This window comes from Sorex fumeus, unplaced genomic scaffold (assembly GCF_029834395.1).
Source record: "Sorex fumeus unplaced genomic scaffold, SorFum_2.1 ptg000043l, whole genome shotgun sequence".
Taxonomy (NCBI): domain Eukaryota; kingdom Metazoa; phylum Chordata; class Mammalia; order Eulipotyphla; family Soricidae; genus Sorex; species Sorex fumeus.
Genome location: NW_026606100.1, coordinates 39,681,355 through 39,753,443, shown reverse-complemented (window position 1 = coordinate 39,753,443; position 72,089 = coordinate 39,681,355). Strand labels below are relative to the sequence as shown.

General features: G+C 42.9%; 1 protein-coding gene across 1 annotated transcript; it reads right to left on the bottom strand.

Moving 5' to 3' along the window:
* Window positions 1-13,845: 13,845 nt before the first annotated feature.
* Window positions 13,846-52,898, bottom strand: SMC3 (structural maintenance of chromosomes 3). Its single transcript, XM_056120643.1, has 29 exons — window positions 52,741-52,898; window positions 51,800-51,875; window positions 48,785-48,823; window positions 45,696-45,763; window positions 44,248-44,319; window positions 43,220-43,299; window positions 42,941-43,019; window positions 42,021-42,138; window positions 40,009-40,184; window positions 39,482-39,562; window positions 39,100-39,264; window positions 38,325-38,446; window positions 36,597-36,810; window positions 34,119-34,222; window positions 33,614-33,713; window positions 33,061-33,221; window positions 31,901-32,042; window positions 29,865-30,015; window positions 23,569-23,721; window positions 22,937-23,088; window positions 21,024-21,182; window positions 19,866-19,973; window positions 18,690-18,798; window positions 18,245-18,492; window positions 17,946-18,158; window positions 16,824-17,015; window positions 16,495-16,672; window positions 15,540-15,646; window positions 13,846-14,252 (listed from the first exon to the last, which is right to left on the bottom strand). Exons 1-29 carry the CDS (start codon window positions 52,753-52,755, stop codon window positions 14,181-14,183), a joined length of 3,654 nt encoding a protein of 1,217 aa, XP_055976618.1. The 5' UTR covers window positions 52,756-52,898; the 3' UTR covers window positions 13,846-14,180.
* Between the last annotated feature and the right edge of the window lie 19,191 nt (window positions 52,899-72,089).

The window sequence follows — 72,089 nt, the reverse complement described above, 5'->3', positions numbered from 1 at the left end:
ACCACAGCCACTGCTCATGTGCTTTCTCAAAGGGTGCTCATCCCGTGAACGCATGTACAAGCACCTGCAAACTCCAGAGAGCACCACAGCTCCACTGAACGAGCAGAGCTGGAGTGCGCGACTGGTCATCACATCAACCAGGAACTGAAGGAGGGAACGTGGCATTAATAAGAATCATCCTGGGGACTGGAGCGATAGCACAGCAGGTATTGATGGTCCCCCAAGCTCCACTAGGAGTGATTCCTGAGTGCATGAGCCAGGAGTAACCCCTGTGCAACGCCGGGAGAAGAAGAGGAGGAGGAGGAGGAGGAGGAGGAGGAGGAGGAGGAGGAGGAGGAGGAGGAGGAGAAGGAGGAGGAGGAGGAGGAGGAGGAGGAGAAGGAGGAGGAGGAGGAGAAGGAGGAGAAGGAGAAGGAGAAGGAGAAGGAGAAGGAGAAGGAGAAGGAGAAGGAGAAGGAGAAGGAGGAGAAGGAGAAGGAGAAGGAGAAGGAGAATCCCATATGGTCCCCTGAGCACCTCCAGGATTAATTCCTGAGTGCAGAGCCAGCAGTAACCCCTGGGTATTGCTGGGTGTGACCACCCACAAAATATTTTTTGAAAAAAAAATCATCTTTTCAAAAATCTTGAAGAAAGTCTCTAAGTGGGGGTTGAGCAGCTGCGCACAGCTTCACAGGTTGACCCTGGGGGCTCCTTCTCCAGATGCGTTGTGGATGATTGATTTGAGTTTGTTGGCTCCAAGTTCATTTTTCTATTTTTATTTGTATTTATTGATTTTTAAAAATTAAACTACCATGAGATTCATAGTTACACAGTTGCTTATGATTGGGTTTCGATCATCTAATGTTCCATAGGGGTTTGGATGCTATCTTCAGGTCCCCTGTTTCAAACAGTATTTTGGCGAGCAGGGTGCTAATGTGGTAGTGCTGAGGGGCTATGCTCTGTGCTCAGGAGTGATCATGACAATGCCCAGGGGCTATGTGCCATGCCAAGAATCAAACGGGTTGGTTATATGTGAGTTCTTTATCTCCTGCACTATCCAAACTCTCCAACAATAATTGTTAAAAGAATCATTTCACACCCGTGGAAGTTCAATTTCTTCTGCAGATCGGTTTAATTTCAAAGTTAAAAGAGATGAGTGAGGGGGCTGGAGTGATAACACAGCAGGTAGGCTGTCTGCCTTGCACACTGCCAGCCTGGGTTCAATTCCCAGCATCCCATATTGTCCCCCAAGCACTGCCAGGAATAAATCCTAAGTGCAGAGTCAGGAGTAATCCCTGTGCATCACCAGGTATGACCAAAAATAGAGGGGGGTGGGGGGGGGGGATGAGCAATACAGGGCCTCTCTGCTATTTAGTAACTAAGACTTACCCAAGGGCAATCTGTAAAGTGACTATCTTTGAGACTTGCTTGTGCGGCCTCTGCCCAAGGGTTAAGATAAGCCCTGAAAGTGAGTGCTTCTTCTCCCCAGCCCAGGGCTGAGAACGGGTAGACACGCCTTGGTCACTGGAAAAACCTCTTCGGCATCCAACTATCCAAATTCAGTAGCTTCTTTTTTCAGGGTTTCTTTGGAGCTTTAATCTTATAATTGAGATGCAAAAACACTCATACTATAATTGAAACCTCATAATACTAATTAATCTACTTGTACATTAAACTCCAGTCCATCAAAAGGTCACACTGGATGTCAGTATCCACATCAGGGTCACAGATGCTGTGTTAGACATAGGGCCGTGGGCATAGCTGTATGCTTACCTCTGCCCAGCTGCTCGCCAGCGGGGCGAACCCAACATTCTTGCAGGACAGATGTGGGGCCTCTGGAATAATCTTAGAGGACTATAGTTCTTTTCCAATGCTAATGAAGCTCCATGGAAATAAATCCTATCATTCTGTGAAAGAATGTAAGTGATCATATTTGGACTCTCTGGGGAGATGACTAATAACAATGGCAATTCGAAGTTTATTTATAGAAAAATCTCAAAAATGTCACACTTCAATCTTCTTGTTGCTCCTGGAACACAGCTAATGAGGAATTGAGTGGAAACTAGTTTGAAACTTCAATTGCAAAACGAGAGTGGTACATGTGGAGGGCCCCCTCTAGCGGTTGTGGGAGTAAATGAAAAACTTGGTTTTAGGATATTGGGAGGGAGAAAAAGCAAACGGCGGAAGAAAACCTCAAACTTACCAACCTTTGCATGCTTCTTATTTTGAGGTGTAATAACAGTTTCAGTGTGAAAAATTTCTCCTAGCAAATTTCAGCCTTAGAAGTGACACAGTTCTGTCCTATATTATATGCTAATTGCCTGTGACCTTAGTCACAGATGATTTGGTCTTAAACTCATATCCTTCGTTTGGTTTTCTTTGGAATTTTTTCCGCTTATGTGTACTTTTTATCAGTCTTTATTAGTAAGGGCAGATAACATTTTCACTGTTTTGTTTTGGGGTCACACCTAAAGATACTCAGGGGCTAATCCTGACTGTGCTCAGGAGTGACCCCTGGCAGTGCTGGGGGAGCCATACATGTTGCCGGCTATTCAAATCAGGGTAGATTGCATGCATAGTTAAGTCCTTCAGCCAATCCCTGTACCATCTCTGTCCCATGACTAAATAATTTCACACCATCTTTATGAGTCTAAAGTAGGACTTGGTACCACTGAATACTTATGTATTATGTAATCAACATGCCAGGCACTGAGAGTAACCACACGGACTCCATTAAAGGTCCCGTTTAAATGCTAATTGCTCAGACACTCATGTCCACCTTCTTGCAAACCTCATCTCTGTGCTGCCTCAAATCCCAGTGCAGTTACTGGCTGCCACAAAGTCTCTTACACCCAGGAGGATCTGTCTCTAGGAAGGAAGGACGGAGTGCCACATGGTGGCAGATTTATGGAGCAACACTGGCATCTTCCGTGCAGAAGACTGGCAGCCAGGAGTAATCCAGTCCCCTCAGGACGTTCAGACAAGTGATCACAGTGTACCTAAACACGGATGTCTACAGAAATTCTTTAGAGAGGAGTGGAGAAGGAAAGAGAAAACCAAAGATCTGGTAAGTCATATCTGAAATGTTATCTAGGGAAGGAAACTGGGGACATTGGTGATAGGAAATGTACAATGGTTGAAGGGAGGGATGTTAGAACATTATGTGACTGAAATCCAACCATGAACAACTTTGTAACTGTGTATCTGTGATTCAAAAAAAAATTAAAAAACAAAATGTTATAGTAAAACAAAGGATCAATCACAAAAATATGAAACATTTCCCCCCATTATGTAGTGAAGAACAAAGAGCCAATTGCAAAGTCCTCCCTACTTAAAGCAGGGAAGCCATGGTTCAGTTATGGCTCTGTTACTCGGTGTTTAATTCATCTACTAGCTTACCAGAATGTTAAACTGAGCTTCAGGTTTGCTCAACAAAATAGTTAACTAAAAGATCGTCGACCTCTGGATCTAAACAGATCTTCCTGATATTATTGGTTTGGAGAATTTAACATCAAAAGCTGTTTCCACCAAACTAAGATGTCAGTTTCATGTTAGATAACATTTCTTCCTAGAAATGTTACCCAGACATAATGTGGTAATTGAGGTCATAACATACTTTTGAGCAACCAAAACAAACTGTAGAGATTTTCTCCCCAAAACCAAACTGTTTCTCCCCAAGAAACCTAAAGAACTATTAAAATTCACATCAAAACAAAATTCTTTTTTAAATGGGGAGGAGGTGGGAGTTTGGCTGTGAATGGGGAGGAGGACTGTGTAAGTCCTGTGATAAGGACTTACTCCTGGATCTGTGCTCAGGGACCACTCCTTATGGTGCTGGGAGTTGAATTGGAGTTGACCCGTACCAAGGGATTTAAGTACTTTAACAACTGTACTATTCTTCCTTTCCAATAGTAAATGAAAAATTTTAACTACAATGAAAACTCTCAAAGAGGAAAACCCTTAAATAGGGAAGTTACCTCCTCACTTCCAGGTAGTTAATATCTTACCATCATCAGTTTTAACTGCAAAAATGTACATATGGCTTTATTTCTTCTTCTCCTGCTTAACCAATTAAAACAGCATAAACATACAAACTCTGGATCAATGTTCCTAAGTAAAAAGATATTCCTGGGTAAAGTGTAAAGGAAGATCAAGAATGAGTACTATGGGGCTGGAGCAAGAGCACAGCGGGTAGGGGCTTTGCCTTGCACACAGCCAACCCGGGTTCGATACCCAGCATCCCGTATGGTCCCTTGACACCGCCAGGAGTAATTCCTGAGTGCAGAGCCAGGAGTAACCCTGTGGATCGCCAGGTGTGACCCAAAAAGAAAAAAATAAAGAGTATTATTTCTACTGTGCTGAATTCTTTGCGGAACCCTGCTTGCTCGCATGGTTGTCCTTCATCTAGTGTTTTGCCAATCCTATTTAGGATGACTCGAGTGAACAACTTGTAGATGACAGACAATAGGCAGATCGGGCGATAGTTGCCAATGTCATGGATGTCTCCCTTCTTGAACAGTAGTACGGTCCTGCTGGTTTTCCATTGGGACAGAACCTTGCATTCAGACAGGTAGCGAGTGAAGAGCCGAGCCAGTGTATTGATGAGTACTGACGGCAGGTTCTTCAGGTGTTCAGGTTTGACCTTGTCTGGGCCGGGTGCTGTTTGTTTCTTTACCGACGAAATGGCGTGTCGGATTTCGGAAGGGAGAACGTTGGGAACAACATATCCATCCTGTGGAATTTGGTATGTCGGCAAGTGGGCATGGCTATCAAAGAGATTTGAGTAGAAGTCATGGATAATCTTCTCCATTGCCGTTCTGGAGGATGTGATGGATCCATCAGGACGTCGGAGGGCAGTCATCTTGGTCTTATAGTTGGCGAAGGACAGGCGGGCGTTACGAATACTTTTCCCGGCTTCTGCCGCATCTACCAGTACTTCTGCTCTTCTCTCTTTGAGGTCTTCCTTGATCGCATCTCTGCACTGCTTTGCAAGCTCAGACGTTAGCTTGCGGTTGCCTGAGGCATGCGCCAAACCACGCTGGCGAATTAGCTCAAGAGTTTTCGAAGATAGGTGATTTTTTGTGGCTATCTCTCTCTTGGCACATTCATGGAGGTGCTGAACCAGTCGATCGTATTCCTCGTCAATGTTGTCAACAATGGCATCTTCCCATGTTGCCGCAATAGTACCAAAGAGTTCCCAGTTGGTGGTCATTCTGGGAGTTCTCTTTTTGAACTTTGCAGTCTTTTCTCCACGCTCTGTGAAGTAGAATTTTGCACGAAGGAGACAGTGGTCCGATCCCGTTCGAAATTTTGGGACAACAGCGACATCAGTCAGGCAAAACCGTCGATTGAATATGATGTGGTCTATTTCGTTGTGGAATCGTCCACCGGGAGATTCCCATGTCCATCGTTTAGATTCTGCCTTCTGGAACTGTGAGTTACCATGAATGGTCTTGGTCGACATGATGAACTCAGACAGCCTCTCACCCTGTTCATTCCATTCTAGGCCATGGGTCCCGATGTGAAGTTCTTCAGCTGATCTTCTCGGTCCTATCTTGGCATTAAAATCACCCACAATGATCTTGTAGAAGGTGTGGTCTTCTTTATAGAACTTCTCTAGCTCCATGTAGAACTTCTCGATTTCTCTTTCATCATAATGAGATGTTGGTGCATAGACAACGAAGATAGAAACTGCAGGCAGTGAGCCACATCTATTCAAATGTAAACGTCCGATTCGGGTTGTTAGGCATTCGAATTAATCAATGCTCTTGGCCAAGTTTGTGTTGACAAGGACACCGACGCCTCCAACACCTCTTTTATCACATGTTCCGAGGAACAATTCTTCTCCAGTGTCGAAAACGGCATGGTGAGATTCGTGCCTTCTTGTCTCGGTCAGACCAATGATGTTGTACTTGATCATTTACGCTTGTACCATCAGGTCCTCCATGGATGCATCTGATGCTAGCATACGTGCATTGAAAGTACAGACGATCATTTTTGTCTTCCTTCGTTGTGGCAGCCTACGTCGGCCTTGAGATTTTGCCGGCCTCTCCTTTCTCATCCTTCTCAGTGCTGCCATGTCGGTGAAGCCTTCAGGGTCAGGTGAATGAGACCAGTTGTAGTTACTGGTTTTGGCATATCGAATACACAGCGGATAGCTTGCCAGGCTCTTCCGTGCGGGCGGAATACTCTCGGTAGCTTGCCAGTCTTTCCGAGAGGGATAGAGGCTTTTGGGGTGACCTCTAATCACCCTTGTAGGTGTTACCATATTTGAACCCTATCAAATATGGTACAACAATTCCAGAAGATGGGTATTTAGTGTCTTATGATGTGTCGCGCGGCCGGAGCTGCCACGCGGGTCCGGAAAGCGTCCTGGAGTGTGGCGACGGCTGGGTAGTGGAAGTAGTGTCGAGAGTGGAAGTCTGCCAGTGGGGTATTTATCTGGGTAGGGTGGGTCTCCTGTGCACAATTCGATCCCTGGGTGGTTGATGGAAGCAGACAGGGCAGGGTAGGGTGGGGCTCCTGATTAGAATCCCTTTGTCACCTGTGGTGGTGGGAGCAAGCAGAGAAGCTCTGTCCCTGGGTCCGCCGAGCCTGGAGTCCAAGGTCTCAGAGAGTTCTGCTTATCTTGTTCTGTGGGTCTTCAGTCGTGCGTGGGTCTCGGCCGGAGCTGCCACGCGGGTCCGGAAAGCGTCCTGGAGTGTGGCAACGGCTGGGTAGTGGAAGTAGTGTCGAGAGTGGAAGTCTGCCAGTGGGGTATTTATCTGGGTAGGGTGGGTCTCCTGTGCACAATTCGATCCCTGGGTGGTTGATGGAAGCAGACAGGGCAGGGTAGGGTGGGGCTCCTGATTAGAATCCCTTTGTCACCTGTGGTGGTGGGAGTAAGCAGAGAAGCTCTGTCCCTGGGTCCGCCAAGCCTGGAGTCCAAGGTCTCAGAGAGTTCCGCTTATCTTGTTCTGTGGGTCTTCAGTCGTGCGTGGGTCTTGGCCGGAGCTGCCACGCAGGTCCAGAAAGCGTCCTGGAGTGTGGCGACGGCTGGGTAGTGGAAGTAGTGTCCAAAGGATTCAGCACCGTCGACCATATCCACACAATAACCAAGCTCATTGAGGTTTCTCAGGAGTTCAAGATGCCGCTCTGTTTAACGTTCATTGATTTAAAGAAGGCCTTTGATTCTGTTGAGATGGAAGCAGTCATTGAAGCCCTAGCCAATCAGGGCATTCAAGCCCAATACATCAGGATCCTCCGTGAGCTGTATTGCGGATTCACTACCAGGATCTCACCATTCTACAAAGAAGTGATCGTTGATGTCAAGAGAGGGGTGCGGCAGGGTGATACTATTTCACCGAAACTCTTCAGTGCCACCCTCGAGAACATCATGCGACGACTGGAATGGGAAGGAATGGGAGTGAAGATAGATGGTCGGCAACTACACCACCTCCGCTTTGCTGATGACATTGTTTTAATAACACCAAACATCAGCCAAGCCGCACAAATGCTGGCCGACTTTGACCGTGAGTGTGGAAAGGTAGGACTACAGCTGAATCTTACGAAGACAATGTTTATGAGAAACAGCCTTGTTCCTGACGCCCCATTCGCTCTCAATGGAACGACCATCTCCGAATGCAACAGCTATGTGTACCTAGGTCGAGAGGTCAACATGAGAAATGACCTGGCACCCGAGCTGCGCAGGAGGAAGAGAGCGGCTTGGAACGCCTTCAAGAACGTCGAAGAAATAGCTAAGAGGACGAAGAACCTCCGGCTCCGGGCACATCTCTTTGATTCCACTGTTCTTCCTGCATTAACATATGCCTCAGAGACCTGGGCCCTACGCAAACAAGATGAGAACGCTATTCAGGTCTCCCAAAGAAGAATAGAAAGAGCTATGCTTGGAATATCACGTTTCACTCAAATGAGAGAACGAATCCGGAGTTCTGACATCCGTCAACGATCAAGGATCAGGGACGCTGTCTCATTTGCCAAGGTGTCGAAAATCAGATGGGCTGGTCACGTAATGAGATTTAAAGACGACCGTTGGACTAGAGCTGTTACTGATTGGATTCCACGGGATGTCAGGAGACCGCGTGGCCGCCCACCTACCAGATGGTCAGACTTCTTCGTCAAGATCATGAACGATCGGTTTGAGGCCCTTCATGTTCCCGGAGCGAACAGATGCCATTGGGCTACACTAGCACGCGACAGAGACAAATGGAGACATTACTGGCGCCCACTTGAGCAAATCGACGACTAATGGGAAGTTAAGTGATAAGTGATTAAGTGATTATTTCTACTGTGAGAAATACTGAACTGTGGATTTACTTGGCTTAATCAGGGGTTAAAATTCCTTAAAAAAATTTTTCTTTTTTCTCTGGATCTAAATATATACCTGTGCAAGATACACACACACACACACACACACACATACATACACACACACAACACACACACACACACAGTGGCAAGCACCCCAGTGCCACACCACTTGCTCCTTGTATAAGACCAATCAACTGCTGTGAATCTTAATACTGCTCTCAGCATAACAACCATTATGAGCAGAATGCCAATGTTAGAACCTCTATCTAGGAAGTTGTTACTAGAAATTTGTTTTAAAATGAACCAAAACTAGGAGAGTTCAATGACCTGAGCACATGCGTGTTTTGCATGCAGAAGTCTTGGTTTTAGTCTCCAGTACCACAGAGTCCCAATTAATGGGAAGGGCATAGCCCTTGGGCAATCTTGGGTAAAGCCCCAAACCTACCAACCCAAAAAAGTTACAATGCTACTTTCTCATTTTTTAAATATTTAGGGATACCTTGTTCCACTGGCAGAGCCTGGCAAGCTCCCCGTGGCATATTCGATATGCCAAAACAGTAACAAGCCTCACAATGGAGATGTTACTGGTGCCCGCTCGAGCTAATCAATAAACAAATGGAGGACAGTGCTACAGTGCAGTGCTACCTTGTAATATTAATGAAAAAGTAGCAGGATTCAAGTAAACCAACCCTCCTATTCGTACCTATAAACACTGGGATAAATTATCTGGAATAAAAAAAAGAACAAAGCAACAAAAGATGAGTATGCATGTGAACGCTCGTGTGTGTGTGTGTGTGTGTGTGTGTGTAGAGACAAATAAAACATTTCTAACTGCAGGTCACATGATTGCCACTTTTGTAGGAAATCCCTAGAAAACAATTCCTACCTGACTGAGGGAGATTTCCAAGGGAGAGGTATATACACAATATAGGCTACTTAGTGATTTGCTTCCAAAGTTTGAAAAAAGAAAACTTTATGGTGAAAAAAATCTGGCAAGTGATAAAGCATGCTATTAACTGGCATTTCTGATATGAGGAAAATTCACCTTGGTATTATTAAATTCATTTAGAACAAGACAGAATTATCAGACAAACTCAAAATGACATTCCATAAAACATGTGAAAAGCAGTCTTGTCATCATATGAATAAACAAACAGAAACAAACATAGAGCAGAGGGTACTAAATTAAAGATATGTGGAATTTTACAGAAAAAGACAGTAGTGGAAAAACTTGTATAATTTTCATGACATCTGAAATACAGTTATAAGGAATTTGACCATCTAAGTTAACTTTTTAAAAAAAGTAATGTGTCAAAAGTCACCTGTAAGGATTATAAAAAACTGATAGACTGGGAGAGAGTATTTGTAAGTAATATATGGAATTTGTAGCCAAATACACTTAGGAAACATAGGCAGGACCCTTCATGATCTTGATCTCAGAAGAGTCTCCAATGATAATTGGCAAAAACAAAAACCAAAAGCAGAAACAAACAAATGGGACCACATCAAACTAAAAAAAAAAAAAAGCTTCTGCACTACAAAAGAAATGAGGTCTAAGACAAAAAGATACTCATTGATTAGGAGATAATATTTACACACCATAGATCAAAAGACTAATTTTCTTTACATACAAGTGGTACTACATGGAAAGTTATCATGCTAAGCGAAAGGAGTCAGAGAGGGATATAGAAAGACTGCATTCATCTGGGGAACATAAAGTAAAAAAATAGGAGACTAACACCCAAGAATAGCTAAGATAAGTACCAGGAGGTTTATACTCCATGGCTTGGAGGCCAGCCGCACACTCTAGGGGTAAAGGCAGCTCAGATAGAGAAGGGAGCACCAAATAAAGGGTGCTGGGAAGATCCACCCAGGATGGGAGATGCATGCTGAAACTAGACTACAGACTGAACATGATTGCGACTCAATTCCTCATTTGCAAACCACAGCACCCAAAAGGAGAGAGAGAACAAAAGGGAATGACCTACCACAGAGGTAGGGTGGGATGGGGGGCTGGGGGGTGGGAGGAATACTGGGATTAGTGGTGGTGGAGAATGAGCACTGGTAGAGGGATGGGTACTCGATCATTGTATAACTGAAACCCAAGCACAAAAATTTGTAAGTCTACAACTGTACCTCATGGTGTTTCACTAATAAAAATTAAAAAAAAAAACTAAAGGCTAATTTTCAAAATATATAATACACTCACAAAACTCAGTTAACAATACAAACCCATCAAAAAATGGAGGAGACAGACATTTCCTTAAAGAGGACACAAAGATGGCCAAGAGGCACATGAAAGTGTTCATCATCACTGATGATCAGGAAAATGCAAAAATGACAGAGATACCACATCCCATCAGTAAGAACGGGTCTATATGACAAAGACTAGAAATACTAAGGACAAAGACTAGAAATACTAAATGCTGGGGGGTGTGGTGAGAAAGGAACTCTCATCACCAATGGGGGACTGCTGACAGAGTTCAGTCTCTGGAAAATGGCTGAGACTCCTAAAACAAACAAACGGGACTTCCATAGGGCCCAGCGATTCTACTCTTTGGAATCTACCCCCCAGACACAAAAACCCTAATCCAAAACGACACAGACACATCAATGTCCACCACAGCATCATTTACTATAGCTAAGATCTGAAAACAGCCCAAGTGCCACACAACAAGTAAGTGGATAACTGTGGCTTATACAGATAATGGAATACTATCCCAACTGAAAGATGAAATTTTACAGTTTGCTGCAACTTGGCTGGCATTGGAGGGTATTATACCAAATGAAGTGAGTCAGAAAGCAAAAGATAAATGTCATATGATCTTACATACATAAAGTAGAACATCCCTTATGCAAACAAAATAGAACCCAGAGATTAACGTGATTTTTGTTTTTTCAGGCCACACCTGGCAGTGCTCACAGCTTACTCCTGTACTCCTGGTTCAGTGATCAGGGACCACTGCTGGTGGTGCTGGGGTGGACCATATGGGATGCGGGGGATTGAATCTGGGTGAATCACATACAAGGCAAATGCCTCACCAGCTATACTACCTCTCCAGCTCCAAACTGGGAGTTTAAAATCTAAAAGTCATTAATTACAGGGAAAACTTTGTAACCAGCAATGTCCAGGAATCCACCTGTAAGATTTTGATTCACCTAACTTAGGAAAGACTTTTTTTTTTTTTTTTTGCTTGCCGGGTTCTCTGCCCCTCTCGGAGAGCCCAGCAAGCTACTGGGAGTATCTCGCCTGCACAGCAAACCCTGGCAAGCTACCCATGACATAGTCAATATGCCAAACATAGTAACAAGTCTCAAAATGGAGACGTTACTGGGCCCGCTCGAGCTTTTTGGGTCACACCCGGCAATGCACACTCCTGGCTCATGCGCTAAGGAATTACTTACTCCTGGCGGTGCTCGGGGGACCAGATGGGATGCTGGGAATCGAACCCGGGTTGGCCGTGTGCAAGGCAAATGCCCTACCAGCTGTGCTATCGCTCCAGCCCCAAGACCTGTTTTTTTTAAAAATCTCCCTACAGATTAAGAATTTAGACTAGCTTGGGAACTGCTGATGAAATGAGTAAGAAACCAAGAGCCAGAATGGTTTAGGCTCTTGGCTGCATGTGGCTGATCCTGGTTCTATCCCAGATACTGCATATGGTCCTTTGAGCACCACCAGGAGTGATTCCAGAGCACAGAGCCATGAATAAGCCCTAAGAATTGCCTGGTGTGAACCGAAATGCATCTGCACTGTGTATTTAACTACGGTGCTATGCCGCCCTGGGAGGAGAAGGGTGTTTGTCCCTCCACCTGTCCCTGTTGTGGTGGCGGCATGGCGGCCTCCATCTTTTAGAGTCTAATGGACAGCAGGTATGAGACTGTGCTGACAAGGCATGCGGGGGCTCGTGGAATGGAGGGTGGAACTGTCCCTGCTCTTCGCCCTGACAAGGCCCCAAGTTGCCACCCACAAATGCTTCCTCCGGCTCCTGAACGACCATGATCCCAGAGGCACACAAACCAATCTCAGAACCCAGGGGCTTTTGGCAGTAATCCCTCTAGTCTTATTACTAAAATATCAGAAATCCAAAATTGCGTGGCCGCTATTGCAGCCACACATCATATACTCTTCATAATCAGCAATAGAAACAAATTATCTAATGATATCTTTTTGGCAGGTCTGAATATTGGGGAAAATTCCAAATAATAATGTTGGGTCTTTTGTCATAATATTGAATGCGATCAAAATAGAGAAAGTGGAAATCTGCCACACAGGTGGGGGAGGGGTGGGTATACTGAGGTTCTTGGTGGTGGAAAATGTGCACTGGCGAAGGGATCCGTGTTTGATCACTGTATGACCGACCAAGACTTAAACTGAAAGGCTTTGTGACTGTTCTCACGGTGATTCAATAAATAAAACTTAAAAAAAAAAAAAAAAGAATTGCCCGGTGTGGACCAAGAGACAGAGAAAGAATATAGTGGGTAAGGGGCTTGCTTTGCACAAGGCTGAATTGAATTCAATCCCTGCCACCACATACAGTCCCAAGAACCACCAGGAGTGACCCTAAGCACTATCGGGTGAGGTCCAAAAACTAAAACAAGAGAAACCAGAATATAGGGGCTAGGAAAGGTTAAGGGGTTAAAGTGTGCTTGCATACGACTGACCTGGTTTTATCTACAGTCAGGAATAAAACCAGAATACCACTGGGGTGGTCCAAAAAAACCCGGACCGTTATCTCTACTTCCCATCACACCTAGAAAAAGAAACTAGAATATGAAACCATACTTTAAAATTTAGGCTTACACCTAAACACTTGCCGCGATTTTTCACTGCTTTGAGGGGTGGAGGAGGTGGGGTGGAGGCCATTGGGGTTCTGTCCTTGCCTCTGTTCCAATTCCCTAGCTCTGTCTGGGTGCTCAAAGCAGGAGCATCTGCTGAGGTCTCCGGCACCGCCTGGCAGACACAGCATTTTGGGAGGGGGGTCTAGGCCCCATAGATGTGACTGCTGTGCTCAGCCCCAGCGAAGGCCCTGGAAACTCAACGTGCCTGGCGTGAAGGCATAAATCACTGGCTGCAACATCTGTGGGGAAGACCCCGGGCTGCAGAGCGGCACCAGAGAAAGGCTGAAAAGTTTTGGCAGCGTCCACGTAGCCGCTGGGGTTTCTGTGAGAAAAATCCAGCGTGCAGGTGTCTGTGCAAACTGAGCCTATTCAGATGGCTTTCCATGTTTGTAAAGCACAGAAATTATTGGAACTGATAAACTGATAATTATAATGGAAAATAAGCTCATAATATAAGTTATATAATACATTTCTAATATTTATGAATGCATTATGTATTTTTGAAGCCTGGCAAGCTACCCATGATGTATTCGATATGCCAAACACAGTAACAAGTCTCACAATGGAGACATTACTGGGCCCACTCAAGCAAATCAATGAACAGTGCTACAGTGCTAATTTAAAATATTTTTGATGAAGGCAGACCTTTTCATAGGCAAGACAAAAAACATTTAAGAAATTTCCCCAATATATTAAATAAGAATTCAAATAAAACTCAGTCATTCAATTATTTAATTGCAGTTATAAAAAGAGGCAATATAATTGACAAAATAATTAGGAAAGACCATTTTTAGCAAGTTTCAAAAGATTTAAAATAGGAGGACACTTTACAAAAAGTTGTGTGTGAAATAAAATTCTTAAACTATAAGTAGAAATGTAACATTACAGAGTATCTTATAAAATACAGGACAGAAATACAAAAGGGCTGTGTATGCTCTAAGTCTGATATCTAATAACAATGACCAGATATTTAAGTATAAATTTACAGTTCCTGGGTATGAGAATCATCTTATTATATACATCTTCAAAACCAGTGCGCAATAATTTTCCAATTAACCATGAGTGGTATCATCTTCAACAAAGTCTTTGGCCATCTCTGCTGTGATCACATCAATATGACTGACCTAAAGAATATAAATGTTAAAAGCAAAATTGGTTACATCTTAAAAAAATATAACTCAGTGCTCCCGCCACTTAAAGTAACGTTTAAAATAAGGAGTCTAACATCTGTAATTTTTACATAGCAACTCAAATTGAGTCTAGAAAATAACCGACTCTTCATGATGGCTTGTTCAAGATGAATTTAAAAATATTCTGCATTTTGAGCCCCAGGCAGCCGCTTGCTTCCACAATCCAAAATCAGTGCCATACCCCCAGTCTGGCCTGACTCAACCATCTCAAGATGGACCACACCAAGATATAATCTGCTGAAAATTCGGATATGCGGGTTTTGTGACTGAACTCTCCAGGCTTTTTCAGAGTTGGGATGGGATGCCTCCCCCCATCTCCCTGTACTTCCAGGAGCCTCAGCAGTCACGTCCACACCCCAAAGCTACCACCCAATTGGAAAGCTACTCCAGCCTTACCATTCCGATAAAAATACCAAATGCCCTGAACAAAACACTATGACCTCTTAGCACCTGTATTGCAAACCAAAATGCACAGGAGAGGGAGAGAGAGAGAGAGAGAGAGAGAGAGAGAGAGAAGTAAAGTGTCTCCCATAGACAGAGGCTAGAGGTAGGGGGGTGGGGAACTGGAGGATGGTGGTAGGGAAATGGGACATTGGTGGTGGGAAAAGTACACTGGTGGAGGACTGGGTGCTGGATCATTGTATGACTGAACCCCAATTATGAACAGCTCTGTAATGGCCTATCTCATGGATATTCAATTAAAAAATTTTTTAAAAAATGACAAAAAAGTAATGTGGAATTCATTTCCAATTCAATCAGCTTAGTCAATGGCTAAATAGCCGTACTCCTACATTAAAAAAATGCATGTATTCTGCATTTTATGGGTCAGAGCAATATTACAGCGGGTAGGGCGTTTGCCTTGCATATGACCAACCTGGGTTCGATCCCCGGCATCTCGTATGGTCCCCAATCACTGCCAGGACTAATTCCTGAGTGCAGAGCCAGAAGCCTGAGCATTACCAGTGACCCAAAAAGCAAAATAAATAAACAGTGCACTTTAATTCTTTAAAGATAAAGTATGTATGCCTAAATGTCTAAATGCATTTTTTGCCTGATTCTTATTTTGCTATTTAAAGAATCTTAAGGCTGAATATACCAGAAAAGCTGTGTGGTCCTGCCAATATACACGAATGTAAGTAATTAATAAAAGACTGTGCATGTGGAATTAAAACAAATGAACACATGATTAAACACATGAACGAATGCTTTTAAAAAAGTTACCTTATTTCTGAACTTTACACCATAGAATTTGTCAGCGGATTCTAGCAGCTCAGGCCTAAAGGTTGTTGTAATAAACTGAGCATGTACAGCAAGTTCCATTATCATATCTGTAAAAGGATAATAGGTACATCAATGAAACCCAACCCTCTTTTCAATACAACTGAAAATTTAAAAAGCAATGATCTTTACCTAAGATTCAAAAAGTATGACTTATTTTTCATACACATATCTGTAAAAATAGCCAACTTGATTTCTTAAATTAGATGTCTCTTCACGACCCCATTATCCTAAAAACTACAGAATATAAAGCAGCAGCCACCTCTAATAGAAGTAACATCAGAGCAAGGCAGTTTTTTTCACAGAAAACAAAAACATTCCTCTACTATCCACCTTCTACCTTTTTGAGCCTAATAAAAAAAATTTTTAATTTAAATTAGTGAATTGGGGGAGGGGTTATCAGGTGTCACACAACTTCCCGCCATGCCCAGGAACCCAGTGGCTCCCTGTAGCAATATCTGATTCAGCAAAGCTAACGGAGTCTGACCATTAAAAGCTGGAGGATAGATAGCCACCAAAGCTACATGGCCAGTGGTGCTGGGATAGTGTGGGAACAAACTTGGCCTAGCACATGTACCCCAATCCTTTAAGCTATGTCCCCCATCTCAGATAGCTCTGACAAAGGCCCTTTAAACATTGAGAAAACACAAGTTTAAAATGGAAGACTTTGCACAAAATCTAACTGGAAAATAATTTTCAACTAATACAAAGAATTACATCTATTTCTTACAGAAATAAATGACATTAAACTTAAAGAACCTGCTAAAAGAGAACACACATATCTGTCAAATACCGTATCTAGCCTGATTCCCTGTGTATCTTGGACAGTAAGAATCCCTGTAGCAGGCTAAGAGTGAGCCAGCACTGAGGCACATCCCCAGAGATGCCCCCAGAGTACCTGACACAGCTTTTCGATGCTGAGCATCCAGGGCTTGGTCAATTTCATCAAACAAGTAAAAAGGAGCTGGGTCACATTTCTGAATGGCAAATATCAGAGCAAGAGCGACCAAGGATTTCTGTCCACCAGAAAGTTGTTGCATTTCTCTCATTTCACCTTGTTTCCCTGTAAATGACACCTGAAAAAACACAGGAGTTAGTATCATAAAGGAGTAGAACCACCATCACTGATTATGGTGCATCAACTGCGCAGCAACTCAGAAACATAAAATATTCAACAAATTCTACTGTAATGCTCTGAAAAAAAAACTGGAAGTAAAGGCATTTTACCCTAATTCCAACTCCAGTGAACTGGTCAACTGATGGGACACTGCTCTGGGATCCAGAGCCCCTCTCACTTTCGCCACTTCCTTCTCCTTCATCCTGAGACTGACTGCCCTCCACATCTCCTTTTTTCATCACCAAAGTAGCTTTGCCTCCAGGCACTAGCTTCTGGAACACCTCGCTGAAGTTCTTGGATACCTTTAAAGAAAGAAATGAATGCATGAAACAGGCAAACTGGATGTCATTCCCAACATAAATTTGCTTAAGTGGAATTATACATATTACTCTTAAAAATAAACATTTAAAAGTAATTATAAGTATTAAGAGCAACATATTATATCCTCAGAGGAACTTGTGTGAAACAGTAGTTTTCAAATACCAGTCAGCAGGTAAAAGTAGGTTGAAAACCACGAGTGTGAAATATTCTAGCTTCTGGGGGGCCAGTGACAGTACAATGGGTAGCGCAATACGCCTCCATCCCAAAAGGTACTGCCAGGAATATCTCCTGAGTACAGAGTCAGGAGTAAACCCTGAGCATCACTGGGTGTGGCCCAAAAACAAATTAGAAAAAAAAATTCGAGTTACTGGACTGAAGAGAGGGTGAAAGAATACGGTAATGGTTGTCTTACATACATCTGGTTCGATCCCTGAGCACACCAGGGGCACTCCTGAGCACAGAGCCAGGGAAGCACCTGGCACTGCTGACCCAAACCCACACCATCCCTCCAATTCTACTTATTACATGTTGTAATCCTTATGTTACACTTAATTTCATGTTTTATATCCAGTGGGGTTGGCCATGTTGGCTGCGTGCAAGGCAAACGCCCTACCGCTGTGCTATCGCTCAGCGGGTAGGGTGTTCGCCTTACAAGCGGCCAACATGGCCGACCCGAGTTCGATTCCTCCGCCCCTCTTGGAGAGCCCGGCAAGCTACCGAGAGTATCGATATATGCCAGACACAGTAACAACAAAGTCTCCAATGGAGACGTTACTGGGCCCGCTCGAGCAAATTGACGATCAATGGGAGGGCCTTTACCTTTTACCTATATCCAGTGGGGTAAGAGAAAGCTTTAAATCTTTTATAAACTGATTCACTGCTGAAGCTTTTGCCCACAAACAAAAACAAACCTGTTTGAAAGTTAACTGAATAGCTTCATATTTTCGAAGTTCAAGCACATTCATCAGTTCCATGATTGATTTGTATCCCCTATCCAACTCTTCTTGTCGCTTTATTAATTTTTCTTTCTGCTCAGAGAAATTTACAAACTGATCTAAAGCTTTTTTATTAACGTGGCTGTATTTCTTCAATTCTGTGTTGCACTGTTCAAGTTTTCGAAACAACTATGAAGAGAAGAGAAAAAATAGAAATAAATTCACATGCAGAAAAATGTGCAATGACATTTCAAATTTAAATCCAGCAAATTTACCTGTTTGAGGCTTAATGTCTGGTATTTTTCAAATGCTTCCTGAGGAAGTGACCCAAGTTCTCGAATCTTCTTCATACACTCTTCCTTCTTCTTCAACAGCATGCCTTGTCGGTTGGTCATCTTTTCCAGTTCTTTAGTATCATGATTTATAGCATCCATGTGTTCTTTTTCCATGTTTTTCCAGCGTTCCATACTCTTCTGAAGCTCCTTAATTCCAGCTTCTGTTTTATCAATGGAATTGTCCAAATCTGAAACAAAGAAGTGGGATGTGGTATTTAACCAAAGATTTTATTTTAATGGTCAACTATCAAAATAGTTTCTTTTCAGTGTTTGTTTTAATCTTTCTATGAAAACTAATTTTAAAAAACTCAGAACAAAATTAGGAGTATGTATGCACTAAAATTTAATTAGATGACAGAGAAATTTTTATAAAATGAAAACCCACCTTCTGATCTTGCCATAGTATCTTTAACTCTTTTATTAATAGCTTCAAGTTCGGAAGTTGTAGCAGTGAGAACAGTACCTCCTTCTGTCTCTCTCAGTTCGTTAAGTTCCTAGAACATAAAAGGAGCATTAAACTGTAAAATAAAAATTGTTATTTCCAAAATCTTACAACTGTCAACAATTTTCATGTTATATCTCAAACAATATGTTGGCATTTTTTAAAAATTTTATTAGTGAAACACCATGAGGTACAGTTATAAACTTATAAATTTTTGTGCTTGGGTTCCAGTTATACAATGACCAAGTATCCATTCCTCCATCAGTACCCATTCTCCACCACCACTAATCCCAGTATCCCTCCCCCCCCCCCATCCCACCATCCCACCCTGCCTCTGTGGCAGGGCACTCCCTTTTGTTCTCGCTCTCCTTTTGGGTGTTGTGGTTTGCAAAAGAGGAATTGAGTGGCCATCATGTTCAGTCTATAGTCTACTTTAAGCATGCATCTCCCATCCTGGGTGGATCTTCCCAATACCCTTTATTTGGCGCTCCCTTCTCTATCTGAGCTGCCTTTACCCCTAAAGTGTGCGGCTGACCTCCAAGCCATGGAGTAAACGTCCTGGTATTTTTCTCGGCTATTTTTGGATGTTAGTCTCCTATTTTGTTACTTTATATTCCCGAGATGAATGCAATCTTTCTATGCCTGTCCCTCTTTCTGACTCATTTCGCTTAGCATGATACTTTCCATGTAGTACCACTTGTATATAATTTTAGTTGGCATTCTTAATTTAACAATTTTGACGTTATGATAATACCAAAAATATATTAATTAAAAATACTTCAAAAGTGTATCACTGAAATGATACTGGGTACTAAAAAATGTCCCAGTTCCTACTGCTGAGAAAATACTACTAAATTTACTGAATACCTAAAACAAGCCAGGACAATCATATAGAACAGGCATTAAGCACTACACTTTATTTACCTAAGTGGAAACTGAGGCTTCAGCATATTGACTTAACTCATAAACTAGGGAAAAAGAGGTAGAATTTTAACCCAGGACAGATAACCAAACCATTAAATCTTTCTATTCCCACAGCCAAGATTCTCAATAAAACATAAAAACATATGGAAACTTCCAATAATTACAGTCATCAAAGAACATTCAAATAAGAATTACCTGTTCTACTTGGTCCAATCGTTTTCTCAAATTTTCATTGAGGTAAGTCTCTACTCGAGTAATAATACCTTCTAATTTAATTCTTTCATTCAGCAACTGTCTGTTTTCCTAGAAGAAAAAAAAATTGCTTGCTCACATAAGCAGTCACATTTCAAAAAAATGCTACTAATGTTATTACTTATATTCAAATGAACTTAATAGGAATTTTATAACATAATCAAGCCTTGTATTTTCTTCATTTTTTCCCTCCTCTCTTTAGAATTCCTGGTTTTCAATAAGGCAGGCTGCTGGAAGAATTTTTCTTTTTCTACTATTCACTTTTTGGACTTAGTATTGGTTGTTTACATTTTTGGGAGATATGTTCAAAGGTAAAATGAACATGCTTTGCACGACGCACGCTGGGTTAGATCGGGCACATGGTACCTGGTATCATCAGGAATGACCTCTGAGCTGGGAGAGGCTACTTCCTCTAGGTGAGTTGGGGGCACTTGGAGGCTGAGGACGGCCAATGTATTGTCAGGGGTCAAAGCTGGGGAACCCCACGTGCCAGACATGAGCTCTATATGTGCCAGAGAAGTAGTGCAGGGCTTAGAGTACCTGTTTTGCACATGCATGACCATGAGCCCAGATGCTGCCCCACCCTACCACATCCCACAAATGGTTAGCATGATCCTGACAGCTCAACTGTCTGCAACCCTGGTGCCACCATTTTCAGCCACACAGCAATATCTGCTCAGTGATCACTGCAACAAAAAATATGTGCCAGCACTGTTCCAGGAGGTGACTTCTGGTCAGCACTGAAGTGACCATCCCAGGAAACATTTGTGCAAGCACCACAACCGAAGGAGTACAAACCCTTGGTGTGCACAGCCTGACGTGTATCTCCACAGCTAAAAGCGTGTGAATCAGTCAAGGGAGTGTGCAACCACCAACCAAGACAACATCAGTGATAATAATGAAAAGAAGGGGGAGAATGAAATATTCTTAATTTTTAATTTTTTTTAAAAAGTGAGCTCTACCACTTGAGCCATTTTCATTCCCTCACCACAACTGTTTTAATCTTTTCTCATCATCCTCTTTGCTTTCTTTTATTAGCAGGACAGACACTTTTCACCAGTCATTCACCAACAAAACTGCTTTTGTTTCAATTATACTTGCCTGCTGAAGTTGGCGAATTTCATCATTCAGTGCATCTACTCTCTTCTGATCTTCTAGACTAAGTTGAGAAAGCAAATCTGTTCCTAGTTCTGCTTTCAATGATTCTCTGGTGGACTCCATAGCATGCAAACTTGCCTCCAAACTCTGTAAGCTACGTTGCTACAAAATAGATTGTGCACTTATTAATAAATTAATCACTGTATTACCTTTAACAAAGGAAAGTTAAAAAATACTTGATATTAAAGTGAACTAAGAAATATCAGTTAAAATACTTGTTAAATATGCTAGTTAAAAACTACATAACAAGGAGCTGGAGCAATAGCACAGCGGGTAGGGCGTTTGCCTTGCATGCGGACAACCCAGGTTTGATTCCCAGCATCCCAGACGGCCCCTGAGCACTGCCAGGGGTAATTCCTGAGCGCAGAGCCAGGAGTAACCCCTGTGCATTGCCGGGTATGACCCAAAAAGCAAAAAAAAAAAAAAAAAAAAAAATTAAATAAAAAAAAACCTACATAACAAGAAATTTATTATAAGATGGCAAATGATAGCTGCCAGACCATTAGGGTATAATTACAGCAATGAAAAAATAAAGTTGCTTTACTTTAGTTGTTCTAACAGTTTCTTGATCAAAACTTCAGTTTGAGAGCAGTAAGGTATTATTACAATAGCAAAAGCAGCTTGCTTTGAATACCATCTAAATAGTAAAACACCCTTCATATATTGGGTTTTATCCATAGCATGGTATCGTTTTATCATCCAAAAAGGATACCATCTATACTATCAGACAAAACGATTAAAACCTAGATCAAAATGATTGTGTTCAAATGAAATTGGAAGTTCTGGATGCAGCTTATAAAAGGAGCCTTTGGATAGCCCAGATGTGATATAGACCAGTGTTGACCAAAGTGGCTGATAGTGCACCAACACAGGTGTGTACAAATAGAACCCTGTACAATTGCAGAGTATCTTTTCACTTTTCTTGTTCACTTCAAAGTAAATTCCCAGGGAGGTGTGCAAAGTGATTTTTCACCCCCTAAAATTTTGTGAGAACCTGTGGTACAGACAGACACAGTCAAAAGTACAGCTCTACTTCAATGGGGCACCTCGGGAGAGAGCGGGTTGAGTTTCCCTACCCAGGAGCCAAAAACCTCCAGAACCCAACCGCAGCCATGCTCAAAGCCGCTCTCCACCAGCTCGGACGAGCCTCTCCTACAGGGGAACCTGCAGAAAAACCCAAGTATGCAGGACCTGAGACTGAGATCTCCAATCCCTCACATAACGGGACTGGGCCTCCTTCCCTTAGCTCCCATTTTCCATTAGCTTGGAAGTCACACCCACAAACTGCTCCCAGCACTATATAATCTTATCAACAGCCAAGAACCGGAGACTACGAAATAAAGCTCCCGGAAAAGAGCAACACAGAACATCCTACAGCACGAGGCGCATTTGTGGGCACGCATCCTCTTACACTCTAGCCCACTGATGTACCAAAAGTAGCGCACGTTTGTTAGGTTTTAATATACATGCTTGTAATCGCTTATAAAAGGGCTTAGATGGCTCCAGGGTAAAATACAACAATCTTAACCCACTTTCCACTTGTGGTGGTGGGAAGGTGCATGGTGGTGAAATTGGTGTTTGAACATTATTTGGAAAGAACTATTGTGAATAACTTTTTAAAAATAAAAATTTAAATAAAGAAAAGTAAAGTTCTAAACAAAAAAATGGAATATATGATATCCAGAAAGAATTATAAAGCATGTCTATCCCAATTCTATACAATTAGGGAGCTGGAGAGATAGTACATCAGGTAAGGTGTTGACATGAATTCAGTCCTGGCGCCACAGATGATCCCTCAAGCCCAGCATGTGGCGCCCACAAAATAACCCAACCATATAAAAGACATACTTACGAACCTTGGGCATAAAGGTTTTCTCGGATTGCTGCCTTTTTTCTTTTAGCATCTTCATTTCTGATAATATGCTATCTCGAGATGCTTTAAATTTCCTTTGCTGGGTTTCTATTTGCTGCATTTGGTTCATCAATTGATCGATTTCATTATTAATCCATATACAAGGCTAAGGAAAATGCTCTCCAAGTGCTAAATATAACCTTGTTCTAAATTTTTCAATCCTTAAAAGCTTTAACCACTTTACTTGCCATTTCACTCTCATAATAACATTATTTTGCTAATAACTATATGTCCACCCTTCCCCCCACCCCCAGTTCTTAGGAAACTCTTAAGTTAAAAAAAAAAACACTTTGTATACCTTTCAGCATTTCTTTCATATAGAGTTCTCTGATCAATCCTTCTGAGTTACCTCTATGGTTTTCAATTTTAGAGTTCCTTAGTCATTTTATCCAGTAAATTCATAGGTATTATTTAAGAGAATCTTTTTGCAGTCAGATAGACAGTATATGCTCCTGTGCTAAATAAATTAAATATATGGAACCTCCCCACCCCCGCACTGTGTATTTATGAAACACCTAAGCAAAATATTACATATTCCAAGAAAAAGCTTGGGACACACAAAGCAAAAAAAGATATTTTCAATATTTCTGCGCAGATTTTCATTGAGCTTTGCTTCAAGCTCACCAAGCTCCTCTTCTGCTTTTCTAACATCTTTCTGTAATTCAAGCCTAGATTTCCTTGTGTCATAATAACCTCCAGTTAGAGCACCCCGATGACTAACTTGATCTCCTAAAAAATAAAATGTAAGTAATTCCATGTTAACAAATTTATTCAACAATAAACTGACTTAAAATCAAACTGATCTAAAGGATTTATCTACTCAACGAGAATTTCAAAAAGCAAAGGATCTAAGTCATTGAAGCCAAAGAGATAGCACACTGCAGACTCGGTTGGGTCCCTAGTATTCCATATGGTCCCCAAATTTGCCAGGAATGACCTGAGTGCAAAGCCAGGAGTAAGATATGAGCACTAATGGGTGAAGCCCCAAAACAAAACCAACACTAAACAAAAGAAAATCTAAGCCATTTTGCTTTCTAATATTACAATCTGCACTTAAACATATCTAGAAAGTGAATGTCAGGGGAAAAGGGCTATAAAACTAATGGTGACATGTCAACAAGACACAAGGCCTATTTTGAATTCACCACTTAGTAATACGTGAATATTAAAAAGAAAAAAAAAAAAAAAAGAAACACGAAGTAACCTAACCTCACAGCTTAAGAGCTTGGAGAAGGACCAAAAAAAGGAGCACAACCCGAACAGGAGAAAGGAAATAATAAAACTCAGAGCAGAGATTAACAAGATGGAAACCCAAAAAACAATCCGAAAGATCAATGAAACCAAAAGCTGGTTCTTCGAGAAAATTAACAAGATCGATAAGCCTCTAGCAAAACTCACAAAGAAAGGGAGAGAGAAAACCCTAATAAACCAAATCAGAAATGAAAAGGGGGTCATTACAACAGAAACCACAGAAATTCAGAGGATCCTCAGGGAGTACTTTGAGAAGCTTTATGCCACGGAACATCAAAACCTCGAGGAAATGGATAAATTCCTAGACTCCTACAGACTCCCAAGGCTGAACCAAGAAGACCTGGAATACCTGAACAGACCTATCACCATCAAGGAAATTGAAATGGTAATAAAAAGTCTCCCCAAGCACAAAAGTCCTGGCCCGGATGGATTCACTAGTGAATTCTTCCAAATCTTTAAAGAGGACTTACTCCCGATGCTCTTTAAGCTTTTCCATGAAATTGAAATATCAAAAACACTTCCGAACAGTTTCTACGAAGCAAATATCACACTGATACCAAAAGCAGACAGAGATACCACAAAGAAAGAGAATTACAGGCCGATATCCCTGATGAACACAGATGCAAAGATCCTCAACAAACTACTAGCAAATAGAATCCAACTACTCATCAAAAAGATCATACACCATGACCAAGTAGGATTCATCCCAGGGATGCAAGGATGGTTTAACATTCGGAAATCAATCAACATAATCCACCATATCAACAAAAGAAAAGATAAAAAGCATATGATCATATCAATAGATGCAGAGAAAGCATTTGATAAGATCCAGCACCCCTTTATGATGAAAACCCTAGCCAAAATGGGTATAGAGGGGACCTTCCTCAACATAATTAAAGCCATCTACCACAAGCCTACAGCAAGCATCATCCTCAATGGGGAAAAACTGAGAGCCTTCCCTCTAAGATCAGGGACGAGACAGGGATGCCCACTCTCTCCACTGCTGTTCAATATAGTACTGGAAGTACTTGCAATAGCGATTAGGCAGGAAAAAGATATTAAGGGCATTCAGGTAGGAAAGGAAGAAATCAAGCTCTCACTATTCGCAGATGATATGATACTCTACTTAGAGAACCCAATAACTTCCACCAAAAAACTCCTAGAAACAATAGACTCGTATAGTAAAGTTGCAGGTTATAAAATCAATACCCAAAAGTCCATGGCTTTCCTATACGCAAACAGTGAGAGAGAAGAAAGCAACATGAAAAAAACAATCCCATTCACAATTGTGCCCCAGAAAATCAAGTACCTAGGAATCAGCTTAACTAAGGAAGTAAAGGACCTGTACAAAGAAAACTACAAAACGCTACTTCAGGAAATAAAAGAGGACATGAGGAAATGGAAAGATATCCCCTGCTCATGGGTCGGGAGACTTAACATTGTCAAAATGGTAATACTACCGAAAGCATTGTATAAATTCAATGCAATCCCTATAAGGATACCCATGACATTCTTCAAAGAAATGGAGCAAACACTCTTGAAATTTATATGGAACAATAAGCCCCCACGAATAGCTAAAGCAATTCTTGGGAAAAAGAAAATGGGAGGAATCAACCTCCCGAACTTCAAACTGTACTACAAAGCAGTAATAATTAAAACAGCATGGTACTGGAACAAAGGCAGAACTGCAGACCAATGGAACAGGGTTGAATACACTGACACCTCTCCTCAATCATATGCTCATCTAATCTTCGATAAAGGTGCAAGTAATGTGAAGTGGAGTAAGGAAAGCCTCTTTAACAAATTGTGTTGGCATCACTGGACGGCTACATGCAAAAAAATAGGCTCAGAACTCTGCCTAACACCATGTACAAAAGTAAGATCAAAATGGATTAAAGACCTCAACATCAGACCCGAAACCATAAGGTACATTGAAGATAAAGTTGGCAAAACCCTCCATGACATTGAAGCTAATGGTATCTTCAAAGATGCCACACCACTGGCCGAGCAAGTGAAAACAGAGATAGATAAATGGGACTATCTTAAACTAAGAAGCTTCTGCACCTCCAAAGAAACAGTGACCAAAGTACAAAGACAGTCTACAGAATGGGAAAGGATATTCACCGAATACACATCTGACAAGGGGTTGATATCCAGGATATACAAAATACTGGTTAAACTCCACAAGAAGAAAACATCCAACCCCATCCAAAAATGGGGCAATGAAATGAACAGAAACTTTCTCAAAGAAGAAATCCGAATGGCAAAAAAGCACATGAGAAAATGCTCTACATCATTAATCATCAGGGAGATGCAGATCAAAACCACAATGAGATACCATCTCACACCTCAGAGACTGGCCCACATTCAAAAGAACAAAAGCAACCGATGCTGGCGTGGATGTGGCGAGAAAGGGACACTCCTTCACTGTTGGTGGGAATGTCCACTGGTTCAGCCCTTCTGGAAAACAGTATGGACGATTCTCAAAAAAATTAGAAATTGAGCTCCCATTTGACCCAGCAATACCACTCCTGGGAATATATCCCAGAGAGGCAAAAATGTGTAGTCGAAGTGACATCTGCACTTGTTTGTTCATTGCAGCACTCTTTACAATAGCCAGAAACTGGAAGAAACCTGAATGCCCAAGAACAGATGACTGGTTAAAGAAACTTTGGTACATCTACACAATGGAGTACTATGTAGCTCTTAGAAAAGATGAAGTCATGAAATTTACATACAAGTGGTACAATATGGAAAGTATCATGCTAAGCGAAATGAGTCAGAAAGAGAGGGATAGACATAGAAAGATTGCATTCATCTGGGGGATATAAAGTAACAAAGTATGAGATTAATACCCAAGAATAGCTGAGATCAGCACCAGGAGGATTACTCCATAATTTAGAGGCCAGCCGGGTATCCTAGAGGAAAGGGCAGTTCAGATAGAGAAGGGAGCACCAAATAAAGGATGTTTGGAGGATCCTCTCAGGAGGGGAGATGCATGTTGAAAGTAGACTATGGACTGAACATGTTTGCCACTCAATGCCTCTTTTGCAGACCACAACACCCAAAAGGAGAGAGAGAACACAGGGGATTGCCCTGCCACAGAGACAGGGGGGATGGGGGGACGGGGGTGGGAGGGATATTATCCATGGTGGTGGAAGATGGGCACTGGTGGAGGGATGGGTATCTGATCATTGTATGATTGAAACCAAAGAAAAAAAAAATTGTAAATCTACAACTTTAAAAAAAATAAAATAAAGGAAAAAAAAAAAAACACGGTAACACAATAACCTAGGGGAAAAACAACTGCATCAATCACAATAGCACTTAGAAAATAATAAAAGGAGAAAGCTCTTCATAACTAGATGAATTACAACTAATAAATATAGGAGGGCTGGAGCGATAGCAAAGTGGTAGGGCTCCAGCGGTTGGCTGGTTGCACGCAGCCAACAGGACCAACCCGAGTTCGATTCTTCCACCCCTCTCAGAGAGCCCGGCAAGCTACCGAGAGTATCTCGCCCGCACGGCAGAGCCCGGCAAGCTACCCATGACGTATTCGATATGCCAAACACAGTAACAACAAGTCTCCAATGGAGACGTTACTGGGCCCGCTCAAGCAAATCGATGAACAATGGGAGGACCGTGACTGTGAAATATAGGAGTAATGTTTATCATTTATCAGAGGTAAGTAAAAGTTACTTGAAGGGGATGGAGAGAGAGTGCAGCAGGTAGAGTGCTTGCCTACATGTAGCTGACCCAAATTCAATCCTTGGCATCCCACATGGTCCCGAGAACCACTAGGAGTAATTCCTGACTGTAGCACCAGGAATACCCCCTGAGCATCACTAGGTGTGACCCCAAAACAAAAACAAAAACAGAAAGTTGTTGGATATGATAAAGGAAGTTAAGGCAGGGGCTGGAGCGATAGCACAGTGGACACAGTGTTTGCCTTGCACGCAGCCAGACTGGGTTCGATTCCCAGCATCCCATATGGTCCCCTGAGCACCGCCAGGAGTGATTCCTGAGTGCAAAGCCAGGAGTAACCCCTGTGCAATGCCAGGTATGACCCAAAAAGCAAAAAAAAAAAAAAAAAAAAAGTTACTTCTATAAGAGTTGCTAGTAGTCAACCGCACTACAACAATGAGTACAACAATGGGACATTATTATGTGATGATGCAATTAAAAAAAAAAGTATCAGGCTGGGGAGGTGGCTGGAAGTGCATGTTTGCATGCAGGAGCCCAGCAATAGTCCAAGCATTTCGCATCCCCCAGAGCAATGAGCTAGAAATAGTCCTCAAGCACATAGTATGCACACCCCCTCGCCCCCAAATTCACATCTATTCATGGCAAGATTGTTGAACCTGAATCCAAGGCTGTGGAAGTAATTAAGACAAAATAGAGAACAGGACAGTTTATAAGAAAATCCATTTTCTGCAGATGGGAGGGAACTGCTCTATATGAAGAGAATCTAAAGATAATATAACACATACATCCTTGACTAAAAACATACCTTTGGACAAATGAAAAAATTTGAAATGTACGTTCTTTTCATCTTATTATCATCTTATTATCTCATTCTTACTTTTGACAACCTGGCAGGCTACCGAATATAACCTGCCCACAAGGCAGAGTCTAGCAAACTCCCCGTGGTGTACCCAATATGCCAAATACCAGTAACAATGATGGGTCTCATTCTCCTAACCCTGAAAGAGCCTTGAATATGGCACTTTTTAAAATCTCAGGGCTAGGGCGAAGGAGACGTTACTGGTGCCTGCTGAGGCAATCGACAAACAACAGGATGATCGTGATCATGATTCTTTTCACATGATACAATATGATTAATTTCTTAGGTTAACATAATAATGATACTGTAGTTATAAAGGAACGATCTTGATTCTTGGAAACACATGCTTGCTAAATATCTACAGATAAGGGGTCATGATTTTCATAATTTGCTGACAGTTCAAAACAACTGAAAAAAAAAAAAAAAAGTGCAGAGTCAGGGAGATGTATGCATGCGGAGGTCCAGTATTGATTCTTGGCACTGCATGCTCCCTTGAATATCAATGCTGGGAGTGATCAATGGATTATTTCCTTTCATGAACAAAGGAATAAATATGAAGACCGGTGAACTAGGGCTGGAGTGACTGAACAGCCAAGTAGAATGCTTGCCTGCAAGCGGCCAACCCACTTTGATCCTGGCACCCCACAGGTTTCGAGTCATGCCAGGAGTGATTTCCTGCATGCAGAGCCAGGAATAAGTCCTAAGCAATGAAGAGCAGCAGCCCAAAAACAAAACAAAACAGAAAATTACTATGTAGTATTTGGTCTGTGATGACTGTGCCAACATAGTTGGTTTCAATACAGTTGTGATCCAAAGTATTTTAGGCATTTAAAGACAATCGGAGAAAGGGTCTACCAGTTTCATGAGAGGCAAAAATGATTATAAATTCTTAGTAAACCCAACTGCTTTAATAAACAGCATTATCTATAAAGTGTGGACCCCTTTGGACTCTAAACTTTCAAACAAATTAAAAAATATAAACACTGAACTTGAATTTTCAAATACTATCGAAACGAACTTAGAATTGTTTTTCAAGTTAAAAAAGACTACCACGTACCTTCCAGAGTAATGCAATCCATAGTGAAAGCACGGGCCAGCTGGGTTGAAACTTCCATGCTACGGCAAATAAGTGTTTTTCCAAACACATGTTTGAAAGCTTTGTCAAATCTAGGATTGTACCTCAATTTACTTATCATAGGAATAGCATCCTAAAAATAAATGAACACTTTGTCAGTAAAGACATCATACATAAATTATTAATTATACCTTTGTGAAAGACAAATACCTTTACATTTTAATACAGTTGGCTTTTAATTTTTTTTTATTGAATCACCATGAGATACGGTTACAAAGTTTTCATGTTTGAGTTTCAGTCACACAATGACTGAAACCACCTGTGCACATTCTCCACCACCAGTGTCCCCAGTATTACCCCCCTATCCAACCCTCACCAGTTGAAAAGATCACTATAGTGAAATATCCAGGCAATCACCCAGATTTTCAAACAGTAAAGCAAAGTGGCGAAAATTTTTTTTTAAAAATAGGTCTAGAGGGGCTGGAGCGATAGCACAGCAGGTAGGGCATTTGCCTTGCACACGGCCGACCCGGTTCGATTCCCTGCATCCCATATGGTCCCCTGAGCACCGCCAGGAGTAACTCCTGAGTGCAGAGCCAGGAGTAGCCCCTGTGCATCACCAGGTGTGACCCAAAAAGCCAAAAAAAAAAGGTCTAGAGCTGGAATTCTTACTTTCATACCCTAGTTCTCCCATTTATAAGGCATGCTCATGACAGTTGCTTAACTCTTCTAACAGTTACTTCCTCCACATACTTTTGTGAAACAATTAGGATAGCATTTGTCACAGGAAAGGGTAAATATTTTAAATTTCCTCAAAATATAGCACTATAATTTAGGTATTCAGGAAAACGTTTTTTGGCTGAAATTTATATTACTTTTTCTTGTCTAAAATGGTTATGACAGTCTTTTAAACTTAGGAAATGTGTGTTTTATTCAGAAAAATGCAAAAAAATATTAAACTTGAATAATTATAAGGAGAGAACACTGCCCCATTAAATGATGATTGCCTCTTTCTTAATCATATAAAGGCTATTCTCTATGGTTACCTGCTGAAGGTTACAAATTTTGGCGGGGGATGAGGGTGGGATGAGGGTAGAATGGGGTAGGAGGGGTGTTCTGTGCTCAGGAATAACTCCTGGCAGGCGGGGGGGTAGGGAGTGGGAATATGTGGTGTGGGGGTGGAACCCAGTCAGCCCATGTGCAAAGCAAGTGCACTACCTGTCGTACAATTGCTCAGGCCTCAGAAGGACACAATTTTTAAATTTTATGCTCACCACTTTCATGAATTTTTTCTAGTTCTAAGTTAGTAAGTAAAGAGAACTATACTATGTGCATTCATTTTTGAGACTTTTTTTCCTCTCCCAAAACTTTAAATTTGTAAATTTTTAAGTAAAGAATAGAGCTTAAGGGGCTGGAGAGAGTACAGCGGGTAGGGCGTTTGCCTTGCACGTGGTCAACTCAGGTTCAATTCCCAGCATCCCATATGGTTCCCCAAGCACCGCCAAGAGTAATTCCTGAGTGCAAAGCCTAACCCTGTGCATCACCAAATGTGACGTCAAAAAAAAAAAAAAAAGAGCTTAAGTTTGAGGTTTGAGCACATACTTTGCATGCGAAGTTCAAGGTCTGGGTTCAATCCCTCAAGCCATATGGTGCCTCAGCATTAATGGCCGTGACCCTTGAGCAAAGCTGGTAATGACCCCTAGAACTGCAATGTGTGCACCTAACAACCTCCTTCCCAAAATTCCCAAACCATTATACTGTACATCAGAACCTCAATTTAAAGTATATTCAAAATACTTTATAACATTTACTTCAAATCATTTCCTCAAAAATTATTCTCCAACTCCCTAACCTTAATTTTTACTATCTCAAAGCTTTCTGTTCTTATTATTTCAATATTTAGCACATAAAGAAAGTATCTCACAAACCCAATTGTGAATCTAACTCTGTACTTAAAACGAGTATGCTAAACTTGAGAACATTGATCTCAGAGAAAAGGGAAGACTTTAACTACTTACATTGGTTTCAGGATAGGCTGTATCCCTCACATCTAACTTGTTTAGAGGCAAAAAAGTGACCTCTCCAGGAAGATTCATTTTATTAAACTCCATCAAAATCTTTGTGCTGACTTCATCTGAATCAACAATATGATAAAATAACCTACAAGAAACAGAGTAAGACACATTTTTATTGCTGCACTTTAAACATCCATTAAGAAAATTGTAGCACTGTAGCACTGTCCTCCCATTGTTCATTGATTTGCTCAAACGGGCACCAGTAATGTCTCCATTGTGATACTTGTTACTGTTTTTGGCATATAGAATACGCCACGGGGAGCTTGCCAGGCTCTGCGCTGCGGGCAGGATAATCTCGGTAGCTTGCCAGGCTCGCCAAGAGGGACGGAGGAATCAAACCTGGGTCGGCCGAGTGCAAGGCAAACACCCTACCCACTGTGCTATCTCTCCAGCCCTTAAGTGCCATAAATGTTAAAGCAAACCATTCATATTTTTTCTACAAAACCCAATTTGCATTGGAGGATAAGCGATGACCACCTAGGAAATTTTAATGGGCTATGAAAAAGCCCAAAAAGGGAAATAGTTCTAACTTCTCTAACTAGAAACAATACTCAGCATGTCCGGCCTTAGTAAATAACCTAGGCCAGAGTGAACTGGAAGGGCTGGAGTGTGTAACCCAGATGCTCAAGGTGCTGAGTTCAACTCATACTCAGGGCCTCTGGCCCACTCTTGGGTTGTCCCTAGACCCCCCCTAGGCACCTCTTAATGGTGGCCCACAGCGCTGTTGGATCTTGAGTCACACAGCATAACCAGGCCTGAGCAATGAGTTGTCTAGTTCACATAAGTATGCAAGGAATGGCCCCACAGCTCCCTGAGCACTTCTTGGGAGAGCCCCCAAACTAAAGGCACTAAATTTTAAGAAGCAGCTGAGGATAAAAGATAAGAGAACACACTGCCCTCATACAAAAAGTTGTTTCAGTTATTATTCACTCTTCCCTTTAAAAATTCAAAATACAGGGTTGGGGATATGGCTCAATGGTAAAGCACTTGTCTTCCTTGTGTGAGGCACTGGATTTCTAACATCTCTTTTTTCCTTTCTTACACACACACACACACACACACACACAGATACAAACTCAAAATACAATGCAAACACAACTCACCTGTTTCCAGCAGTGACTTCCACACATGTGTAGAAAGCAGGCTCACATTCAAAGTTGTTCATCACAATGCCATGATAGCCATTTTGAACATGCTGGTTTATTCCTTTTCTACGAAAGTGGTCTAATACCTTGTTTATGCTGTCTATTCCGTTTAAAATGGCCTATTAAATTGTTAGGAGTAAAAGATAAAGACTTATCATCACACTGGCATAGTTCATTTACTTTATATTTTTAAAAAATATATGCCATGAATTAAGTACCTTTCCAAAGAATTAACCCCTAAAACATACCAACTACATACCAATTTACATTATGGGATATATGCTATGACACAGCCTAAAAATTGGCACAGATTATCTGGAAATAAAAAGTGCTATTGTTAATATGCATGGATGGTAGTAAAGCTTAACAATACCCATATCATATTTATAGTAAATGATCTGAACACTCAGTGCCAATTAAGTGAAACCAATCACCTATAACTTGAAAGCTAGTGAATTCTTGATAATGCAGCTGAAAACAAATAAATGATGCGATGAAAGATGATGCCTACCTTTCCTGTTGCTGCTCTCAGAAGTTGCTGTTTCTTTTCAAGATCTTCTCTTTTAGCAGCAAGGGCCTGCTGTTCTGCATTCTCTTCTCTCCACAAGTAGCTATTAGGAAGAATTATAGTATCTTAGATTTTAAAGCAGTAAGACAATGCTGTAAGATACATTATTTAGAGTAAGGAAACTGAAAACAATCTGAATAAACCATTAAGCAGCTGGTAGCACCATCCTAGTAGCACCGTTCTACCACTGTTCATAGATTTGCTCAAGCGGGCACCAGTTACGTCAAATTGTGAGACTGGCTGTTACTGTTTTTGGCATATCGAATACGTCATCGGTAGCTTGCCAGGCTCTCCGAGAGGGGCGGAAGAACTGAACCCAGGTCAGCTCCGTGCAAGGCAAACGCCCTACCCGCTGTGCTATCACTCTAGCCCTAAGCAGCTGGTATTAATAAAAAAAAAGTTAAACATTATTTTAATCTTTAAAAAAGAGAGGTTAATCTATACTAACTTTCTTTCACTCTGTAACTCATCTTTCTTGTTTTTCACTTCATAATATTTTCTGTCCAGTTCTTCTACTCGTGCTTTGACTTCATTAAGATCTTGATCCAGTTTCTATGGAAATAAAAATAATGCAAATTTAAAATCCAGTTTCATGCAAATGAATCCATAGTGACAGAAAGCAGATCAGTGTTGCCCTAAGATGGGACATGGAGGAAATGAAACTGCCAAAAGGCATGGCAAACATTTAGGTTGACTCAATCTTAATTTTGGTGATATTTCTGTTTTAATTTTTATTTTATTTTTCGCATCACAACCGGCGATGCTCAGGGGTTACTGCTGGCTGTGTACTCAGGAATTACTCCTGACGGTGCTCAGGGGACCATCGAACCCTAGTCGGTCGTGTACAAGGCAGATACCCTACCCACTGTGCTCTCGCTACAGTCCCGATTTTGCTGTTTTTAAAACATGGGAATAAGCTGAGGTTTAGCACATTAATGCCCCTGTTTGAAAAGTAATTTGTTTTATGGTCTGTTTTCTGGTGATGTGCTCTTTGACTAAAGACAGTTTTTCTGTTGTTTTTGTTGTGATGCTCAGAGGTTACTCCTGGCTCTATACTCAGGAGTCAGTACTGACAGTGCTTAGGGGACAATATGAGATTCCCAGGATTAAATCTGGTCAACCATGTGCAAGGTAACTGTCTTATCTGTTATACTACTGCTTTGGCCCCTTGCTAAAAACAGTTTTTAAAATTGAAATAGGCAGCCGACCTTGCACATAGCCAAACCTGGTTGGATCCCTAGCATCCATATGGTCCCCTGAGCACTGCCAAGGTGTGGCCCCAAAACACCAAAACATGTTTCAAAAACAGCGAAATCATGACCTGATGTTGTATACTAGGGGCCAGCAGGGCCACACCCACTGACACAGAGGATAAGAGCACATTATGCCAGAATCACACTAAAGATGCACCCCAACTCTGAAATGAATGAATTACTATTGGAAGCCTTGGGATATGGCTCAGTGATAAAGAAGGCACTGACTGGCCATTAAGGACTAATCCTTGGCACCGTCACTGTATTCCCTGACACCAAAACAAGCATGTAAGCTCCCTGGTACACATATGTGAAACACTACAGGCAAGTGTTCAATCCCTTGTGGCTGCACTGTCTTGTAGCACTGTCCTCCCATTGTTCATCGATTTGCTCAAGTGGGCATCAGTAACGTCTCCACTGTGAGACTCGTTACTGTTTTGGCATATTGAATACACCACTGGGAGCTCTGCTGTGCGGGTGGGATACTCTTGGTAGCTTGCCAGGTTCTACAAGAGGGACGAAGGAATTGAACCCGGGTCAGCCACATACAAGGCAAACGCCCCACCTACTGTGCTATAAGGAAAAAAATTAGACAACTCTAGATTTTTCAGTGCTATTTGAGTCACTGCTAAAAAAGGAAATTGACTTGTTCATTAATTATCAAAAGCTTACTCTATCAAAGAAAAAGTTATATATTCTCAAAACTATAGTGAATAATTTTCATATTCCCTGAACACAAATGTACAAGAGATTCAGGATTACACTGAAATGCTAAAGACTATTCCGAATATTGCAATTAGCACTGTAAAATCATCTTGTGTTGAATGTAAAGCAGTTTCTTTTTCAGTTTTCCAAAGTTGGCAGTGAAATAAATATAAGACAAAAAAAAATCAAGACAGAAAAAAATGAAAACTCCTTTGAAAAATATGAAGTTTATTATTATTTTAAAAAGGGGATCTGCCAGGTTTGGAGGATAGTACAGGGTAAGGAGCTTGTCTTGATGTAGCTGACCCAGGTTTGATCCCCACATCCCATATGTTTGTCCTGAACTCACCAGGAATGATACCAAGTGCAGAACCAGGAGTAAGCTTGGTATAACTCCAAAACAAAACAACCAAAAGGGAAGGAGGACTGGGGCAGGTACAATCTGATGTTGGCATTTCCACGATCTCAAGACAAAACATGCTTTACTTATTTCAAGAAAGAACTTATAGCTATCAGTTGAAATTAGACTAGCCAATCTCCAAATACCTGACTACCTGAACCTGTATTTTTCATTCCCTCCATAAAAATGTCACAAATTTTAAAAAAGGAAGTACCCAAAGATTGGTGATGAGATGTGATAAAGGGGAGGGAGGTGATTTGTATGTCTGTTAAGGAATATAAAGGAAAACTCTGGACTTTACTCTCAATTTTGTGAACCCCAAACTGCCCTATAAAAGCCTAAAAAAGTAGGTCCATGTGTGCTTAATACAAAATACTTAAGATGTAATGTATCTACACACACGGGGGCCAGAGCAATAGATGGCACACGGCCAACCTGGGTTCGATCCCCACCCAAGACCCCGTATGATCCCCAGGAGAGATCCCTAAGCACAGAGGCTGGAGTTAAGTGAGTATTCCTGGGTGTGGTTTACCCCCAAGCCCCATATATACGAAATTTAAGTTCTTACATTATATTGTTCCAAATTTTTCTCTTTATTTGCTTCAGTGTCCTCCAAATCCTTATGTATAGCAGCAATCTGTCTTTTCTTGTCATTAATAGCCTGATCTAAAGACTTCAGTTCCTTTTTAATCCACTTATCCCTTTCTTCTTTTGAAGTAAACTGGCTTCCTCGACCTTGTTTTGCATAAAGATCTGTTCTTTCCTGAGTAGCCTGGGCCAATCTATATCACAAAGGAAGATCAAAATAAAGAGCAAATAGCCATGATTACTGCAATCAATGCAACAGCGTGACTTATAAAATTCTTTAAGAGAACAAAGTAAAGGCATTCCTTAACTGAACAGAGTATCTTGCAGTGGTTTGTTGTAATATTAATTTAACTCTGTAAGAATACAATGAAAGTCAGGTAAAATAGCCCATATCCTAAGGATTTCAGGCAAACACCCCAGATCTTGAATAGTCAGCAAACCTAGATAGTTCTAGTACCAACCACAAATTTTCAAAATTACTCCAATTATCTTTCTCTATACAAACATTGTCAAATCCTTATGATAATACACTATTAAGTATTGATACACTACTAAGAGAAAAACTTTTACAACATATTAAATCCCAGACTGCAAAAATGATCCTATAAAACAAGAAACACATTTTTTAAATGGGCAGATGATAATGATAAATGACATAAACATAGTAACGTACTGTCTCATGACATTGTCAATTGCTGGCAAGTTCCAATGTACAGAGAAATACTGTATACATGCTAAAATAGCATTGAGGGCCCAGAGATAGTACATCTTAGCTTGTCTGATATGTAGCAACCCAGGTTTAATCCCTGACATCCCATATGAACTCCCAAGTACCACGAGGGGGTACTTGGTACCCCAAGTACCAAGTACCCGCAAGTACCCAAGTGCCAGGAGTAACTCCTAAGCATCGTAGGGGGTAGCTCCAAATCTAAAATAAATTAAGAACAAATATACAAGTTTTACAGAGCCCTACAGCATCTACGTGTTACCCAGATTTTTTTAATAACCTAGTACAGTCTCAGTTTGTCAAATTTTCAGTGAAAATAATATGGCTCTCCAAAAGGTATTTACTGAGTAGGTAAAAATGTAGGTAAAATGCATATGGGCAACAGAAGTTGTTTTAACATTTTTACTTTGAAATGGGTAAACTTCTGTATTTATTGTACCCTTTAACTCTTTAATAAAAATTATTTATTAACTTTGGCTTTTGTGCCATACTCACGGGCTGAGCCTGGCAGTGATCAAGGTACCATATATGGTGACAGAGATCAAACTGGGTTGGCCCCACGTAAGGCAAGCACCTTAACCACTATACTAGCTCTCCAGCTATTAACTTTCTTTTCTACTGGGTCTATAGTCTACGGCTGGAGCGAAGACAGGAAACTGCTTTGAGAGATAGTGTATCTTATGATATGTGGTGTCTAACAGGGCCACTGCAGGCAGTGCTCAGGACCCAAGCCGATAACATTTCACTGATCTCTCACTGCTCTCTCACTGTGTCTACTACAGAACAGTGTTTCTCAACCTTTTTCTGATGATACCTCCGTTCTTAATGGTTGCAAGCCAGTCAAAGTAAGCTGCAATTACATGTACAATTTTTATCTGTGGCCCTTGGAATATCATGGGGACCCACAGTGGGTAATAGGTCTGCTAGCTGAAATATGCTACTATATAAGAAATATGTAGAAAGTGTAAAAATTTTTCAAACCTAGCAATTCCTCGCTCTTCTTTTTCTTTCACACTGTTAAATTTAGGTTCTGTTTCTGCCAGCTCTTTCTGTTTTTCTTCTATCTTTTCAAGCAGCTTCTGCCTCTCTTTCAACAGGCGTTTCTGTAAATAGAGCAAGGTAAGTAAAAATGCAATCTGCTTAACTGACAAAAATAACATTAAATTTTTTATGAAATGTTAGGGGCCAGAGAGATAGAACAAGAGTGCAGGGTGCTTGCTTTACCCAGGCCCAACCAGCATTCCATCCCCAGCATCCCATAAGGTCCCCTGAGCAACATCAGGAGTAATTTCCTGAGTGCAGAAACAGGAGTAACCCTTAAGCATCACTGGTATGGCACAAAAAAAAAACAACAACAACAACAAAAAAAAAAAAACCCTAAATTTACAACACAAAAACCAGTTTTGTGCAAAGTTCTGGGGACTAGATTCAGGATTAGAGGAATGGAAGGTAAGCACCTTAACTCCTTTACTGCCTCTAGGCCACACTGAGTGTAAACTGATGCATTATATCCTTCATAAAAATTCACAAGACATGCACAGGGCCCCAGTTTGATCCCTGGAACCACATGGTCTAAGCCCTGGTGGGTCCCAGCACTGCTAGAGAGAGGAGACGCCCCGCCATCATCCCTCAAAAGAGTTCAAACTTGCACCCTTGTGACAGAACTGTCTTCAGTAGTTCTATCCATGAACATTTGTCATTTTGCCCACTTGAGCAAACCAATGAACAACGGGACAGTGACAGTATTTTAACTTACCCTCTGTTCACTGTTGCCTGCCAATTCATCTTGTAAATCCTTGGCCTTAAGCTCTAATTTAGTCCTCTGCTTAATTTGTTCTTGTCTTTCAGCGCTAAGCTGCTCTTTTTCTTCTTTCATAGCTGAAATTTTTGTTTTTAGTTCTCTAACTTGGCGTTCAATATCCTATTCAAGGAGTAAAAAAGAAAGAAATGACTCAGGCAGTCTGCTGTATCTCAGACTATTCTTTTTGTCTTTGTCTTACATTTTCAATAATATTCTTTCTTTTTTAATACTCAGTTCCAGTGACACCCTGCTTGGAGTAGACCACTGCATTAATTCTGCTACAAAATGGCTTACTGGGGTTAAAGTGTCAACCTGAACCTAGCTGATATAACATTACCTCCATTTTATCTCTTGCATCTTGCTGGGCGTCTCTTAATTGTCTGGATTTTTCTCCACTAGTCTCTCGCTTAGCAGACAGCTGAAAAAAGAGAGAGGCTATGATTTATAAGTCATTTTGCATTTAATATCCATTAACATTTAGGGAAGGCTTTTAATATCTGTTAAAGTTAAATTTTACAAAACAAGTTAATGATTTAAATTTAAAAAGTCTTTTAGTTTTATGTGATATCAAAAATAAAATTTTATATAAAATGTTATTGTCAGTAATTATGAAATATAAAATTTATAGGTGGCTTTTTTCCCATCCTGGTCTGGCTAGTACCATTATCTGTTTATATCACTGAACAACTGTAAGAAAACATGAATCTAGGCACTGTCATCAAAACAAAGTTAATTCATTAAGGTCTTTGACTTTTTAGATTCTATTTAAAAAGCATTGGACACCATTCAAAATATAAACATAGCATGAGTTTAACATTCACAAAAGTTAATAAACATTTAAGTTGCAAAGGCAAATTATTTTACCTCATCAAGTTTAGCACGAGTCTCATTCAGTTCCTGATTGTAAATGGTGTATTCCAGGGCTCGTCTCATTTTATCCCACTTCTGATACTGAGCTAGTTCTTCCTTTTCTTCCTCTAAAGTATGTAATCTCTCTTCAATATATTTTAACAATTCATTAATTTTTTCTCTTTTGCCCTCTGTAAGAAAAAAATGGAAGGGACTGAGTTGAACATAATTTTTATATCATAAAATCATTTTTCAAATATAACACAAGTTGAACTTAATTATAAGAACTACAGCATTCTTTAAAAAAAAAAATTTCTCTGGGGACCTGACTTGCCTTTCACTGGCAAACCCATATTCTATCCCTGGCATCTCAGTTGGGCCCACCAGGAATCATCCCTGAGCACAGAGCCAACATCGGTGGGTGTGGCCCAAAGGTCAAAAATACTTAAGTAAAAACATTACTTCTTTGATATCATGCATTAACCAAATCTGAGCTATTAATAATATGCTTACAAAAGCATAAAAACAAACACAGTAATATTGATTACTTTATTACATAGAGTTAAGGACATAAAGGAGTGTATGCCTTGCGCCTGCCCCTAATGTCCCACCATGTGTCACCTTGGTGACTCTGAGCAACACTGAGCCAAGGACCCAAATGTCAGTCCTATACCACGTAGTAGGAAAAATGTTTTTAAAAAAATAAAATAAAATTTAGGGGCCAGAGCAATAGCACAGTGGGTAAGGCCTTTGTCTTGCACATGGCCAACCAGGTTTGATCCCCAGCACCACATATGGTCTCCCAAGGACTGCAAGGACTAATTTGTAAGTGCAGGGCATTGCTAAGTGTAGCCCTAAATCAAAACCAAACAAACTATGTGTGTATACACACACAACAAAATATATATTATATACATATATTTAAAATATATGTTCTGGGGCTGGAGTGATAGTAGAGCAGGTAGGGTATTTGCCTTGCATGCAGCCAACCCGGGTTCAATCCCCAGCATCCCATAGGTTAGTCTCATCCCATAGTCTCCCCTAACCCTAACCCTAATCGCCAGGAGTAATTCCTGAATGCAGGGCCAAAGGAGCAACCCCTGAACACTGCTGGGTGTGACCCCAAAAAGGAAAACAAAAAAAAAAAGGGATGTTCTAAGGTCTTCCATTTCAACTTCCTTTAATAGTCTGTGCCCAAGGGTGTGTGTGGGGGTGGGGGGGTGGGGGGGTGGGTGACAGAAGGGAAATGGGGCACACTGCTGCTAGGTAATGTAGATGGGTGTTAAGAAGAGCACTGTATGACTGAAACCTAATCATGAACTGCTTTGTAAGGATCTCTCAATGATCCAATTAAAAAAAAAAAATCTTAAAAGAAATAAATAAAAGTCTGTGCCTTCCCACAACATTAAGTAAAAGTCCTATCAACCATACTGGTGACACTGATTCTTAATTTTTATACTACCACCATCTGCCATACAGTGAATGCTTATTACACTCCAGAGTGCAATTTTGCGCCTCTACTTGTAACACAAAACTATGATAAAAAGATCTTACAGATGGGGAAGCTCTAGAACGGAGATCAAATCTGAAATCACAATGGTAGCTAATTATCAAAATTTTGAAAGCAGGGCTTAGTCTAAGCCACAACTGAACACAACATTTGAAAAACAATGTAAAGGTTCCATAATAAGTATACTAATAAAGATTTTAAGACCCAATGTCAACTGATATTCCGAGTAATTTTGAGGAATGCATCTGAACTCATTATCTTCATTTGTTATCAGCAATGATGAGGATGCCTCGAAAGGCACAGAACAGCCGACATATGGAAGAACAATTACCTGAGGCTGCAACTCTTCTTTCAAATTAGTTATCGGAAATCTCAAACCTTAAAGAGCCTCAAACTAATTTTCTCGCCACTGAGTACACAGGTACTATTACACGATATACATAATATACAGCTTCTTCCAACTGTAACACAATGAAAAATAATCTACAACAAAAATACTAAAGTAGAATGACATTACCTGTCTCCTTCATTAGAGAGATGCTCTCTTCTTTTCGCTCATCATATACTCTAGTACCAGCTACTTCTCTTAATAGCTTTAGTCTCTGTGAATCTGGTGCTGTTGCCATCTGGTTGATCTAAAATGTTTATACAAATTAACACAAAACTCCAGACTATTCTTTAAAAACTCTCTCTTTTGGTTTTATTTTTCTTTGATCCTCTCCAAGAGGTCTGGGTGACCACTGTGGCATGCCAGGGATTGAACCCTGGTATAAGCCAGGAATTTGCTCCAGCCCTTTGAGCGATTTTCTGGCTTTAAGAACTCTTACCTTAATAGACTATTCAATGCTAACTTTTTAGCAGAGCACAAACTCATTATAATTTCTATTTTACATGCTTCTTTTTTCTTTTCTTACAAGAAGTTTACAAAAAAATAAAATAAAAATCCAAAGGGCAATAGTGACAGTGCAGCAGGTAGGGCATTTACCTAGCATGTGGTCAATCACCAAATACTAACTTTCCAACATGTATTTTAAAAAACATCCAGTATGGAATTAATGGGCATTCTGGTTTCCCCCCCGGGCATACACAAAAAACTGTTAGTATGTTGCAGGTTAAGTCCTTTATATAAAATAAATTCTCTTAATAGTTTATATTAGGCAACAGAACAATCTACTAAAATCTATCAAATGTAATCTATGTAAGGGATGTATGTATTATGGTGAGTGTAAACGTTCTTCTGATAATATAAGCATTTAACTATGACATGCTTGACCAGAAAGCAAAACTCCTTTCCAATAAAAGCAGGTCACTTAAAAAGTCCACCCTGCAAGTATAAGGCCGTGAGTGACCACTTCGTGTGATGAGTACAGTTCAGTCATCTATCTCTGAGACCCTCAGAAAATAAAATCCATCAAAAAGGAGATAATTTTTTTTTACCTTTCCTTGTTTAACAATATAATAAGGATTGCTTCGAGAAAAACCAGCACTCTCCAGGAGGTTCATCACATCATTTTTCCTGTTGATAGACATTGAAATTTTTTTTAAATCCAACAATCAAACTATAACCAAAAAGACTAAGTCCTGGTAAGTAACATGACAGAGCAAAAGACGGTTATTAAAACCACGTATCAGACTCAATTTTCTTATGGTTTTATAACATGAAGTTAAATGTTTATACTCTTTTGTAAAGAGCTTAAAACGTAAAGAAGCACTTACGTGACCATTTTCTTGTCCAAGAAATACTGGTCCTTTTTGGCACCAATAACTCTCCGAAGTGAAACTTCCTCTTTATCGATCTAAGAAAAATGTTGAGGCTGTTAATTCAATAGTAAAGTACCTTTTAATTACTATAGTCATTTTAGAGCTCCCAACAAAATTATTTTAAAATGTCGTTAGTTCACAAAAGATACTGATATTCAATTCTTACAAGATTCTGTTTTCACAACAGTCTACAAGTCTGTTTAGCAAAATGTTCTATTAAAAGAGAGAATATGTATGCAGCTATATGAAAAGATGTAATCCCGTATTTCAACTACAACATGGCTGAAACTAGAGGGTGTCATCTAAGCTAAGTGACTCAGAAGGAGAAAGATGAATATGAGATAATCTCACTCATATCTGAATGTAAAGAAATAAAGAGGGACGACAGCTAATGAAAACAAACCCTTAGATATTGCTAACAGCACTGAGGCTGGAGGGGGTAAAAGGGTGGTAGTAGTGGTAAGCAGGGCAAGAAGAGATTATATGGGTTTGTTCCAAGGACAGTGGGAGGACCTGAAACAGTAGTGGGGAAATACTGGCATTCAAGTAGTAGGTGTGGTGCAGTAGCAGTGTAACACTGAAATATTAACACAATTATAAATCACGGTACCTCAATAAAAGACTTAGGGAGAACAAAAAGGGGAAAAGTGGGTAAACTACAATTATTTTAGCATAAACTAAAATGATAAAAGCTTAAATACAGGGTCTGGAGAGATAGTACAGGGAGTAAGATGCTTGCCTCGCATGTGCCTGACCCTGGCTCAATTCCCATCATCCCATATGGTCCCCCAAGGACTGCAAAGAGAAATTTCTAAGTACAGAGGTAACCCCGAGAATCACTGGTTGCAACCCAAAAACAAAACAAAGTCTAAGAAAAAGCTTAAGTACAACTACACAGAAACATTTCGGAGCATGAAAAATATTTGTTGCAAAAAAGAAAAAAAATCTCAACACATAAGTGGTAAAAAAAAAAAATTACTTACGGGCAACCTGTTGTCGGAATTGTCAAAAATAATCTCCACAAAAGCAGAAATAACTCGAGGACCGGTCCCCTCCTAAAACATGAGAAAAACAAAACTGCTGATTAAGTGGCATTTTCAAACTCTCTAAAGCTTTGTAGTTTAGCCTGATTCAGAGGAAAAAAATGTCCATCAATTAGTATATATCCCTCCTAGCAAAAGAGCAAGGATACTTGAATTAGGATAACTATACTGCTTATCAAAAAAAAAAAATGGCTTTCAATTCTGAATAAAAAACAAGAATCAAGCAAGAGATAGTTTTATGTGTTTAGGTCATGTTCTGTATGCAAACTGCTTTATTAGAACGCAATCGTACACAGTCACCTAGTTCTTTTCATTTACTAGTATCTAAAACAGTGACACTTTTGCTTAATAGTAAGAAAGGAACAGAGAATTACTGAAACTTTTAACATGAGACAGTCTATATAATTTTAATCTATAAAAATATGCATTAATTACATATACATGTATACATATACATTATATTACATATACATATAACATTATTATATTACATTTAGGCCATTTTAAGACCTAACCACTTACATAGGAAGTACAGATAATTTTCAGATTCCTGAATCTGTTATGTGATGAATCAACATAATAACAAAATGACTAACAATCTAAAGAGGTTACTATTCTTTTAGTACCAATCTGAGAAATCTAAAAAAAATGACTTTACTATAAGGAATCACTATGGGGCTAAAATCTCAAATTTAAGAAATATTTGGGAAACCTTGTTGCAATAGAGGAACTTTACTTGCGGTTATTAAAATAACCTACAGGGGCTGGAGCAATAGCACAGCAGGCAGGGCATTTGCCTTGCACGCAGCCAACCCAAGTTCTATTCCCAGCATCCCATATGGTCCCCTGAGCACCGCCATGAATAATTCCTAAGTGTAGATCCAGGAGTAACCCCTGTGCATCGCCAGGTGTGATCCAAAAAGCAAAAAGACCTACAAGTCATACTCAAACCAGAGAGGTAAGCTGTTCATTTTTATAATCTTCAAGAATTTTTATCCTAAAATTGCTTTATCTTTTTAACGAAAAACTGTAATTTTCATTACTATAAGTACACTGTCTTTCATATTAGAAAATGATGCCCAAAGGTTGAAAATAACATTTTTTTAAAATAGCTACTTCTCTATATTTTGAATTTTGACTTCTAGTTCTGAATTTCAAAGTTTCCAATTCTCAAAGCCAAACTCTCTCAGCAAACCTACCACCAAAGCATAATCAGATCACAAGCTTAATAATTTATACGGAATTCAAATTCATCTATAGGGAAATCCTGCAGTTTTAAAATTAGGCTTTTATCTTGCAATAGGCTAAATTTCATAGCTAGATAACAACACTAAGAGAGAAGACATTTTATACTTATAAAGGAACTTTAACAAATGATTCTCACTCACATGCAACAAAGCCAATCGCTGTTCTGGACGAAGATGACTAAACTCATCGCTGAGAACAAACTGAATTGCTAGAAATACAAAAATAAAACTATTAGTACAGTCTAAAGCAATTTATGCCTTATTAATTTTGCGAAATATTCAGGTAATGAAACGTAAAATAGATTACCTGTTTCATACAGACAAAAGGAAAGCAGAAAATTAAATTTACTTTAAAAAATATATCTTTTTTTAAAATGTTTTAATTAAAATATTTGAGACACAGTGATTTACAATACTGTCAATGACAGGGTGCCAAGCATTCAATGATCTAACACCACTCCCCTCCACCATTCTCTCAGCCAGGGTAAGCTTCCCTCCACCTTCCTCCCTCTGCCAAGGTAAACTCAGCTCTGCACACCAGTTCTCATTTGTTGCTTTTGGCCATGACTGTGTTTCTTTATAACCCACATATGAGTAAGATGAGAGAAATCATTCTGTATCTGTCCCTTTCCTCCTGACTTTTTTCAGAATGATACCATCTAAGTTCTACCTAGTCATACTCATCTAGAAAAAATATTAAGAAAATACTAAGTAGGGCCAGAGTGATAGTACAGAAGGTAAGGCACTAGTCTTGCACACAGCCAACCTGGGTTCGATCCCCAGCATCCCATATGGTCCCCCGAGCCTGCCAGGAGTTATTCCTAAGTGTGGAGTCAAGAGAAAGCCCTGAGCATTGCCAAAAATGGCCCAATTTTCCTCCCCCCACCAAAAAAATACTAAGAAATTTTCACAGGCACTGTACAGCTCAATAAACTGGTGCATGCTCTGCAAGCAGGAAGCTGTGTTCAAGTGTTCAGTCCTCTACACCTCATGGTCCCCTCAGCATGAGTCAGTACTACACATGCACTACACACAACAGCCCCCAAGTATTGCTGGGAGAGGTGCCCTGCCCCCACCCCAAAACAAAACAAATGTAACGGAAGTACTAATAAAAGAAAAAGCGGTCTGCCTCTTGATCTGAGTAGTAAACAACAGCAGGTTAACACTGTATTTTCTTTTACCCACTGAACAAGATAATTACAAATTAGGAAGTACCTATTCAAATTAATATGTCTGGACATACTAACTGAAACTATCCATTTGGGTACTTGTCAAAAGAAAGAACAGGAAAAGGTTCAAATCCTACGTTCTCCTTCACTAACTGCACTGCAATCATCTATAAGAAGTCATTCCTAATTCTTACAGCACTGATCTGAACTACTCCGCCCCAGAACTGGAACTCTTTATGTAGTTGTTTCGTTCCCACTTCACCAGGAGTCCTCTATCATTCATGTGGCAGTGGACATATGGTTGCTGTCTTTGTTATGGTTACTGTATTTTTTTATAAATTACTCACTTATCCTATAAAGGTTATGAACACTCACTTCCTATCCAATTTCACTTTCTCACCATCACCTAACTATAACCTTTACCAGGTTATAGAGCAATTTTAAATTTGTGAACATAAAAAAGGACAGTACATTTAATCTTAACTGAAACCTACTTGCCCTGAAGCATTTCTATAGAGATTTAAATTTCTGAGTTTTAACCTACTCCTTGGGCAATCCAATCATGTTAAATTTTCACTCCAAAGAAAATGTTAACAGAGGCACTGAACTGCTCTGTATATCTTGATTCAAAGCTTTATTGCTATTTTAAAACTGACAATTGCCTGTTGAGACTATAAGTCTGGAGGGTAACCTCCTCCAAGCAGCAGGCAGGAGCAGGATATTAGGGGACTCCAATAGCAATTCTTGGTGAACTGGGACAGTGCTTCTGTGCAGCAGCCTGAGGAGGGATGCTCTCCAGCCCTGGGGTGCCAGGAATACCTGGGTTGCCCTGACCGTCCTAATGGCCTCCAGAGCAGTATCCTGTGATGCCTGGGAACCCAGATGGTGCTGGGAATTGAACTGTGCTCAGGCATATGCCTAGTATTTGCCCTAACCACCATACTTTCTCCCAATTTAGTCTATCAAGTTTTTATACCCTTTAATCTTTACAAAAATGACTGGTTTAGAAAACATTTTAGGAGATGAAACAAATACAATTAGGCTGGAGAAATAGTATGGTGGCACGCCAAAAGGTTTCCTAAGCTCCACCAGGAGTGAGCCCTCTAAGGTATTCCCCACATCCCTAAAAGGCACCTTTTATAAAGCCACCTTTGATAAAGCAGAGGGCATTTGCCTTGCATGTGGCCGTGTCCCTCTTGGAGAGCCCAGCAAGCTATCGGGAAGCTCCCCGTGGCGTATTCAATATGCCAAAAACAGTAACGACAAGTCTCACAATGGACCCGTTACTGGTACCTGCTGCAGCAAATCGATGAACAACAGGACAGTGCTACAACATTACTCCACGTCTATAAATGCATTTCCAATCCTTATACATTTTTTTTGGGGGGGGGGCTTTTTGGATCATATCCAGCAATGTTCAGGGGTTACTCCTGGCTCTGCACTTAGGAATTACTCCTGTCAGTGCTCAGGGGACTCTGTAGGATTCCAGGGATTGAACCCGGGTATGACTCTCGTACAGGGCAAACACCCTACCTGCTGTACAATCACTCCGGCCCAGTAACCGTTATACGTTTTACATAAAACATTTATACACACTGAAGTTTAAAAAACATTCCCTGGGGCCAGAGAGGTAATACAGCAGGTAAGGGACTTATCTTGCATTTGGCTAACCACATCCAATCCCTAGCATTCCATAGATCAGGAATACACCCTGGACAGCACCTGATGTGGTCCTAACACCAATTAAATACATTTCCAGATGCATTCTCTCAATTGAACACACAATCCATCCAATGTATACAGGGCAAACATTTCCATTTTCAAATGAAAAAAGTAATTCAAATGGTTGCATCATCCAAACTCATGTGACTTACTAACCAGTAGGTATGGAGTAGAACTCCAGATTCTTGTAGTCTAATCCCGAAACACTAAACTGCAACTCTGTATGAAGTAGCATTTCTGGAACTTCATACAGACATAGCTTCACAAAACCAAATTTTAAAAGGGTAACTTAGATTACCAAGATCTTAATATATTCAAAATAATTCAAAAAATACCTACCGTAAAAAAAGTTACTTTTTCCAGATCCATTTCTGCCCACTATAAAATTTTAGAAAACATGTTATTTTGCATGAAAACAAAAACATTAGGACTTTCACACCAGAAATATACAAAAACTTATAAAAGCAATTTATCAAAGAAATCAGTCAACAGCTTTAATCATCAAATAAACAAATTTTTCTATATACCTCAAATAGCTGTTTTAAAGCAATTTAATTGTGAATGTCTCCCAAAAAATTTAAAGCATTTTAATTGACTCAAATCTAAAATTCTAAAATATTTAATCATCTTTAATCTTAAAATGATTCAAATATTAAACTTTTTATGAACAGCTCTATTCATATACATATACTCACAGAACCACAAAAATAAAGATAATTCTAAGTCACTTCCCCTCTCCTCTAAATTAAGACATTTAAGAAAATAGAAAGGAAAGGAAAAGGGCAGGAAGACTCCTATAGCATGAGAGGGTTTCCTAAGCTAAGTCACTTTTTAAAATCCTGAATTCAGAAATGAACAATTCTATATATACAAGGACATCAAGATCTCCATTACTTAAACTGAGTATTATTTTAAAAAATTAATTTTCCAAGTCAGTTTAACAATACAGTGGGTAGAACACTTGTCTTGCATGCTGGGAACCCAGATCCAATACCCAGCCTGTGACCACCAGGCCAGGAGTAAGCCCTAAGCACTGAGCCACTAGTAAGAGCCAAGAGTAAGCTGTGAGCACTGTTGGATATGGCCCCCCAAAAACAAAAACAATGAAAAAAAAGAAAGAAACAGTACAGGGTTAAAGCACTTGCCTAACATATAATCCACCCACATTTGATCCCCAGCAACACCACAAAGAAACAAAATCAAAACTTGATTAACCATTAACACATTAGATTTGCTTTTCAGTTAAAACAAAGAAACGCTTAGGCAATTTATTGTTAAACATGACTACTAAAAATCCATGACTAAAACAATATTGTTGCAACACAAGTTATATCTGATAAAAAAAATTCCTAGAGACATAATATACATCTAGTAAGAACCTAGTGATTCTTATTTTACAGTTCACTTGTGAAATTTTAGTGGGGGGGAGGGATGGGGGAATTACCTGTACTCCTGTCATTCCTCACAACTTACTCCTGGCACTCAGAGATCACACCTGGAAGGCTCAGGGTACCACATGGTATGCCAGGGATCAAACCTGTGTCACATTCTAGGCAAGGACTCTTGCAGCTGTACACAAAATCCAGCTCTGACACTATTAAGTCAAAGAAACTGGGGTCAGAGCAAAAAGTACAGCAGGTAAGGCACTTGCTTTGTATGTAGCTGATCAGGGTTAGGTACCCAGCACCCCATATGGTTCCCCCAAACCCTCCTGGAGTAATCCCTGAGTACTGGGCAGGAATAAACCCTGCACAGCTGGGTGTGGCCCCCACCCAATTTCTTCAATTTTAATTAAAAATATCACTGTCACTGTCCTCCTATTGTTCACCGATTTGCTTGAGGTGGCTCAGTAACGTCTCCATTGTGAGACTTGTTAAAAATAGCGTATTCTAATAATTATACATTTTCCTCTTTTTCTAAGGATTTCCTAGCTGATAAAAATCAGAAAGTACTTGTAGCTAAATCCCAGAACCACCAAGCTACCCTATGGCACACCCCATTCAATGAACTGATACTTCAATAGGTCAGTATGAGCAAAACCGAGTGCCATAGGCAGCTTTTTTTCCCCCGGTCTTCAATTTTATTTACTAATTTAAAAATAAAGCCTGCTTTTCCCAAGGCTCTTTGGGAACATTATCATTCAATGCTTACAGAATTTCCCAAAGATGTCCATGTGCCTCTCACCTCACCCCCATTCTATGGTCTGAACTGTGTTTCCTTCAAATTCATGTTGTGGCCTGAACTCCCAGTATGATGTTATCTGGAGACAGGAACGTGGTAAGGGTTGCACAGACAAGATCTTGAGACTGGGTCCTTCACCAGATGGTTAGTACATTTACAGGGGCAGAGAAGTTGTCACATGAGCAGGACCAGAATGGTCTACAGAATCTCTTCAAGCCGGTGACATTCTTTCAATCAACAGAGCCACTGGGGATAGAGCTCTGCAGTAGAGTGCCTGACATCTTGCGTATGAAAATAAGCTAAAATAAAAATTCAACAAAATGGGGCTGGAGCAGCAGTACAGCGGGTAGGGCATTTGCCATGCACACCGCCGACCCGGGTTCAATTCCCAGCATCCCATATGGTCACACCCCCAGCACCGCCAGGAGTTATTCCTGAGTGCAAAGCCAGGAGTAACCCCTGTGCATCGACAGGTGTGACCAAAGGGGAAAATTTTTTAAAAAATCAACAAAATAGCAGAGAATACTTTTGCTGGCTGCTCTATCTGCAAAATTAACATCATCATTCTCTGGAGAATCTATGAACTTAAATATTGTACTAAAGAGCGATCACCATATTACTCAGTTCCTAGTGTCCAAGATCCCCAAGAAATGAGCATCTCAACCCCCACTTTCCAAACGGGGCCTTGATGCCCCTCATACAGCGGAGTTGGAAAAAGGATTCGCCCAAACTAGGATCTGGCCCGCATTCCGCTTATGCCCCAAAGTTCAAGTTCTTCCCATCAAGCGGCGTGATGTGTCCTCGGACGTTAAGTGGGTGGGGGGGGAAGGCGTGAATCAACAGAACGGTCAACTCTTGAGAGAAAGCAATACAGCACTGACGTGAGGAAAGGGCATCTTCACGGAAAAGTCCGGAGGCTTGAAAGCGGCGTCCTGCAAGGACCTAGCAGGCTTGAGGGATGCGCGCACTTCACACCTAACCATCCTTTCCCGAACTGCTGGGCAGCACCAGGTTAGCAACTCAGCAGCGTTTATTGCAGACGCGGGAAACAAGAAGTTGACACACACACACACACACACACACACACACACACACGCACACACGGGTCAGCAAGCAGCCCAAGCCGCCGAAGGGGGGCGGGGGGGGGGGGGGGTCGGCAGCGACCACACTCACCGATCACGTTGTGCTTGGAACTGAAGGGGTCCACGATGGTCTGGTCCCGGTAGCTCCGAAAGCCCTGGATGATGACCTGCCGGGGACCAGCAGCGAGCGTCGGCTCAGGGGCGAGCCCAAGACATGGGGGGGGGGGGGGGCTCTCTCCCGAAAGGGCTCATGTGGGGGCGGCGAAGGCGGTGGGCTTCAGATCCCCGAGCCCCTCCCGCGGCCAAGTCGGCCCTCGTGGGGGTGGTGGGGGGGGGGGCGCGCACACAAGGATGCTGGGGGGAGGGGAGGGATGCTCCCAGAGCGTGGAACGCGCGCTCCGGCGGGTTCCCGGGCGAAGGTTCGGAGAGAACGCGCCGCCCCGCCCCACCCCGCGGCGGGAACCAGCCCCGCAGCCCGTCGGGGGAGGGGGGGAAATGGAACCCCCGCCCGCCGCCCCCCAACCCCCCCCCGAACCCCCTCCTCCACAGCCGCGCGCGGGGCCGCCCCGGGAAGGCGCGCGCTCCACAGCCCGCGCGCGCGGGAAGACCATTTTGACAGAAGTAAACAAGGGTCCGAGGGGGTGTGTGGAGATGGGGGGGGGGTAGGAGGTCGCGCAACACCCGCCGAGGCGAGAAGGCGGGTCCCCGGGCCCGCCGCCGTCTCGGTGGGGGGTCGAGGAAGAGCCCACCCACACCCCGCCGGGCCCCCTCACGGCCTGCCCGCGCCCGCCCCCCCCCCCGCCCCGGGGAAGGCCCGCTCCCTCCCCGCGTCCCTCCCGGCCCGGCCCGCTCCCTCGGGCGAGGCCCCCGCGCCTGCACAGGGGGCACCCCGCTTCCCAGGCGACCCCCGCGACCCCCACCCCCACCCCCGCGGGAGGTCTAGCAGCCGCGAGTCGCGTCTCCCTCCCCCCCACACACACCCGCCGTGTCCAGAGCGCCGCTCCCGGGCCCCGAGGGGCGCGCGGGACGTACCTGCTTGATATACATGATGACGCGCCCCTAGCCGGGGGCCCCGCCGCGCCCCCCGGGACAAGCACCCGCGCGGCCGCGGGGTCCTGCTCAGGCGCCCCCCGGACCCCTCCCCCCCAGAGCGCCGCTCGGCCCGCTCCAGCCGAACAAAATGGCGGCGGCCCGGGAGGCGGAGTCGCGCCGCGGGCGGAACCAAGCGCGGCGGGCGCGGCGGGGGGAGGCGGCGGCGCGGGGGCGCCCCGCGGGCGGGCGGGCGGCGTCGGGGGGCGCCGCGCTCGGGGTCTCGGCCCGGTCGCCTCCCGACCTGGTGGGCCCGAGGCCGCCGATACGGAGCCCGAGGCCGGGGCGGTGGGAGGCGGCCCCGCGCCCCGCGACCGCGCCCCCCCCGAGCGCCAAGCGGATGGTCGCGCCCACGGAGGGGGAAAGGTTCGGCGCCAAAGCCGAGAATGAGAGGCGGAGAGCCCGGCCGGGCCGCTGGGGGCCACGTGGTCCCGGCGCAGCCGAACGCTCCCCGCTCCGTTCTCTGCGGTTCATCGAACCTTGCCGAACCGTCGAACGCCGCGCCGGGACGCAACCCGGCGCCCCCGATTTAGGGTCCAGCCACGGGAGCCCGAACCCGCGCCGCGAGGGCCCCGGACGGTGGGCGACGCAAACTCAGTTCGATCGGATTAAAAAAACCCAAATAAATCGGAAGGAGAGGCGCTGCCTCGTTTCAGTCTTGCGGGGGCTGGATACTTCTGCTTAGAAACGGACCTGGGGTGGGCTTGGAGGGGCCTGGAGGGAGAAATGGGTGAGACGCCCTCCTGGCTCGCGGCCGACCCAGGGTCCAGGCACCCCGTGTGATCCCCGCGCAGAGCCAGGAGTAAGCCCTCGGCACCGACTCTGTGGCCCAAAAACCTAGGGGGAAAAATGTTTTTGGTTTTTTTTTCAAGAGGTCAGAGACTAGTGCAAATGAAAAGGCGCTTGCCGTGCTGGAGGTAGACCCGGGTTCGATCCCGCGGCACCCCAGAGTCTCCTAAGCACCACTGGGTGTGGCCTCAAAATAAATAAGGGGGCTAATGTCCCCCTGGCCAGTTTCACCTGTTTTTTTCCCCCAATGGGAAGACCCTGGCCTTTGTTGTCATTATTGTTTGCAGGGTTCACACACACACAGAGACCCAGATCATGATGCGTACACACAGAGATGTGCTTACAGGAGGCTACCCATTAGGCTCTGAGACACACACACACACACACACACACACACTGGCTAAAGCGCCCTCTCATACACTGCACACACCACACCCTAGCTGAGATGCTTTCTCTCTCTCTCTCTCTCTCTCTCTCTCTCTCTCTCTCTCTCTCTCACACACACACACACACACACACACACACACTCCTGAGGTGCTGTCCGGCAGGGTGAGGTGCCCACATTTTGCCCATAGTAGTACTTGTGGCTGCTGCATTCCAGCTGGTGGCGCCCTTCCTGGCTGCAGTGTTAACAGGTAGTTTAGTGGTGCTGACCTGGCCCTCACCAGGTTGCGGTCACATACATTGGTTGTGTGTGGCAGGATCTCACTGGACCAAGGATCACAAACGGCAGAGCTGCCTGCCACAGACAGCAGAGATGCTAGGGATACAGTTTTTTTCAGGGGGCAGATAGAAATGGCAACCTCACACTGACACGGCAGGTGGCACAAGCCACTGGCTATCCCCCACTTGCAGCAGCTATTGCTGTTTTTAAGGCTTTTGCTCTCCCCCTCTCTCCATGGAGGGTCATTCTTTTCCAGGGGGCATGTAGCACCCGGCACTCCTTTAGCAGGGGGCGTCCCAAATCGGCCCTGTCCTGGAGGTTCCAGAAATTCCTAAATGACACCGCTTCCAAAAAGACTTGCTGGGGCTAGAGCAATGGTATAACGGGTAGGGCATTTCCCGTACATGTGGCCAACCCCAGGTTCGATTCCTGTCATCCCATGCACCATATTCTGTTATATACCGCGTGATTCACTCTCACGAGCACCACTGAGTGTGATTCATGAGGGCAGAACCATGAATAACCCCTGAGCTTTGTTGGGTGTGACTCAACGACCCTCCCTTCTATCCCCTGCCCAGCCAAAAAAAAAAGTCTTGCTGATAGTCATTGAGAACTGTCACAGCCTGCTACATCAGAGCATCTTACAAATAACATCTTACAAATAAATGAGGGAGAAACAACCTTTGTTGTTTCTACTTCAATGTTACCTCATCTTGGAACATGTAGAGGGTTGGTAGCAGGGAGCTAGACAGTAATTACCAAATCTCTTTAAGAATGAAATCTCTGAAAAAAAAAAAAAAGAATGAAATCTCTGAAGTTGGAGTGATAGTACAGAAGGCAGGGCATATGCCTTGCATGTGTCCGACCTGGGTTCAATTCCTGGCATCCCATCTGGTCCCCTGAGCACTGCCAGGAGTAATTCCTGAGTGCAGAGCCAGGAGTAACCCCTAAGCATTGCCGGATGTGACCAAAAAATAAAAAGAAGAATGAAATCTCTTGGGGTTATAGAGATAGTATTGAGGGTAGGCCTTGAATGTGGCCCATTGGGTTCAACCCCTAGCATTCCATCATGGTCCCCTGAGCACTGCCAGGAGTAATTCCTGGGTGCAAAGCCAGGAGTAACTGCTGAACATTGCAGTATATGGTCCCAAAAATCAAGAAAAATTGGGAGGAAAAAAGAATGGCTTCTGTCTGAATCTTAGGCACACAGAAGTCAAAGTTCCTTATAAGTAAAGTAAAGGCCCTCCCGTTGATCATCGATTTGCTCGAGCGGGCCCAGTAACGTCTCCATTGGAGACTTTGTTGTTACTGTGTCTGGCATATCGAATACTCTCGGTAGCTTGCCGGGCTCTCCGAGAGGGGCGGAGGAATCGAACTCGGGTCGGCCATGTTGGCTGCATGCAAGGCAAACGCCCTACCCGCTGTGCTATCGCTCCAGCCCTTATATTATACTAATTATTATACTATATTATATTATATTATATTATATAGCCCCTTGTATCGGGGGATGTGTGTGTTTATACACAGTCCCTTATATTAAGTACCTTTGGCAATTGTGAATTGGTATCCTGACACCTCTCACGGTGATGTGAGAAACAAGGGCATTGACGGGGTTGGACTAGACCCCAGGATGAGGGTGGGGTGAGGGATCAGGCCTCTTGATTCCATCTTCTTAATTCCATGACTTGGTGGCACACCTTTTTACCGCACGACCTCAGTTTGCCTGTAATCTGTCCTTCCAGGCAACAGGGATGCAGACAGATGGGGGCAGAAGAAATACAGTTCCCAGACTGCCCCATCCCAGGGCTGAGGGCTTGGAGAAGGTGAACCTCTCACCTCTGTTTCCTCACCTGTAGTACTGCACTGGCCTCCCGTTGTTCATCTATTTGCTCAAGTGGGCACCAGTAATGTCTCCATTGTGAGACTTGTTACTATGTTTGGCATATCTAATATGCCACGGGGAGCTTGCCAGGTTCTGTTGTGTGGGCAGGATACTCTCAGTAACTTGCTAAAATCTCCGAGAGGGGCAGAGAAATCGAACCCGGGTCGGCCACATGCAAGGCAAACGCCCTACCCACTGTGCTATCGCTCCAGCCCGTTTCCTCACCTACAGAATGGAATTTCTTTATTTCATAACACCTGGTGAAATTTCTGTAGAAAAAAGTTGAGGTGATTTTTATGGAATGACTTGCACAAGAAAGAATGCTACTTTTTATTAGTAGCTTATAACCAAACTTGTACTTAGGAAATTCCCAGGAAGACAGGTTATGTTTACAGGGACCTAACCCGTCATGATTGTCATTCAATGAAGTCGCTGAGCACCACTGGCATAGATGTGTTTTATTATTGACAGGTACAAAACCAAAAAAAAAAAAAAAACCTCTTCTGTTTTCTGAGATTAAATAATCAGGGGCCGTTGAATCAAATTGAAACTGAAGTTAGCAGGAGATGAAACAGATTTCAATCACACATGTTTAAATAGACAGAGAGCTGTGACTCAGAAAGGTGGTCAAAATCTGGGGCTTCCATATGCTTTTAATAGAGAGGAAAGACGTTTATGAGAAACAAGTAATATCAAAAGGGAAGGGGACTGAAACTTAAAGGAGAACATGACTTTTAGGGAAGATAACCAAGGAACAGTAAAGGGAACAGTGCCAATTTTTGTGACTTTAAGTGTGATGTGTGAAGACACCACACATCAGTGAGAAAGGTTCATTTTCCTGAAACTTCCAGAGTGTGGCACTGTCTATAGCACTGTCCTCCTGTTGTTCATCGATTTTGCTCGAGCAGGCCCAGTAACGTCTCCATTGTGAGACTTGTTACTGTGTGTGGCATATCGAATATGTTATGAAAGCTTGCCAGGTTTTGCCGTGCGAGCGAGATACCCTCAGTAGCTTGCCGGGCTCTCCGAGAGTGTGGATTTCGGGATAATTAAGTTCTTTTGAACTCTTCTAGGAGGCTCTGCTTTTACACAGCTAAGAGATTTCAGGAACTCAAGTACTTGGGTTCAAAATAATATTTATGCTGTCATAGTAATTTCTAGACTTTCATGAGGATTCCCAGAACATTTATCACTTCTTCCTTCCCAGGTCTGGGAAACATGATGTCATCAGCATCTTATTCTACTCAATCATCAGATGATTAAAGACTCTTGGGGCTAGAAAGAGTACAGCGGGCACGGAGCTTGCCTTGCCTTGCACGTGGCCGACCTAGGTTTGATCCCCAACACTCCATATGGTCCCCTGAGGCCTGCCAGGAGTGACCTCTGAGCACTGCTGGGTGTGGTCCAAAAACAACAAAAAAATGACTTCAAATGACATTAGGGAATACTTCAGGTGGGAAAAGTGGGGAGTAGGGGAGGAAATAGCTGCTAGAGTAGAGTTCCTGCTCTCTGCGCTCCAACTCCATCACCCAGGAAGTGTCTGGGAAGTTGGGTCTGGCAAAGCCTGTCCCAAGCCCCACGCACAGTGTGGGTACTAGTGTCTCACCAGCCCTGCGGCAGCCATCAGGCTGTGCACAACCCTGAGCAAGAGTGAGTCCCCTTGGTCTCAGGCTGGAGCCCGCGATTGCTCTTTGCAGGAAAAGGAAGGTCATGGGGCTGGAGCAATAGCACAGCAGGTAGGGCGTTTGCCTTTGCACACGGCCAACCTGGGGTCAATTCCCAGCATCCCATATGGTCCCCTGAGCACAGGCAAGAGTAATTCCTGAGTGCAGAGCCAGGAGTAACCCCATTGCCGGGTGTGACTCAAAAATAGAAAGAAAGAAAGAAAGAAAGAAAGAAAGAAAGAAAGAAAGAAAGAAAGAAAGAAAGAAAAGGAAGGTCAGTCCTGACCTCCACCCCTCATCCTAGGTCCATTGTCTACTCTTGCAGAAAAGAATTTCAGGGAGAGACACCTTGTGAAGTATTACAGTTTTGGAGTCTGAGGAAAGAAGAGAGAGAGAGAGAGAGAGAGAGAGAGAGAGAGAATGTGGGTTTCTTTACGGAGGAGAGGAATGTGGGGGGACCCGTATCCATACAACCAAAGAAAGGAACCGAATCTCCCAGGTTGAGATACTGAGATCCCAGAGTGGGGAAGTGAGCCACTTTTGCGAAACTGTTTTATAGGTTTGCTTTTAACAAACTGCCCGGGCTTTCCCCACCTTTCTATGTAGGTCTATTGCTAGGGCTCTGTACGGGGAAGTGCTTAGAGCCTGGTGATTCTCCACATTCTTATCACAACCTTTAGTTCCTATGAGAGCATCTCCCCAGCGTGGGCCCAGCCTTCTCTGAGCCAGTGTTGGCGCCAGCTAGCCTTACTGCACTCTGTTCCTGTGTGCTCAGAGGGAGGCCAGCCTTCATGCTTTCAAGGCTGCTTTTGAGCTAATGACAGAAATTTCTTTAATTCCTATCTTGGTTTGATCACTTTCTGAGAACTCGATGCCAGTGTGCAGTTCCTGCCCTCCACTGGCTAGCCTGCTTCAGAAACATGGCCCCCAGGTAAGACCTTGGATGGACTTCCTGTTTGCAGGGAGAAAATGTTCCTTCTGCCAGAGAAAATTGGAGAAGTGTGAGCTCAAAGTCTGGGTGTGCGACTCATGCATTCAGTGGCCGAGAACCACCTCCCCAGGCTGGCCAGTGGTGATGGGCAAATGAAGGAATGGGGGAATGAAGAAATGGAGCCACAGGCTGGTAGGTAATCAGTGATTCTTATTATTTTTTTCACACATTAGTTGTTAGTCATATAGAAATTGTGAAGGGTGGGATTACACATAAATGTGGTTGAACATTATCATAACAATAAACAGATGTAAAGCCCCTCCTTCAGCGGATGTTCTTCTAGGAGATTAACTCAAGGACAAAATATCATCTGGGGGTTCAGCACTCTAGATTACTAGGAGATCTGCTCAAGGATTTCACCTAAGGACACATTGCTTTCTATTTTCCTTAGCTCATAATCCATTTAAACAATCATATTACATTTACTTCTTGGGGCTGGAGTGATAGTACAACTGGTAGGATGTTTACCTTGCACATGGCCAACCCGGGTTCAATCCCCAGCATCCCATATGGTCCCCTGAGCACTTCTGAGTGCAGGACCCAGAGTAACCCCTAAGCATCGCCAGGTGTCACCCAAAAAGCTAAAAAGCTATTTACTTCTTACTAATACTTCTAGTGATTTTGTATGAACACAGTAAGAGATATATTAAGCTTAAAGAACGGCTCTTCCTGGGAACATCTCACTATATATTCCAGACCACAGTCCTCAGGCCAGGTTAATCTTTCCTAACTCCAGCAGGGTTCTTATTCAGTTACTTCTTTTGGGGTCATGACCAAGGTTGTTCCATGACCATGCTCTAAACTTATTATACTTCTTATAGTGCTTAGCTTGTCACTTTTCAATGCCATATGGTAGCTTGCCTGGGTCCCTCCAAGTCCCTCATCTAATACCTTTTAAGGGTATTAGGAAGTAAGGGAAACTGAGACTTAAGTCAAGTAAATATGATGGATGCCTAGGAGTAAATTTTATTCTGAGTCAATTAACTCCCATCTTACAAAAGCATAGCATCAACTGTCTTCCTGTGTCTATACAAAAAGGACATTGCTAAACCATGCAAAGGACATGAAAGAGAAAAGCAATATACAATTATTAGTGCCTGAAGGAATCGGGTATGCCTCAGGAGCACTATGGTGGGAGTAATTCAATATACTTAAGCTCCCTGCAGAAGGAGCAAGGACAAACCAATGCTATCCAACAGAAAAGAACTTTTCTGGGGCTAGGGAAATAGTTCAAAGAGCTGGAATTGGTGCTCTACCTGCAGGAGCCCTCTCAGTTCTATCCTCAATGTTGCATGATGCCCCTTTCTCTCTTTCCACCACAAGTACATCCTGAGTATACCCCAAGCACTGGCCGTGGACCCCAAAAACATCCTTTTTATTTTTAAGTAATTTTTATTTTAAATTTTTTAATTGACTTATGGGGATATATACAATATCTTTTTTAAAAAGCACCTTTGGGTCGGTCTGAAGAGATAATATACCAGAAAGGTTGCTTGCCTTGCACATGACTGACCCAAGTTCAATCCCCAGCATCTCCTGAGTGATCTCTGAGGGCAGAAAGCACCTGCAGTGACTGCTAACATGAATCCAGAAGTTCAATCTCCAGAACCATCCACATTAGTAAGTGCAACCTTGGCACTGCCATAGGGACCCTTGAGGCTACAAATGTGCCACAGACTCCTACTCCCATCACCACCACAGCACCAAGAAAGGGACGGAAAGAGAAAAAAAAAATGAAAATCAAAAGAATGCGTTTAACAGGGAATAGCTGGGAAAACATCAAAAATTAAGTGGATGAATGGACAGATAGGTCATATGATAGATATGATAAAATAAGATAATTATAAAATATGAGTAGCAAAATTAAGTGATAAGTATATGTATTTCACTGAAGAAGATATTTAACTTTTGGCTGGGGAGATAGATCATAGGGAACCACTTGCCTCGCATGTGTGAGGACCTGGGTTCAATCTCCAGTGTTGTCAAAGGAAAAAAATAAAACTTTTGGATTATATTTAAATATTTTTCCTAGGGCTGGAGAGATAGCACAGCGGGTAGGGCGTTTGCCTTGCACGCGGCTGACCCGGGTTCGATTCCCAGCATCCCATATGGTCCCCTGAGCACCTCCAGGAGTAACTCCTGAGTGCAGAGCCAGGAGTAACCACTGTGCATCGCCAGGTGTGACCCAAAAAGCAAAAAAATAAAAATAAACAAATAAATAAATATTTTTCCTAACATTTGGGGAGATGAAAGTACTACAAGGTCCAAAACAATTCAACCCATTTTGTTCTGATTTTATCTCCTGCTACCTGCCCTCCCTGTTCTAGCCTCACATGAGTTTGCAGAGACCCCAAGTCAGGGTTTTGAAGCTATGCTCCAGATGCAGTTGCTTGCACCTGTTTGATTTTCTCCCTCAGCTTTGGTGACAGACAGGTAAAGGCCCTCCCGTTGTTCATCGATTTGCTCGAGCGGGCCCAGTAACGTCTCCATTGGAGACTTTGTTGTTACTGTGTTTGGCATATCGAATACGTCACGGGGAGCTTGCCAGGCTCTGCCGTGCCGGCGAGATCCTCTCGGTAGCTTGCCAGGCTCTCCGAGAGGGGCAGAGGAATCGAACTCGGGTCAGCCATGTTGGCTGCGTGCAAGGAAAACGCCCTACCACTGTGCTATTGCTCCAGCCCGTTGGGCGATGAGATTCCCGTGCATAGGTGACAGACAGAATTCTGAGATTTCTGCCCCATGTGTAATCTTGGGTGTTGATGGGTCTTGTATACATCCCTCCTGAGATTAAGCTATATGGCAAAAATGAAAGATTCCTTCCTTCTTTCCTTCCTTCCTTCCTTCCTTCCTTCCTTCCTTCCTTTTGTTTTTGAACTACACCTGGTGATGCTCAGGACTTATTTCTGGTTCTGAGCAGGGATCACTCCTGGAAGGTCATATGGAGTGCTGGTGATGTAACCTAGGTCAGCTGCAACCTAGGTCAGCTGCATCCAAGGCAAGTGCCCTACCCACTGTACTATCGCTCCAGCCCCCATATTTTCTTTACCCAGCCATTTTCATTTTATGCCATTCAATGAAACCATTGATGCCATTAATGAACATAAAAAGTTCATTTTGATTGTGACTGGACTAGCCAGTCAAGCCATTTGAAAGAGAATATTAGAAAGGACTTTTAGTCAGAGATTCAGTTGGAGATTCTTATTTAGTTAGAGATGCTCTTTCAAGTAAGAGGAAATATGCCTGCCACAGAGACTGGGGGTGGGAAGGTGGGAAGTTCTGATAGGGGTGGCAGGAGGAATACTGGGAACGTTGGTGGTGGAGAATGGGTAATGGTGGAGGGATGGGTACTTGAACATTGTATGACTGAAATGTAATCAGGAAAATTTGTAAGTCTGTAACTGTATCTCATGGTGTTCATTAAAATTAATTTTTTTAAAAATAAGTAAAGGAAAAAAATTAAATGTGAATAGTCATTACAAAAAAAAAATAGAGATGCTCTTTCAATTAGAGATGCTCTCCTTCCAGTCTACACAAAGCCAACTCTTAGGAGGTGGGGAGGCCCTGAGTTTGATCCCTGAAACTATATGGCCCTTTCCTCTGCAGGGCCTGAGTAGTATGGTCTCCCAGGGTTATAGCATTGAACTGTCTGGCCTAGTAGATGAGTACCACCGAGAGTGGCCCCCAGTCCCCTGAGCATTACTTTAAAGGCCTGTCCTCTCCCTGGGGGAAGAAACAACGCTGACTGCTATGTTGTGGAAAGGCCATGTGGCAGGGAATGACAGGTCACCTCCAGAAATGGTGGGCCTTAATACAAGTGAGCTCATATGAGGTACCTGAAGCTGAGATGAAATACTTTCTGGCTGACACTTTGATTTAAATCTGATGAAACCAGAGAAAAGGATCCAGTTATCCTAGGTCCAGATCTCAGACCATATTTCAAAACATTCAGAGGCTATAGACTTTTTCCTCGCAATAATTCAATTTACTCTGTAGTATCTGGACCATTAAAGGTTTCCCAAGGACACTGAAGATGAAGCAAGGGCCCAGGGCACACAGAATAAGATCTTTGCTGTTGTGGGCAACAAAGATAGACTGTCTCAGGAAGTGCCCAGTGGGTGTTTCTGGTTGTGAACTGAAGGCAATTGAAAACCAGCAGATCCAAGACTGATGTTTTGTCTTGTTACCTATTTCTCTCTGGGCTGGAGTGATAGCGCAGCAGGTAGGGTGTTTGCCTTGCATGCAGCCGACACGACCGACCTGAGTTCGATTCCTTCGCCCCTCTCAGAGAGCCCGGCAAGCTACCAAGAGTATCCCACCTGCATGGCAAAGCCTGGCAAGCTCCCCGTGATGTATTCAATATGCCAAACACAGTAACAAGTCTCACAATGGAGACGTTACTGGGCCCGCTCGAGCAAATCGATGAACAACAGGAGGACAGTGACAGTGACCTATTTCTCCCTAAATGCAGGGAATCATTTTCTTGAAGGTGGTTCTAGAGGTGAGAGACACTTTTTCATCCATGGATAAACTTATTTGGGTTCTGCCCCCAGGAGGAGTGCAAGAGAAGGATTTGGGGCCAGATCTTACATTTAAGAAGTGCCCGCAGGAAACAGATGATAGAGTGGGAAAGATGAGAACAAGAGGGGCTGGAGCAATAGCACAGAGGGTAGGGCATTTGCCTTGCACGTGACCGACCTGAGTTCAATTCTCAGAATTCCATATGGTCCCCTGAGCACTTCCAGGAGTAATTCCTCAGTGCAAAGCCAGGAGTAACTCCTGTGCATCACTGGGTATGACCCAAAAAGCCAAAAAAAGAGAGAGCAAGGGGGAAAGGTATTAACATATGCCTGCTGAAGCTTTTACTCCTGTGTAAGTTTCCAGCCCCGCTGGAAACTTGAGTGGAAGAGTTTACAACATAGCTCTGAATTGTCACATTCAACTCCAGGAAACGTGAGGGTTGTACCTACCAATTCTCATTTCCCGTTGGGCCACATGGTTTTGGGACACTCAATGTGTTTGGAAAGGCGCTTGTACTTAGTCAAGAGGGCACCTGTGGCCTCAGACAAAGAATGGGGGCCAAAAATGGGGTAGCTGGCTTGGCCTGCACTGAAGGAGGGAGTCTGTTAAGATCAGAGAAACTAGCTACAGTCCCTGTGCTGAGGTCATATCTCTGCCATATATTTGTTATGATTTAGACTTCTATTGCCTTGGCATGTTTTCACCAACTTTTTGTCTGATCTCACCTCCTGGGTTTCACAAAGGCTAAACCATCGGCCACTTCAAAGTGTATCATGCAGTGCCTTGGAGTTGCCAAGTGATTGGTGTATATTGGTTTTCCATTTACTAACCACAAACTGTGATAACCATGGTTCTGCAAAGACGGAAGAAAATGTCATTTAAGTGCTTAAGTTCTTGGATGTTTATACTCAGATAATCTTGCCTTTCTTCTCTTTTGGGGGAATTAGGGTTCAGACTTTGGGTCACAGCTCTCGATATTTGAGGTCTACTCTGTATCCTGTGCTGAGGGGTCACTGCCAGGGGTGTTTGGGGACGATATGGTGCCCAGCTGGCACCAAGGTGAGCAGCAGGCAAGGCAAGTGCCTTAACCCCTATCTCTAAGGCCCTAATCTTGCCTTTTGTTGTATAAGACACAACTTGCATTTATCCAACCAAATTTGCATTTGTATAACCCAGAGAAGGAGTCCAGACAGACCTCATCAGCCTACAGCCAACTATTCAAGTGAATATTAACTGCAGGGATGTATTGAGCTAAAGAACTGGAAGTGATAAAATAGGAATATCTGCAGATCATGTCCAACTTTGCCGTAACTTACCAAATTGACCTCTTAAAGAAGTAAGAGATGGTTATTGATCCTCCTTATCATCAGTTATTGAAGCTGGTTTCATTGTTACCTTAAGAAGGTCCCTGTACGGGGTACGGTGCCGCCAGCAGGTCAGTCTGTACCTGTGAGGCGAGTGCATCAGCAGCCTCATGGCGCCTTCAGACTTCCAGATACCCCAAAATTGCTGCTGTGCCTTTGGCCAGACCCCAAAAACTTGGGGCAAAGTTTACCAAGAAAGTAAATGGCCAAAAGTTAGGTATGTGGGAAACACACCCACAAACCACCTCCGGCTCAGCTATATAATTGGAGGCAAGGCCTCTTTGGTTCCTGATTGAACTGCTTAATGGACATGATCCCAGAGACTCAGAAACAAATCTCAGAACCCAGCGGCTTTAGGTAGAAATGCATCTGGTCTCTGCAGTAGGCTACCGGTGCTGGGCCAACCCAGGTGGGAATAGGTTTCGTGCCTTGGCCTGTTCCCCCTGGCGGCCCAGTGGCCGCCATCCGTCTGAGGCCACTGAATAGTCACATTTGGGCCACCAGTGACGAGACACACAGGGCCTCACGGGATGAGGGTGGAGCCGGGCTTGTCCTCCCCACCCCAGCGAGACCCCAAGTCATCGCCCACGAATGGCCTCTCTGGCTCCTGATCAAGCTGCTTAACGGCCATGATCCCAGAGACTCAGAAACAAATCTCGAAACCCAGTGGCGTTTGGCAGAAATGCATCCGGACTCCACAATACGTTACTGTCGCCGGGCCACCCCAGGGAGGAAAGGGTGTTGTCCCTCCGCCTGCTCCCTCTTGGCGACTTGGTGGCTGTCATCCTCCAGAGGCCATTGGACAGTCAGGCTTGGGCCTGCAGTGACAAAACTTGTTGGGTCTCACGGGATGGGGGGGGAGGTGGAGCCGGGCCTGTCCTCCCCACCCTAACAAGACCCCAAGTCATCGCCCACAAATGGCCTCTCTGGCTCCTCATCAAGCTGCTCAACGGCCTTGATCCCAGAGTCTCAGAAACAAATCTCGAAACCCAGCAGCTTTTGTCAGAAATGTGTCTGGACCCCGCAGTAGGTTACTGTCACTGGGCCACCCCAGGGGGGAATGGGTGCTGTCCCTCCGCCTGCTCCCTCTTGGCGACTTGGTGGCTGTCATCCTCCAGAGGCCATTGGACAGTCAGGCTTGGGCCCGCAGTGACGAAACTTGTTGGGTCTCACGGGATGGGGGGGGAGGTGGAGCCGGGCCTGTCCTCCCCACCCTAACGAGACCCCAAGTCATCGCCCACAAACGGCCTCTCTGGCTCCTCATCAAGCTGCTCAACGGCCTTGATCCCAGAGACTCAGAAACAAATCTCGAAACCCAGCGGCTTTTGTCAGAAATGTGTCTAGACCCCGCAGTAGGTTACTGTCACCGGGCCACCCCAGGGGGGAATGGGTGCTGTCCCTCCGCCTGCTCCCTCTTGGCGACTTGGTGGCTGTCATCCTCCAGAGGCCATTGGACAGTCAGGCTTGGGCCTGCAGTGACGAAACTTGTTGGGTCTCACTGGATGTGGAGGGAGGTGGAGCCGGGCCTGTCTTCCCCACCCCAATGAGACCCCAAGTCATCGCCCACGAATGGCCTCTTTGGCTCCTCATCAAGCTGCTCAACGGCCATGCTCCCAGAGACTCAGGAGCAGATCTCGAAACCCAGTGGCTTTTGGCAGAAATCCCTCCAGATTTAAGTGTTAAAATTTCAGAACTTCAAAACCACATGGCCCTACTGCAGCCACACGACATCATATGTTATTCATAATCAGAAATAGAACACAAATTGTCTATTGTTGCCTTTTCAGCAGATCTGAGTGTTGGGGTAAAATCTTAAATAATCGTGGGTCTGGTGTCGAAATAGTGAATGTGATCAAAGTAGAGAGAGAGTAATGTGGAAATCATCTGCCCCACAGGCAAGGGGAGGGTGTGGGATGGGGGTATACTGGGGTTGTTGGGGGTGGAGAATGGTCACTGGTGAAGGTACGGGTGTTTCACTGTATGACTGAGACTTAGACCGAAAAGCTTTGTAACTGCTCTCACGGTGATTCAATAAATAAAATTATAAAAAATGGAAAAAAAAAAGTAAGGTGGAGTTCATGCACAATTCAATCAGCTAATCAGTGGCTGAATAAATAGTAGTACTCCTACCAAAAAAAAAAAAAAAGAAGGTCCCTGTAAGGAAAACCTGAGAGTCTAGAAGGATGCTGTGTCACAGCATGACCTGGCCAATGTAGGAAATGTCACCATGGACAACTCTGTAGACTGTGATACTGCCCAGCTCCTGAGCACTATTCCAGGAGTCGAATAATACAGTGATCTCTACAAGGTCCTCAACACACCCTCCTTCTCAAACAGGAGAAACTGAAGGAAAGAGAATCTTGTGATGTCTGTGCATCATGAATGCGCCAGTGAACTGGCCTCTGCCCAGATGCCTTTGTCCTGAGGAAGACAGTGAAGTCTGGTCATTTGATGCCCATCTTCTGCCTCCAGCGAACGATAACAGTATTTACATATGCACCTATACTAAATCATGTTATGGACAATCTCATTTAATCCTCACGACTACCATTTTAATAGGTGAAGAAACTGAAAACAGGGGAGCATTCGGTGAACCTCTTTCCTCATCAGCGAAGCCTGACGAAGGCACTGAACCCTTCTCCCCAGGATTTTTCAGAGGGTGCTCTGTCACTCTTTCAGCCCAGAAATGGTGGGCTGACTCACACTGGTGTTTAGAAACTTTATTATCATTGTCATGGTTTGGGGGCCAAATTTTTCTGTGCTCAGGGCTTACTGCAGACTCTGTACTCAGGGATCACTCCTGGCAGTACTCAGGTACTATAGGTGGTTCTTGGGATCAAACCCTGCATACAGCTGCATACAGGGCAAGCCCCTTACTATCTTTCTGGCCCTCCTTAGGAACTTTCATAATGGTTTCTCATGCAGATACATGGTCACGGGACTTGTTGAAAAGGGATAGACCACGTGTTTCCATAGCTACCTATACATATGACTGTGTGTATTGTAGACCATATTGAGGCCACGGGCAGAGTCTCCTGCCCCCCGCGCCTGGCTGTCCTCGCTGGGGCCCCTTGGAGGGGAGTGGGTTGAGTTTCCCTCCCCGCCCTGACCTGGGCTCTGGCAGCCAAAGACCTCCAGAACCAGCCACCACCATGCTGAGACCACTCTCCACACACATGAAGGTACCGGCAGAGGAACAAAGGCATGCGGGTCCCGGGGCTGAGATCTCCAAGACTGCTCAGATCGGCTGAGCATCCTCCACCCAGATCCTCCATCTTCCAGTAGGCAGGGGTCACACCCACCAACTGGCCCACTGGAGCCGTGTAATCCCATCAACGGCCAAGACCCAGAGACTATAAAACCCAGCTCCTGGAAGCGACATCTTATTATCTTGTTCTTACTTTGGACATCCTGGCAGGCTACTGAATGTAACCTTCCCACATGACAGAATCTGGCAAAATCCCCGTGGTACCCAATATGCCAAATACCAGTAACAATGATGGGTCTCATTCTCCTAACCCTGAAAGAGCCTTGAATATGGCACTTTTTAAAAAATCTCAGGGCTAGGACGAAGGAGACATTACTGGGGCCTGCTTGAGGCAATCGACAAACAACAGGATGGTCGTGATCGTGATCGTGATTGAGGCCACAAGGTAATGAAGATAGAACCCTAATTGCTGGAGTGACTCCTGGCTCCAGGAGATGTGAGTTTTAAGATCAGGACTGACTATAAGTCAAAAATGCAAAAAACCTGAGAAAATAAAAGTATTTTCCACTACCAATGTGGTAGAAAACATACACTGGTGAAGGGGAGTGTTGGAACATTGTATGACTGAAACCCAATCACGAACAACTTTGTAACTGTGTATCTCACTGTGATTCTATTAAAAAAGTAAAATCCAAACAACAAAGGAGAAAAAATGAAAGCATTTGTTTCTTATAATTCATTTTTTACTTATTAGATTTAATGTATTTTGCAAAAATGAACTTTAATATATAATTTAAACTAGGTAATTGAAACAAGTTCTCATTATAGATTCAGACTATAATTTACAGGTACTAAACAGACTTAATTTGACTTAAGAAAATACATCCCCAGAGGCAGGAGAGATAGTGGAGACAGGTAAGGTACTTTCCTTGCACATAGATGACCTTAGTTTGATACCCAGCATCCCATATGGTCCCTTGAACCCTACCAAGAGTGATCCTTGAATGCAGAGCCAGAAATAAACCCTGATCATTGCTGGGTGTACCCTCCAGCTTCCCCCTCAAAAGACTACCTTTCCTAACACACAGCACCCACAATAGCAAAATAGATGATGATAATTCTGAAAGTGATTTTGGAAAATTAAGACTCAAAGAGCTTGTGTTAGTTTCACTTGGAAGTATTGAACCCTCATGTATTGAACTTAGTTCTGTAGCTATCATTGATACTGAAGTGCTAAAATGAATGTGTTTGAAGGGATGAACTAGCTAACGAAATTATTAAACTTAGAACTATATTGAACAACAGAAGTATTTAAAAACCTAAAGAACACTTTGAAAGAAAGAATATTGAAATGGGGGGAGCTGACGAGATGGTACAGTGGGTAGGGTGTTTGCCTTGCATGTGGCTGACTTGCTAGATCCTTGGCATCCCACATGCCAGTAGTGCTTCTGGAGTGCAGTCAGGAGTAACCCCTGAGCATCACCAGGTGTGGCCCAAAAACAAAACAAAGAACAAAACAAACAAACAAAAGAATATGGAATTGAAACATTGATAAAAGCAGAGGGTCCAAACCCCTTCAAATAGAAAACTTTGGTAGTTTGTGCTTGATAAAGTAGCACTTAGAGATGCAAATTTGAAGGGGAAAAAAACTATCGAAGGTTTTAGAAACTGCAAGTGAATCAGAGGCAAAGAAGGAAAGAAATCATCTATCGTTTTCCGTAGCTGAACAAGTTTAACAACTAGCCAGTGACACAGCAGATTTACTCAATCCAAATGTGAATACAAATACGAAGTCCATGTAAAGGTTTGTGTATAGAAATGTTTCTAGAAGTACCAAGAGCACCAACTGAACCCCAGTTGGCCATCTACTTCCCCCTGATGCCTTCTATGCCCAGGCTGGGATGTTATTTCTTCCCATGGCCACCAGGAAGAGACAGAATTCTCTAAATTGTACATGTAGAAAAAGGGAGAGAGAAGAGCTCACATGAGAATGTGAACTGACCAAAGCAGAGTGTCTATCTTTCACCGTTTCCTTGTTTTCCTTGACAAATGAAAAGAGTAGCTGAACCAAGTGGGAACTGTACAAAAGCTAGTGCATTAAGTTTTAGATTTTTCTCTTTATCGTGTAATAATGTGGAAGCCAATTATAAATAAGTTGTTCCATATTAAGCTATGATTACTCAAGGGAAAATTTTATAAGAAATATTTGAATATGAAACAAAATCATAGTGTTCCTAAAAAAAAAAAAAAAGAGGAACAACCTTCAGAGTGAAGAATGTGACTCAGTGGTAGAACATCTACCTTGCATGTGTGTGAAGACCTGGGTTCAATTCCCAATACAACACACACACACACACACACACACACACACACACCCCTCCTCTATAAGATTTGAATCTTGTCATTAGAATGTCATGATTCACAATGATATTAATATCAGTGACCCCCACCAGAGTGCTAATATCCTTCTGCCTCTCTTCCAGATCTTCTCTTACCTGTTTCCCCTCACCCCTACCCCACCCTGATAGCCTCAATTCTGAAAGATTTTACAGGGATTAAGGCACTTGTCTTGCACAGGACCAACCTGGTTTATCCCTCAGCATTTCAGATGGTCCACAAGCTCTGCCTGGAGAGATCACGGAGCATGGAGCCAGGAACCCTGAGCACCCCCAGATGTGGCACAGAACCCTCCTTTAAAATTCTTAATATTGATAAAACATGGCGTTCTTTTAAGTAAAGAAATGCTACATTTTGTTCATAATTTTTGTTTAGTTGTGATTGAAAAACAAAAAATAATGTTAATATAACAACTACCTATATGAATCCCTTGTTAATGAACAGTATGTACGGATTTGCATTTGTTTTATTTTTCTTTTTTATTAGTCCCAAGTATTTATTAAAGTTTTAATTTTTATATTGAATACAATAATAAAAATTGGATTTCCATTTTATGTGTCTTTGTCTTTAAAATATAATTTAGTGTTTTATCACAGATTGGCCTGCAACAGGTTTAAAGAATTTAAAAACTAGTCATTCAGCAGTTATTTTGACAAGCACTGTAATACACACCAAATTATCTGTGTGGTGGGAATGAACTTCCAACTTTGCATTTTTCACAAAGTTATCAGCAAAAAAAGGGGGCCGCTTTACGCTTTGTCTAGCAATTCATTTATTCATCTTAGCCACGAGAGGGCAGTCAACACTTATATTATCAGATACCTCCGGCTGCCAAACTGGCTCTTAAACCAAACTGGAGTTTACAGGGGAAAATTAAAGAAAGCAAGTTCAGTTCCCCGTTGAATATCAGCTGCCCCGTGAGCACCAGTCTTGTGCCATACTCAAGCTCACAGGAGGGTCCGAAACCTGATGTCTATATGTTGATAGCTAAAATCCAAGATATTAGGTGAAAATAAGGCAACATAAGGAAGAATCGCAGGATGAGAAGGATCCTGAGAATCAGCTACACAACGTGATATGAACACTCCTAAACTTAATGCTAATGAGCCACATACCTCTGGGAGACACACACACATACACACATACACACACACACACACTTATTCTGGCTGCACTACAAATCTCAGCCCATCACTCCCCATGCCACTCCCCATCTTTCAGGGAGCTCCATACAATCGGTTTGTTCATTGCAGCCTCCTAAGATTTGGGGCTCCCACCACCTCGGACGAGGCAACTTCTGCTCTCAAAGGGTTGAGACCACCGAACACAGGCCTGGAAGTTCCCACGGACAGTTTTCATTTCGGGTCAGCACTATTCCAGCCATTGATTGGATAATCACACTAGAGTTGCAGTCTTGTGAACATTCTGTTGAAAAGGTAGGAGGACTGTGAGGACAGAGGAATAAAACTAGTGAGGCACACAGTCATCTTGGTGACCTGGACAACGAGACTTGAGAGAATGGCCAACCAGGACCCTGAGCCAGGGCCGACTGCTGTGGAAGGATGTCACCTTTGACTCTACCAGAACTCCATGAAAGTGAGTCTTTGGAATCCAGAGAAGGGGAGCCCAGGCATGGAGGAACTAGGGCTGCTCAGTCTAGTTCTGACTGTGGGAACACAAGATGACAGGATGTCCGCTCTCCAAAGGCTTCCTAGACACTGTCTGAGTCTCACTTAAGAGTGATAACTCCGGACAAATCTGAGTGCGGAAAGGAGGTGAAGGGTGATAACCTGTCAGTAACCCGCACATCGTAAG

Coding starts and splice junctions, on each gene's coding strand:
- SMC3 (XM_056120643.1), bottom strand. Junction 39,563..40,008: donor CTCGTGCTAAACTTGATGAG/GTAAAATAATTT, acceptor CTCTTTTTTCAG/CTGTCTGCTAAGCGAGAGAC. Junction 16,673..16,823: donor TCACTGGAGTTGGAATTAGG/GTAAAATGCCTT, acceptor GTGTTTTTTCAG/GTGTCATTTACAGGGAAACA.